At 47.8% G+C, this 71,521-nt stretch overlaps 2 protein-coding genes and 1 non-coding gene across 3 annotated transcripts; 1 reads left to right on the top strand and 2 right to left on the bottom strand.

Moving 5' to 3' along the window:
• Positions 1-39,341: 39,341 nt before the first annotated feature.
• Positions 39,342-53,070, bottom strand: YWHAH (tyrosine 3-monooxygenase/tryptophan 5-monooxygenase activation protein eta). The gene is made up of 2 exons (XM_054470442.2): positions 52,673-53,070; positions 39,342-40,801 (listed from the first exon to the last, which is right to left on the bottom strand). Exons 1-2 carry the CDS (start codon positions 52,757-52,759, stop codon positions 40,148-40,150), a joined length of 741 nt encoding a protein of 246 aa, XP_054326417.1. The 5' UTR covers positions 52,760-53,070; the 3' UTR covers positions 39,342-40,147.
• On the bottom strand, positions 44,007-44,109 carry LOC129023773 (small nucleolar RNA U13). The gene has a single exon (XR_008496919.1). It is a non-coding gene; the product is annotated as a small nucleolar RNA U13 (small nucleolar RNA).
• Positions 53,071-59,245: 6,175 nt separating the features above from the next.
• On the top strand, positions 59,246-67,917 carry LOC129023570 (putative uncharacterized protein YWHAH-AS1). Its single transcript, XM_054470443.2, is given in 3 exon segments — positions 59,246-59,386; positions 59,388-59,598; positions 63,057-67,917. Coding segments are annotated over 3 exon segments (684 nt in total). The 3' UTR covers positions 63,389-67,917.
• The last annotated feature ends 3,604 nt before the right edge of the window (positions 67,918-71,521 follow it).

The following is a 71,521-nucleotide window of genomic DNA, read 5'->3' as shown; positions in this document are numbered from 1 at the left end:
TCCCAGCACTTTGGGAGGCCAAGGCAGGCAGATCACGAGGTCAGAAGTTCAAGACCAGCCTGGCCAACATGGTGAAACCCCATCTCTACTAAAAATACAAAAATTAGCCAGGTGTGATGGAGTGCATCTGTAATCCCAGCTACTGGGGAGGCTGAGGCAGGAGAATCGCTTGAACCCAGGAGGTGGAGGTTGCAGCGAGTTGAGATCACATCACTGCACTCCAGCCTGGGCAACAGAGCAAGACTCTGAAATAAATAAATAAACAAACAACAAAAATTAGCTGGATGTGCTGGCAGGCACCTATAATCACAGCTACTTGGGAGGCTGAGATGGGAGAATCACTTGAACCTGGGAGGCAGAGGCTGAAGTGAGCCGAGATGGTGCCACTGCACTCCAGCCTGGGTGACAGAGCGGGACTCCATCTCAAAAAAAAAAAAAAAAAAAAAACACAAAGGAGCCAGCCATGTGGAAAACCAGAGGAAGAGGCATATCAGAGGCCCTAAGGTGGGAATAAACTTGGCTGGAATGATCTAAGAAGGGACAGAAAGGCAGTGTGGCTGGAGCAATGAGCAGGAGGAGATGCCTGAGATGAGCCCTTTCCCTCTCTGGAGGTCCAGACTTACAGTTCACAAGCGGAGAGAAGACACCTCCCTGGGTGGTGCCCAGACCCCTTGAATGTCATATGTCCAAAACAGAAGACATTACTCTCTCCACCCAAACGTCCTTCCTCCTCTGTTCTGGCCAGCACAACCCAACACGCAGTTGCCCAAGCTAAAGATCTTAAACATCTTGAATTTGTCCTCTCCTCTCTTACCGCCGACCCCTGCCTTGGTTCAGACCTCATCATCAGTCACTTGAGCCATAGGACTGACCCCCTAACTGCCCTCCCTGCCTCTAGACTCTTCAGCTGCAACACGTCCCTCAGGCCAGACAGAGCGTCTCAAAACAACCAGGTGAACATATAACTCCCCCAGTGTAAAAACCCTCACGGTTCCTTTTTGGCTCAGGATGAAGTCTAACCTCCTTGGCCTGGCATATAACATCTTCCTTGTTCTGAAACCATATTTTCAGCCTCATCTCCCACTAGTTGTCCACATGTCTTGGAGCACCAAACATACCCAGTTATTCTTCATACCTGCCAGGAACAGCACAAGCGGTTCCTTCTTCTTAGAATTCTTCCTCTTCTTAGAATTCCTCTCTTGGCCCTCTGTGCCCACAGAACTACAATTCAACATTTAAGATGCATGCTAGCCAGGGCAACAAAGCAAGACCCTGTCTCTACGAAAAATTTTTAAAATTAGCCTGGCACAGCGGCACATGCCTGTAGTCCCAGCTACTTGGGAGGCTGAGGCAGGAGGATCACTAGAGCCCAGGAGTTTGAGGCTGCAGTGAGCTATGATCATGCCACTGCATTCCAGCCTGGATGACAGAGTGAGATTCCATCTCTTAAAAAAAAAAAAAATACAGCTCATCTCTTCATTAAATTCTTTCCTGACACGACCAAGCAGAACTACCCACCCTACCATCCTAGTTCCCATAGCACATTATATTTATCACATAATGTTAAAAGATAAACTTAGGCACATTACAATGTTAAAGAGTTTATTTTAGCAGACAGTGATCATAAATCAGGTAGCACCAGACCACAAGCAATTTTGCACTGCACTGGGAGATGGGGGTGAGAAACTTTCATAAGGTGTTTGTGGAAGAAAGACAAAGAAAACATATTTGATTGGTTAGAGCAAAAAGTCCCTATTTAGAAGTTAGTTAGAAGTTTCTGATTGATGAAATCTCTAATTCTGTTTTACTGTTTACATTGGGACTTAATATGCTGGAGCCATGTCAGCCTAATGGCTTCCCAGTTAAAAATTTTATCTGGGTGCAGTGGCTCACACTTGTAATCCCAGCACTTCGGGAGGCCAATGTAGGCAGACTGACTGAGCCTAGGAGTTCAAGGCCAGCCTGGGCAACATGGCAAAAGCCCATCTCTTAAAAAAATATAAGAATTAGCCAGATGTGGTGGCACGTACCTATAGTCCCAGCTACTAGGGAAGCTAAGGTGGCAGGATCACTTGACACCAGGAGGTCGAGGCTGCAGTGAACCATGATCGCATCACTGCACTCCAGCCCAAGTGACAGAGTGAGACCCTGTCACAAAAAAAAAAAAAAAAATTTAACAGTAGTCATAATACTCATCAAATGTGTTTCTCAGGCTGGGTACAGTGGCTCATGCCTGTAATCCCAGTACTCTGGGAGGCCAAGACAGGTGGATTGCTTAAGCCCAGGAGTTCAAGACCAGCCTGGGCAACACAGGGAGACCCTGTCTCTTCAAGGAAAAAAAAGAAAAAGTATTTCTAGTATTTCTGATTATCTGGTTATATGTCTCTCACCACAAGGATGAGCTAAAGAAGAGCCAAGACCCTGTCCTGTTGAGCACAATGCCTACTACACAAGAGATGCTCAATAAGTGTTTGTTGAATGAATGAGTAAAATATTGATAAAGAGAGCAGAGAAAAAATCAATGAGCCCAAAAGGATCAAATTCCCAGCCTTGGTCTCATTAGCACAAATTGAAGGTCTACAAGACAGAATGGAAGCCAAGAACAAACCAAAAACTAACCTTGTCTTGTCACCTGTGAATCACAGATTGTCAGAGCTCACCAAAGACCAAGGAGATACTGAGACCTTGAGACAAGTTATTTGTCCAAGTCCCCAGTCAGGTGTCAACAGAGCAGAACTGGAAGCCAAGACTCCTGCCTCCTAGTCCTAGAAACTTTTATCCAGGCCAGCTTCTATCCAGAGTTTAAAGACAAGAGAAGCACGGTTATCTTGTATACAGGAGCTCCAAGAAGGTACCCCTTAGCTCAAGGTGCCAAAAGCATAGTCAAGCTCTGTTATGGGTTCAATTGTGTCTCATCCCTCAAAAAAATTCACGTTGAAGTCTTAACTCCCAGTAGCTCAAAATGGGACCTTATTTGGAGATAGGGCCTTTAAAGAGGTCATCAAACTAAAATAAGCTAATTAGGGTGGGCCCTAATCCAATGTGACTGTTGCCCTAATAAAAAGGGGAAACTTGGACTCAGAGACATACATAAAGTGAAAATGCCATGCGAATAAGGAGACTGCTATCTATAAGCCAAGGAGAGAGGCCTGGCATAGATCTTCCCTCAAGGCCCTCAGAAGGAACCAACCCCGCCAACACCTTGATTTCAGACTTCTACCCTCCAGAACTGTGAGACAATAACTTTCTATTGTTTAAGCCACCAGGTTTGTGGGACTTTGTTATGGTAACCCTAGCAAATGAATGCAAGAGTACTATAGCAACGGTTCCCAAAGTGTGGTCCCTGAACCAACAGCATCAAAACACATGGGATCTGTTAGACAAACAAGACCTACCAATCAGAAGGTCTGGAGATGGGGCTCAGCAAGCTGTGGTTCAGCAGGTCCTCCAGGTGATTCTGATGCACACTAAATTTAAAAACCACTGCTTTAGAGCTACTCTATCTATACTGGGTTGATTGGTGTCTTCCCAAAATTCATGTCCACCCAGAACCTCAGAATGTGACTTCATTTGGAAATAGGGTCTTTGCAGTTGTAATTAGTAAAGATGAGGTCATACTGGATTAGGATGGGCCCTAAATCCAATGGCTGGTGTGCTTATAAAGATAGCAAGATTTGGAGACATACACACACACACACACACACACGGAGAACGCCATGTGACAATGGAGGCAGAGACTGAAGGGATGCATCGACAAGCTAAAGAACACCAAGGGTGCCAGAAGCCCTCAGAAGCTGGAGGAGAGGGCAGGAAGCCTTCTTCCCTAGAGCCTTCAGAAGCAGTATGGCTCTGCTAACACCTTGCTTATTCGCTCATAGCCTCTGGAACTATGAAAAAATTAATTTCCATTGTTTGAAGCCACCCAATTTGTGGTAATTTGTTACAGCAGTCCTCAGAAAATAATACCCTATTGAATACAGGAGTCACAGGCACAAATAACTATTTAAATTTACATTCATTAAGATGAAATAAAACCGAAAATTGAGTTCCTCAAGACACCCTGGGTACATTTCAAGTGCTCAATAGCCACATATGGCTCATGACTGCTGTATTTGACAGCACAAATATAGAACATTTCCATCAGAACAGAAAGTTATATCAGACATCACTACTACAGAGCAGGGTCAGCTAGGCATGGCCCATGGGCTAAACTTAGCCCACCATGGTTTTTTGTGTTGTCTATAAACTAATAATGGTTTTTACTTTCTTTTTTTTTTTAAGAGACGGGGTCTCACTCTGTCACACAGGCTGGAGTGCCATGGAGCCATCATAGTTCACTGCAGCCTCCACCTCCTGGGTTCAAGCAATTTTCTTGTCTCAGCCTCCTAGCTGGGACTACACGCACACACCACCTACACCCGACTTGATTTTCACTTTTTTTTTTTTTTTTTTTGAGACAGGGTTTCACTCTGTCACTCAGGCTGGAGTGCAATGGCACACTCTCTGCTCACTGCAGCTTCTGCCTCCCGGGCTCAAGCAATCCTTTCACCTCAGCCTCCCCAGTAGCTAGGACTACAAGCAGTCGCCACCACGTCCAGCTAATTTTTATATATTTTTTTGGAGAGACAGAGTTTCACCATGTTGCCCAGGCTGGTCTTGAACTCCTGGGCTCACGCGATCCTCCCTCCTCGGTCAGCCTCCCAAAGTGCTGGGATTATAGCTGCATGCCACCACGCCCAGCCAATTTTTACATTTTTTAATGGTTGAAAAAATTATAAGAAGACTATTTTAAGACATATGAAAATCACATGAAATTCAAATTTCATTGCCTGTAAATGGTTACTGGAACATGTTCATGATCATCCACTTACATATTATCTATGACTGCTTTTGTGCTACAATAGCAGTCAAGTCATTGTGACAGAGACCATATGGCCCACAAAACAAGGTATTTACTAGCTGGCCTATTACAGAAAAAGTTTACCAACTCTTGCTCTAGAGGGTAATGAAGAGAGACAAGAAGAGGGTATAAAAACAAATTGGCACAAGAGGGACCTGCTTTAAGATGTCCACAGGCACATGCTGCCCAGTCTACAGCTCAGCAAACTTTCCAGATCAGAGTGAAAGCAAGGAGGTTATATACTACTTTTTACTTATATACACATACATATAGTAGACATATAAATAATGTCAATGTATATACACACGTTGCCTAACAAATCCCAGGTAATGGTGATGCGGTTGGTCCAAGCACTACACTTTAAGAACCACGGCTCTAGGGCACTTGCATTCATTTGCTAGGGCTACCAGAACAAAGTCCCACAACTGGTGGCTTAAACAATAGAAATTTATTGTATCGGCCAGGTACGGTGGCTCATGCCTATAATCCCAGCACTTTGGGAGGCCGAGGTGGGCGGATCACGAGGTCAGGAGTTCCATACCAGCCTGGCCAACATAGTGAAACCCCTTCTCTACTAAAAATACAAAAATTAGCCGGGTGTGGTGGCGGGCGCCTGAATCCCAGCTACTCAGGAGGCTGAGGCAGAGAATTGCTTGAACCTGGGAGGCAGAGGTTGCAGTAAGCCGAGATCACGCCACTGCACTCCATCCTGGGCAACAGAGCAAGACTCTGTCTCAAAAAAAAGAAAAAGAAATTTTTTGTCTCACAGTTCCGGAGGCTAGAAGTCTGAAACTCACACATGTACATTATATATGTACACACACATGCATACATAAAATATGCATAGAGAAGGGACTAGAGGGACTATACTTAGGCACTAATAATGGCCATCTAAGGGAGAAGGGGAGAATGGGACTGTAGGGATTATTTCTTCTGCTATCATTGCTTTCTGTGTTTTCCGATTAATCTGTAATTAGGTGATACTGCTTTTTTAACAAGGAAAAGAAAAATCTGCCTAATTCTGAAACCAAGCTCGGAACCTCCAGACTAGATCCTAAAGGCTGGGCCTCCCTGGCTGCCTTTATCTTTTCATCGCACTAAATACCTTCATGCTCTCTTTCCCCATCAAAATTAGCTCTCAGGAAATGATCCGTTCCCTCCCCCACATCCCACTTTACACTGAATTATATCATCAACTGATTCAGAGTTTGCTATGAATGTCCCTCCCAGAGCAAAATAGCATTGTGAAAAAGATCAAAGCCTAGAGCTGTGGGCATGAAGCCCTTCTAGTGAAATGGTAGCTATCAGTTAGCCAGGCAGGAACACGGAGGGCCTTCTGGTCACCCCTGAAGTCCCCAAGGCACAGGAACTGCCTACCTCAGTTACCTGCAGGAGCCTATCCAGTGTGCAGTCCTAGGCTCTGCACCCAGAAACAATCAACAAATACAGCTACACTTACAAGTTAGGATCCAAACTCTCAACCCTCCCCAACACTAGGTAAAAACCTCTGAAACCCAGTCCACTTTTAAGACCTAGAAAAGGTACTAGACTGTGTCTCTGGAGACCTGAGATCAAATCCCTGCATTGCCAACTAACTCCCTGTGAAACCTCAGTCCCGCTGTCTTCTGTTTTGCTTCTGGAATCGGGTCAGGCTTGAGCAGGGTGACCTCCAAGTTCCCCCTCAGCTCTGCTCTGGGCTGCTCTGGATCCCCAGGTGGTGTGTATGTATGACTGGGACAGGGTCCAAGGGGCCAAAAAGATTAACCATTGGGCTGGGTCAGTTCCAGGAAGGACTCAAAAATTAACCTCGTCACTCTGGTTTTCCCTTTTAATCTTTACCTGTAACTCTGATGTGGCATCATTCCTCTCCTGCCTCCGTGGACCAAGGGCCATCCTGACTCTTCCACTCAGAATACTCCATTACCCCCAACCCCTGCCATCTACCCAACCAAATTCAGCCAGTCCTCACTACCTCCATGAAACCTTCTCTGACTTCTCAAAGCCCCAAGACCACAGCATCCTTAGCACCTCTCTATACTATACTCTATCCCAGTATATGGCTGACTGCTTGGGGTCATAGTGACCAGCCTCTGTGGGTATTCTTGGTTGGCCTATCCCCTAGAGAGTACAAAGTATGCTGCGTTTAGCCCTTTATTGTATGAACTTCACAGGGCTGGGCACAGGTTCATTTTTTAGGATGCCAGACTATTTGAAATGCTTTTCACCCAACTGAAAAGTAAGTCCTGGCTGCCAGGAAAAGTTCTAAATGTTCTTAACTCTTCAAAGCACCTGTAGCTCCCTTAGCTCCTTGGATCCTTTACAGGAACCCCATGAAACAAGCAACCATGTAAATGAGAATCCAGAGTCCATGAAAGTGAAGCAATTTGCTTAAGTCCATGCAGCAAGTTGGTGGTAGAACCCAAAACTCAAGCCAGAGTTCTTGCCTCCTAGTCCTGGACTTTGAAATGTGCAGCACACAGTGAAATCATAGCATCACCCTCTTTTTAAGAAAAAAAAAAAAAAACAGCAGGCTGCGGCTGCCTCCATACCAACATGTGAACACACAAACACACACACACAAACACTTCATAAATATCTTCACACTGGCTCCAGCCTGCTTGGGGATTCACCTGTTTAGAATCTTAAGACTGTTTTCCTCCCCTCCACCTACTACCACAATTCTTAACCTTTCTTTTTTTTTTTTTTTTAGACAAGAGTCTCACTGTGTCTCCAAGGCTGGAGTGCAGTGGTGTGATCATGGCACACAGTAACCTCCTAATTCTGGGCTCAGGTGATTCTCCCATCTCAGGCTCCCGAATAGCTGGGACTACAAGCGTGCACCAACCACCTCTCCTGGCTAAGCTGGCTTTTTTTTTTTTTTTTTTTTTTTTTTGGTAGAGATGAGGTCTCACTGTGTTGCCCAGGCTGGCAGCAAACTCCTGGCCTCAGGCAGTCGTCCTGCCTTGGCCTCTCAAAGTGCTGAGATTACAGGCATGAGCCACCATGCTAGCCCTATCATGATTCTTTAAGGAAACAACAGCCAAGGGCAGCTCCCAGCCAGCCCAGTACATTTTCTCCAAGAGATTGCAAGAAGCCAAGAGACACTGAACTTGGTCCTACTTGTAGTGGTGAGGTCTCCTCAGCCCCTTCCCTCCTCCCACTGTGCAAAATCTAGAGAATAGAGAGATGAAAGTTCTGGAGTGTGTATTACTTTGCTAGGGCTGCCATAACTAAATATCACAGGCTGGATGGCTTAAATAACAGAAATGTATGTTCTCACAGTTCTGGAAGCTAGAAGCCCAAAATTAAAGGCAGCAGGTTTGCTGTCTCCTTCCGCCTCTCTCCTTGGCTTGCAGATGGCCGTCTCCTCACTTGTCCTCACGTGGTCTTTCTTTTTGTGCATGCATCCTTGATGCCTCTTCGTGTGTTCAAATTTCCTCTTTTTTTTTTTTTGTTTGTTTTTGAGATGGAGCTTCACTCTTGTTGCCCAAGCTGGAGTGCAATGGCGCCATCTCGGCTCACTGCAATCCTGCCTCCCAGGTTCAAGCAATTTTCCTGCCTCAGCCTCCCGAGTAGCTGGGATTACAGGCACGCGCCACCACACCCGGCTAATTTTTTGTATTTTTAGTAGAAACAGGGTTTCACCATGTTAACCAGGCGTATCTCGAACTCCTGACCTCAGATGATCCACCCGCCTCGGCCTCCCAAAGTGCTGAGACTACAGGTGAGAGCCACCACACCTGGCCCACATTTCCTCTTATAAGGATGTCAGTCAGATTGGATCAGGGCCCACCCATATGACCTCATTTAACCTTAATTATCTCTTTAAAAGACCTCTCCCCAAATATAGTCACATTCTGAGGTATTGTGGGTTAGGACTTCAACATATAAATTTTAGCAGGGGACACAATTCAGTTCATAACAGAGTGTGTGCAGGCATCCCAGCATACAACCGAGAGGTGGTCTTTCCAGTCCAAAAGCGATGTTCTGAACATCATGGCGACCTGCATTTGCATATTAAAGGACTAAGGTGGGAGGGCCAGGTTTTTCTCCGGCTACGTAAATGACACACCTGGTCAAACCAATCCCCTGGGCCCTATGCAAACCAGACACCGCCTCCTCTGGCATCCCAATATAAGCAACCACTTTTTCCGCCACACACAGGGTTCCTCTTTGTTCTGAGCCCCCACCTCAGTCTCTGTACAGGGGAGCTGTTTTCTTCTTTTTTTCTTCTTTCTTGCCTATTAAACTTTTTGCTCCTTAAAACTACTCCATGTGTGTCCGTGTCACTTACCTACATTGGCACAAGACCAAGGACCCTGGTGTTCCTCCAGTCATCAGAGCCATATCAGTAGCCACCACCTCTGCCATGCTGCCGGATCATTCAGGAATCTGTAAATTTACATACATATTCATATGCATGTGACTATTCCGTGCTGGTGTGCACAGACAGGTATATTTATGCTATTGTGTTTGGTCTGAATGTGTGTGTGTGTTGTGTAGGTATAATGTGAACATGCATGTGTATCTACAGGTACCCTCCTGCAAATATCTACATGTGTGGACGAGTGTGTGGGTGGGCACAAATATTTGTTCATTCACTGTTCACTCATCAGTTCAACAAAGATGTATTGGTGTTGCAGGCACTGCGCCAAGTTCTGAAGATGAGTAAGACACAGTATACAGATGTGTGTATACCAGGGTACATGAGTGGTAGATGCGTATTCCAGTACTATGTAGGTGCCTGTGAAAACTTTGCACAAACTAAGAGAGTTCCTCATTGCACCTTTAGCATCTGTTGATGCTAAAAGACGCCGCAGTGGTCTCTCCCCAAGCCCCAAGGATCAGATTCCAACAATCCCCATGGAAGCCTCAGGCAACAGTGGCATCCTCTGCCCACCACTCCACTTGGGTGGAAGGCTAAAGTTCTGGGTCCCTCATCATCATCCCAGCCACTCCACCCTCCCCACCCATTGAGAGGTGAGACAGCATTTCTTGATAACAGGGCACCAAGAGTCCAGGCCACTGGAAGCCACCTGACCTTCACATGGTTTTATGGTTTCACAGTTAATATTTGGCCTTGGGTTATTTCTGCTTTAAGAGGTAAGCCAGAAAAGGCAGGAGGAGAGATGGGGGCAGGAGAGATAAGGTGCTAGGTCACCTGCACGAGGCACCTGCCCTGGTAGCTGCCTCGGGCACCATTATATATGTGCAGAGTTCCAGGTCCTGCCAAAGGAGGGAGGTATCCAAAGAGGGAGAGAGAAAAGCCTTCAGGAGCATGGCTGGGAAAGAGAGCCCTTTGCAAAATGCTCCCCAGGAGCCTAGAATCCCCTCTGCAACCTCCTAAGGAATCCAGGAAGCCTCTCTACCAATAGCCAGGCTGTGCTTGGTCACCTTCCAGGACATGAGGAGCTCACTACCTTCAGGATGCTCTCTTTTTTTGTTTTTTCTTTCTTTCTTTTTCTTTTTTTTTTTTTTTGAGATGGAGTTTTGCTCTTGTCGCCCAGGCTGGAGTGCAATGGCGCAATCTTGGCTCACCGCAACCTCCGCTTCCCAGGTTCAGGCGGTTCTCCTGCCTCAGCCTCCTGAGTAGATGGGATTACACGCACCTGCCACCATGCCCAGCTAATTCTTTTTATTTTTAGTAGAGATGGGGTTTCACCATGTTGGCCAGGCTGGTCTTGAACTCCTGACCTCAGATGATCCACCCACCTCGGCCTCCCAAAGTGCTGGGATTACAAGCGTGAGCCACCGCGCCTGGCAAGATGCTCTCTTAAAAATGTCTCCTTTATACTGAGACAGAAGTCTACCTCCTTCCATTCATCAATCCTAATTTCTCTCAAAAAAAAAAAAAAGTATCTCCTAAGAATAACTGTCCTTTGATTAATGACTCCAGAAGGTCCCTGTTTCAAATGCTAATACATCACCTGGGAAAAATACATTATTATTTTTTGGTTATTTGAGTGGTTTTCTTTCCCATTTGAAGTCTTTAAATTCCCTAAGAATAGGAATGGATATATACATATATACACACACACACACACACACACACACACACACACACACATACACACACATACACATATATATGTCATACACTACCTAGTAATATATGTATGTATATGTATATATGTATACTACATATACATATATACATGTGTATGATATGTATTTATACTTTATATGTAAATTCTATATGTGTATCTTATATATTTATTATATATATGTGTGTGCATGTGTATATATATACACAGACATATATACTATACTGTATATACCACCATTAATATTTACTATACTGGGCACCATGCTGAGTTCACATGTGCGCTCTCTTATTCAATCTCCACAACACTATAGAGCATTATTATTCCTATTTTATAGAGGAGAACAGTGAGGGGTTAAGTACCTTGAATAAGACCTCCCAGCTAATTAGTAGGATTCAAACCCAGTCATTCTGATTTTAAGCCTGTCCCTTTAAGCACCACACTATAATCTTTTCTATGCCTTGCACATACTAAGCCTAAATTAATGTTAGGTGAATGCATTATTTATCGAATTAATTAAATATCCCAGGCCGGGCTTGGTGGCTCACGTCTGTAATCCCAGCACTTAGGGAGGCCAAGGCAGGCAGATCACCTGAGCTCAATAGTTTGAGACCACCCTGGCCAATATGGCAAAACTCCATCTCTACCAAAAATACAAAAATTAGCCGGGTGTAGTGGTACACAACTGTAGTCCCAGTTACTCGGGGGGCAGAGGTTGCAGTGAGCCAAGATTGCACCACTACACCCCAGCCTGGGCAATAGAGCAAGACTCTATCTCAAAAAAAACAAAAATACAGGCCGGGCACAGTGGCTCACACCTGTAATCCCAACACTTTGGGAGGCTGAGGCGGATGGATCACCTGAGGTTGGGAGTTTGAGACCAGCCTGACCAACATGGAGGAACCCCGTCTCTACTAAAAATAAAAAAATTAGTCATGCATGGTGGCGCATGCCTGTAATCCCAGCTACTTGGGAGGCTGAGGCAGGAGAATCGCTTGAACCAGGGAGGCAGAGGTTGTGGTGAGCGGAGATCGTGCTGTTGCACTCCAGCCTGGGCAACAAGAGTGAAACTCCATCTCAAATAAATAAATAATAAAAATAAATAACCCATCCATTCCCAGCAACACAAAACATGAGTGAGTTTATCACATCAGTCATTTGCATCTGGAAACATAGAACAGATGAACTTACGTGGAGAACAAGAGACAGTCTGGGGCCCAGGCCAGAGAAGACAGGGTCTCACTCACTCTGCCACCCAGGCTAGAGTGCAGTGGCATGATCTTAGCTCACTGCAGCCTCAACCTCCAGAGCTCATGTGATCCTCCCAGCTCAGCCTCCTGAGTAGCTGGGACTAAGGTGTGCACCACCACGCCTGGCTAATTTTTTTTTTTTTTTTTTTTTGGAGAGACGGAGTTTCACCATGTTGCCCAAACTGGTCCCAAACTCCTGGGCTCAAGTGATCCGCCCATTTCGGCCTCCTAAAGTGCTGGGATTATAGGCGTGAGCCACCATACCTGGCCTTAGACTGCATCTTTCGACTTCAAGGTGTTCCCAGTGTAGTTGGGGAGAAAGACAAAGGAAATGCAGTGGGCTTCTGAGTTTCCTCCTAAATCGCTCTTGAGCCGAGTCCATTAGAAGAACTTGAGTCCTTTACCTAGAATGCCTTTCTCCCCTATGTCATTCTCTCCTCCATCAAATGTCACCTTTTCCTTGCAGCTCAAGCTACCCATTTTTTTCTCTCAAGGCAGAGTGATTCCTACTTCAGCAGGGTTCCCACTGCCTTCATACATACCCTGCTGTCACACACATCACATCATATTGCATTTGTGTGTTTATCTGTCTATACACCATGAGGGGCTCAAATGCTGAGCTTTTTAGTCTCAGGGCCCAGCATAGGGCTTTGCAGAGTCAGCACTCATAAATGTATCTTGTCAGTGAGTCAGCGAGTGAGCAAGAGATGGAATAAAGAGAGAGCCATCTTGCAAAAAGGAAAAACCCCTGGGCCCAAACTAGACCAGGACTTTGTACCTCACAAATGACATGCGGGTTTTTATCACTTTTATGCTCCTGCTACGAGGGTTGGTATGGCAACCCCCTCCTTCTCCAGAGCCAGGGTCCTCCAGAGACCTCCCCACCACTCCGGTGAGAAGAGAAGCGTGAATCATCTGCCACCCCAACACCCTCAGAGAGGCCAGCCAGCCTCCTGCCCTTCTCCCTAGCTGTGCCAGAACAGCAGGGCCCCCCATGCTGGAAAGTTTGCCAACTGAGTCCACTAGGGAGAGTCCACCAGGACCAAGGGGGAGAGTCTAGAAAACGTTAGAGGCTAAGGAATCTAGGATAACCAGGAATGAGTAGGAGGTGGAGAGAAGAATTCAGTGAGGCCCAAGTGGGCAGAGGCTACAATGAACAAGTTCCAGATAAACAAGGAATTTGTCAGGGCAAAAGAGAAGAGCTCCCAAAGACACAACTGTTACCCCTTTGGGAACGTTAAGGCCAGCAGGAAAGACCCAAGACAAGGCAAGATCCAGGATGAGGCCAGGTAGAGAAGGAGTCTGCAGGACACATGAGGCCAAGAGGGCACTTAGACTGTATATTTAACATCTAAGGCTAGATGTTGCCCAGAGAAGGGGACTCCTACAGGGCAAGGTTTTCTCTTTTTTTTTTTTTTTTTCTGACACAAAGTCTCGCTCTGTCACCCAGGCTGGAGTGCAGTGGCTCGAATTTGGCTCACTGCAACCTCTATCTCCCGGGGCAAGGTTTTCTTATATGGATTGGTGGAGAATTCACTATGGTAACAAGCACATGAAAAGAAGCTCAACGCCCTTAGTCATTAGGGAAATATTTTTAAAAAATTTTTTTGAGACGGAGTCTCTCTCTGTCACCCAGGTTGGAGTGCAATGGCGTGATACTGGCTCACCGCAACCTTAGCCTCTCGGGTTCAACCGATTCTCCTGCCTCAGCCTCCCGAGTAGCTGGGATTACAGGCACCTGCCATCATGCCTGGCTAATTTTAGCATTTTTAGTAGAGACGAGGTTTCACTATGTTGGCCAGGCTAGTCTTCAACTCCTGACATCAGGTGATCTGCCTGCCTCGGCCTCCCAAAGTGCTGGGATTACAGGCATGAGCCACCACGCCCAGCTGGGAAATACAAATTGAAACCACAAATCAAAACCACAATGAGATACCACTGCCCACCCACCTACTAGGATGGCTATAATCAAAAAAACAAACAATGGCTGGGTGCAGGGGCTCACACCTGTAATCTCAGCACTTTGGGAGGCTGAGGTAGGAGGATCACTTGAGCTCAGCAGTTCAAGACCAGCCTGGGCAACATAGCAAGACTCCATCTCTACAAAATATCAAAAAATTAGCCTGGCATGATGGTGCATGCCATGTTGGGGTGGAATAGTCCCAGCTACTCCGGAGGCTAAGGTGGGAAGATTGCTTGAGTCCAGGAGATCAAGGCTGCAGTGAGCCATGATTGTGCCGCTGCACTCCAGCCTGAGCAGCAGAGCAAGACCCTGTCTCAAAATAATAATAATAATAATGTGTTTATGATAATGTGGCGAAACTTTATACATTGCTGGTGGGAATGTAAAACGGTGCAGCTGCTTTAGAGAACAGTCTGGAGGTTCCTCAAAATGTGAAACAGAGAATAATCCCATGACCCAGCAATTCCACTCCTACCCAAAAGAATTGAAAATAGGTATTTAAACAAAACCTGACATACAAATGTTCATATGCCCAAAAGAATTGAAAACAGGTATTTAAACAAAACCTGACATACAAATGTTCATATACCCAAAAGAATTGAAAACAGGTATTTAAACAAAACCTGACATACAAATGTTCATAGCAGCACTATTCACAATCACCAAAGGGTGGAAACAACTCAAAAGTCCATCAGCTAATGAATGGATAAACCAAATGTGGTATATTCCACACAGTGGACTATTATTCAACTTATAAAAAGAATGAAGTACTGATACATCCTACAGCATGAATGAGCCTCAAAAACATTATTCTGGGCCAGACACGGTGGCTCACGCCTGTAATCCCAGCACTTTGGGAGGCCGAGGTGGGCAGATCACCTGACGTCGGGAGTTCGAGACCAGCCTAGCCAACATGATGAAACCCCGTCTCTACTAAAGATAAAAAAAAATTAGCCAGGTTATGGTGGCACGTGCCTGTAGTCCCAGGCTACTCCGGAGGCTGAGACAGGAAAATCACTTGAACCTGGGAGGCAGAGGTTGCAGTGAGCCAAGATCATGCCAGCGCACTCCAGCCTGGGCGACAGAGTGAGACTCTGTCTCAAAAAAAAAAAAAAAAAAAAAAAAAAAAAAAAATTAGCTGGGCATAGTGAACAAATGGTAACAAGCACATGAAACACATGTACAGGTACGTGACTGTAATCCCAGCTACTCGGGAGGCTGAGGCACGAGAAACGCTCGAACCCAGGAGGCAGAGGTTGCAGTGAGCTGAGATCACGCCACTGCTCTCCAGCCTGGGCAACAGAGCAAGACTCTGTCTCAAAATAAATAAATAACATTTTAAAATAAAAAAAAAATTATGCTGAGTTAAAGAAGCCAGACACAATAGGTCACGTATTATATGATTCCATTTATATTAAACATCCAGAGTAGGCAAATTCATAGGGACAGAAAGCAGATGAGTGGTTGCCAGGGCCTAAGGCAAGAGAGGAATGGTAAGTGACTGTTTAAGGAGTATAAGGTTTCTTTTCGGGATGATAAACATATTTTGGAACTACATAGAGGTAATGGTTGCATAATATCATAAATGTACTAAATGCCATTGAATCACACACTTTAAAATGGTTAATTTTGGTGCATACCTGTAGTCCCAGGGACTTGGGAGGCTGACTTGAGTCCATGAGTTCTGGGCTATAGCGCACTCTGCCAATTGGGCATCCACACTGAGTTTGACATCAATATGGTGACCTTCCAGGAGCAAGGGACAACCAGCGGCCTAAGGAGGGGTGAACAGCTCAGGTCAGAAACTGAACAGGTCAAAACTCCTGTGCTGATCAGTAGAGGTATCACACCTGTAAATAAATAGTCACTGTACTCCAGCCTGGACAACATAGCAAGATCCCGTCTCTACTAAATAAATAAAATGGTTAATTTTATGTTGTGTGAATTTCATCTTAATTTATTTTTAAAAAAAGAACATTGGTTGCAGTGAGCCAAGATTGCGCCACTGTGCTGCAGCCTGGGTGACAGAGTTAGACCCTGTCTCAAAAAAAAAAAAAAAAAAAAGAATATTGGCTGTCAGAGCCATTTAAGTCACTCATGGTCATTGCCTTCTCCACCCAGGTGGACACCAGGTCTCTCTGCCTAACAAAGGCAGGGAATTACAGCTAGGGAGCTTTACCAACCCCGCCAGGCGCTGAGGCACAGAACCCCTCCATTGCCTGCCTCCTCTCCACCTCGGCAACTCTCTCTCTGCCTGGTGAGGCTACAGGTGCCCCTGAACCCTCAGAGGTGTCAGGACAGGAAACTGGGGCAGAGGACCAGCTCCTTAGCACTGCCCTTCCCTCAAGCTCACTAAGTGGTTCCTTCATGGGTTTGCACAGTCAATAATTCACCAGCCTGCCAAGGTGCTAGCGGGACAGAAAAGCCCCCACACTGCTCTCCTGCTAAAGGGGCCCAGGCTGATGAGGGAGATTCTGTCTGCTACTCCATAAACACTGACCACGTACTGATGGCCTACTATGGGCCAGCACAGCACATGAGATTTGACATGATTATCACATTGCATCCTCATGATAACCCTGTGAGACAAACAGTGTCAAGGCCACAGTAGGATTTGTGTGGGTCTGAGACACCTTTGCTTTTGTGGGCCCCTTCCTCTATAAAAATAATACTAAAAATTACATTTTACAGCTTCATTGATAAAAGAATATTTAATAATGTCTTAATATATCAAGACGTTTTCCTTTACCTAAATTTTCGTTTCTTTCTTCAGATGTGAAAAGTAACCAAAACTTTTTTTTTTTTTGTGAGACGGAGTCTTGCTCTGTCACCCAGGCTGGAGTGCAGTGGCACCATCTTGGCTCACTGCTACCTCCGCCTCCCAGGTTCAAGCGATTTTCCTGCCTCAGCCTCCTGAGTAGCTGGGACTACAGGCATGCACCACCACACTCGCCTAATTTTTGTAATTTTAGTAGAGACGGGGTTTCACCATGTTTGTCAGGCTGGTCTCAAACCCGACCTCGTGATCCACCTGCCTCAGCCTCCCAAAGTGCTGGGATTACAGGCATGAGCCACTGCATCTGGCCCTTTTTTTTTTTTTTTTTTTTTTTCCTAGAGGGGGTCTTACTCTTGTCACCCAGGCTGGAGAACAGTGGCACAATCTTGGCTCACTGCAACCTCCACTCCCTGGGTTCAAGCGATTCTACGGCTTCAGCCTCCCAAGTAGCTGGGACTACAGGCATCCGCCACCATGTCAGCTAATTTTTATATTTTTAGTAAAGACAGAGTTTTACTTTGTTGGCCAAGCTGGTCTCAAACTCCTGACCTCAGGTGACCTGCCTGCCTTGGCCTCCCAAAGTGCTGGGATTACAGGCGTGAGCCACCGCGCCTGGCCAAAAAATAACTAAAACATTTTTATGGACCCTTAAAAGTACCATGAGACCTAGAATATTGAGCCTCTTGTGCCTGATGGATGAGTCAGTCCTGGATATTACTGTTATTTCACAGATAAGAAAACTGAGGCTTAAATTACAGAGCTAAAAAGTGGTAGGTTATAGAAGGAGAATGATTGCAAAAAAAAAAAAAAAGTGGGAGGGATACATTTGTGGGCAACTGATTTTAGAAAAGGGTGCCAAGAAAATTCAATGGGGAAAGAATAGTGTTTCCTACAAATGGTACTGGTACAGCTGAATATCCACAATCAAAAGAATAAAGTAGACCCCTACTTCATACCATATACAAAAATTAATTAGGCTCAGCACAGTGGCTCATGCCTGTAATCCCAGCACTTTGGGAGGCCGAGGCAGGCGGATCACCTGAGGTCGGGAGTTCGAGACCAGCCTGACCAAGATGGAGAAACCCCGTCTCTACCAAAAATACAAAAAAATAGCCAGGCGTGGTGGCGGGCACCTGTAGTTCCAGCTACTTGGAAGGCTGAGGCAGGAGAATGGCATGAATCCTGGAAGCAGAGCTTGCAGTGAGCCGAGATCACGTCACTGCACTCCAGCCTGAGCGACAGAGCAAGACTCCGTCTCAAAAAAAAAAAAAAGAAAGAAAATAGTCTGGAATTAGATAGTGGTGCTGGTTGTGCAACCTTTTCAATATACCAAAAACCACTGAATTGTATACTTTAAGATGGTGAGTTTTATGGTATGTGAGTTGAATCTCTATTTTTAAAAAGTAAAATTATTGTGGTAATGGTTGTGTAATTATAAACACACTAAATATCGAATTGTACACTTTAAAGGGTGAATTGTATGGCATGTGAATTACATCTCAAGAAATCTATTACCAAAAAAAAATTACAGGATTAGTGATCAAATCCAGGTCTTTCCATTCCCAAAACAAATACTCCTAACTGCTCTCCCACTCTGCCTTATTTGCCAACTGACTAGTCCCAAAGGGGCTCTTTACCTCCCTGCTTTCAACACACAAGCTCCTTTTCCTCTCCTACCCTGCCCTCTGAGCACCAAAAAGGCAAATGGTTTCTTCTTTTTTCATATTTTATTTTATTTCCACAAAAACTGAAGCACTGTATGGTTTCTTCTTTCTAAGCACAGTGTTGTCCACCTCAAAAGCTCTTAAGTACCTACAATCCAAAGTCCATTCTCTTTCTCTGAATTATGGAAAGAGGGAAAATAAAATAATAAAGTCATCCAATCTCCTTAACCAGGAAACCAAGGCCTCTCAAGATCTGGCACCATCTTTGTTTTCCTAGGACCCTGCTCCACATGGCCAAACAAATCTCCTTATCCTTCTTTCAGTCATGTCCTTTCCTGCTGTCCCAGTGCCTGCAAACCCACTCTCCACCCCTCCACTGCATGGCTAAATCCTGACTGTCTGCTCTGATGCTACCTGGCACTTTCTCTCTGAGTTCACAGTTTCACGCACCCATGCACAAGCATTAACTGCACTTCCTCTGAGCTCTCATGGGTCTCTATTTATCCCTCTACACATTTCTCCCTATATTAAATCACTGATACATATATTCCTTCAGGACTGCACAGTCAACAACCCAACTGGTTGCTGGCACACTGTGACACTCACCAAAGTCACACCAAACCCACTGAAGCGAATTCAATCTCGCCCCCAATCATCCCACTGCTCTTTTTTCCCTAATGGCAGTTTTCCTGCCAACTAAAAACACTACAGGCAATTTGAACATGATGTTTAGAATTATAATGGATGAAAACCAGTTACAGCCACATTTATTTCATATAAATTAACCTCTGTGAGCTTTATTGCCTTGATTGCCTTGACTACCCAGCTGTTGGTTGGCATACCCTGCTCAGTCCAAGAGGTGGAAATGTTCCCCTAGCACAGTGATGTCAGCTGGAGTTAAAGGAAGAGAGTGAGACCAGAGCCTGAAGTACCAGCAACTTTTTGAGTGGTTCACACCACCATCTCATGGGGACCCCTCCTACCTGTTCCTCAACTCCAACTGAGACAGCCACGGGGTTGGGAAGTCCAAGGGGGTGTGCCACGGTTGTGCTCTGACAAGGTGTCAGGAAGGGAGCCAGAGACAGCCAGGCCAACCCCTACTTTGGGTTTCCCTTAGGTTGTCATCGGAAATGCCTCTCGATTTCCTAACCACTGCTGCCCCCTGGTGCCCTGATCTGCCACACCTTACAACACACCACCAGCCCTACCCTATGGAACATTAGAAATACATCCCAACAGCCAGGCGCAGTGGCTCACGCCTGTAATTCCAGCACTTTAAGAGGCCGAGGCAGGCAGATCACCTGAGGTCGGAGTTCGAGACCAGCCTGAGCAACTGGAGAAACGCTATGGCTCACACCTGTAATTCCAGCACTTTAAGAGGCCGAGGCAGGCAGATCACCTGAGTTCAGAGTTCGAGATCAGCCTGAGCAACTGGAGAAACACCATCTCTACCAAAAAAAAAAAAAAAAATACAAAATTAGCCAGGCGTAGTGGCACATGCCTGTAATCCCAGCTACTCGGGAGGCTGAGGCAGGAGAATCGCTTGAACCCAGGAGGCGGAGGTTGTGGTGAGCCAAGATCGCGCCATTGCACTCCAGCCTAGGCAACAAGAGCGAAACTCCATCTCAAAAAAAAAAGAAAGAAAGAAAAGAAATACATCTCAGCACTTTGGGAGGCCAAAACAGGTGGATCACTTAAGGTCAGGAGTTCAAGACCAGCCTGGCCAACATGGGGAAGCCCCTTCTCTACTAAAAATACAAAAATTATCTGGTTGTGGTGACACACACCTGTCCCAGCTACTCAGGAGGCTGAGGCAGGGGAATTGCTTCCACCCGGGAGGCAGAGGTTGCAGTGAGCTGAGATCGCGCCACTGCACTCCAGCCTGAACAACAGAGTAAGACCCTGTCTCAGAAAACAAAAACAAACCAAAAAAATCTGATTTACATTTTCTAGTAGCCACATTTTAAAATGTAACAATAAACAGGTGAAATTAATTTTAATAATACATTTATTTTATGACCAGGCACAATGGCCTACACCTGTAATCTCAGCACTTTCAGAGGCCAAGGCAGGAGGACCTCCTTGCTGGTTTCAAGAGTTTAAAACCAGCCTAGGCAACATAGTAAGGCCACGTCTCTACAAAATAATATTAATATTAATGTATTCTATGTAGCCCAGTATATACAAACTATTAGCAGTTCAATGGATAATCAGTATTAAAAAAAAAATTTTTTTTTTGAGATGGAGTCTCTCCTGTCACCATGCTGGAGTGCAGTGGCGCAATCTTCGCTCACTGCAACCTCCACGTCCCAGATTTAAGTGATTCTCCTGCCTCAGCCTCCCTGGTAGCTGGGACCACAGGCGTGCACCACCACACCCAGCTAATTTTTTAATATTTTTTAGTAGAGAGGGGTTTCAGCATGTTGGCCAGGATGGTCTTGATCTCCTGGCCTCGAGATCCACCCGCCTCGGCCTCCCAAAGTGCTGGGATCACAGTCATAAGCCACCATTCCTGGCCCAGTATAAAAATTATTAATGAGATATTCTATTCTTTCTTCCACGCTAACTCTTCAAAATCTAGTGTGTCCTTTAGTGTCCTTTATATTTCCAGTACACCTGAAATCAGACAAGCCACATGTCAAGTGCCCAACAGCCACATGTGGTTCATGGCTACTGTGCTGGAGAGCCTAGTGTCTGTGCTGGACAACTTAGTGCTTGTCCCTTGAACAGTACTGTCTCTGTGGGCCTAACCAGAGCTGCCTGTGCCCTGAACCAAATTTATCTCTAGGCCAGTCCTGTTCCCTGTGCTCCAAGCTCAGAGACCCAGCTTCCTGCTTGTCATCTGCACCTTCCTGTCTTACAGAAATCTCTGTAAGTTCATCAAAACTGAATTTGCATTTTCCTCCCCAAAATGTATCTCCCACAACCCACTCCAACTCAGTAAATGGCACCATAATCCACCCAGTTGCTAGAAGTCAAATCCAAGGAGTCTCACTTTTCGTTCATCCAAATGGTCATAAAGTCCTGTCAATTCCATCCATAGATATATCTGTTCACCTGCATCCATCTCCACTGCTATTGCCCTAGTCCAGGCCACCATCATTTTGCCTGGACTACAAAATGATTCCTTTTCATTTATTTATTTATTATTTATTTATTTATTTATTTTTGAGACAGAACCTCCACCTCCCGGGTTCAAGCGATTCTCCTGCCTCAGCCTCCCGAGTAGCTGGGACTACAGGTGCACACCACCACGCCTGGCTACTTTTTGTATTTTTAGTAGACACGGGGCTTCACCATGTTGGCCAGGATGGTCTCCATCTCTTGACCTCATGATCCGCCTGCCTCCCAAAGTGCTGGGATTACAGGCGTGGGTCACTGCGCCCGGCCTCAGTGATTTCTAACTAGTTTAACTCCTACCTTCCCACCTTCTCACTCCATACCCACACAGAGCAGCCTGAGGGACAGGACCACTTCCCTACCCACATCCCTTCACCAGCTTCCCGATGCCTTCTACTAAAATCCAAACTCCCGGCCTAGCTTTATCACACCCTCCACAACTTGCTCCCTGCACCTTACTGCCCATCACTCTCCCACTGGCCATATGCCTCAAATCTGCTAAACTCGTTTCCACTTCCTGCTCCCTCTCTCTGGAATGCTCTTCCTCCAGACCCTTCCATGCCTGGCTCCTTCTCATCATTCGGGTCTCTGGAGTGGCCTTCCCTCTCCACCTTATCTGCAATAGTCCCTTCATCCTTAGTCATTTGCTAGCCAATCATCTTTTTATGTTCTCCAGAGCATTCATCATTTCCTGATATTATTTGTCTAATTGTTTATTTGCCTTCTGTCTTCTTCCAGTACAACATAAGCTCCATGACAGAAAGCATTTCTCCTGTATTGTTCATCGCTGTTTTTGGAGCAAATAGAACAGCGTCCAGCACAGAGTAACACATGCATGAGTGACAGAGTGGATGAATGCTATTCCCTCTGTCTGGAACACTCTTTCCATCCCATGGCTCCTCCTCTTTCAGGCCTTAGGCTAAGTGTCACCTGCTCAGAGAGTCCTCCCAGAATGGCCTGCTTTGTTCTCTATCTTAGCACCCTCCTTGCTACCCTCACAGCACATACCACAATTTTAACTTTTTTTTTTTTTTTGAGACACAGTTTCACTCTTGTTGCCCAGGCTGGAGCGCAGTGGCGCAACACTGTTCACCACAACCTCTACCTCCCGGGTTCAAGCGATTCTCCTGCCTCAGCCTCCCAAGTAGCTGGGATTAGAGGCATGCGCCACCACACCCAGCTAATTTTGTATTTTTAGTAGAGACAGGGTTTCTCCATGTTGGTCAGGCTGGTCTCCAACTCCCAACCTCAGGTGATCTGCCGGCCTCGGCCTGCCAAAGTGCTGGGATTACAGATGTGAGCCACCGCGCCTGGTCTCAGAATTCTGACTTTAACCAATTCGTTTACTTTCATTTTTGTCTTCTCCCACTGCCCTTATCACCACTTCTAGACTCTGCACTCCATAAACAGGGTCAATGTCTGTACAGTTCACTCCTGTCACTCATTGCCTAGCACAAAGCCTGGCATGTGGTGGATGTCCAATAAACACTGGTTGTGAATGAATAACCAACTCTTCCTGGGACTTCCCAGGCCTGCCCAGGAGAACAATCCCCTGGGAGTATCCCACCAGGTCCCTACAAAAAACTTGCCTCGCCCAGGTCACCTCTGATTTCCAGGAGCTGTAGCTCCCGCCTCACTGGAACACTGAGGCTGCCTGGGCATGATGTGACTGGGGACCTCAGCTTCGAAGAAAGTAGCAGGAGTGGGGCAGAAAGAGAGAGGATTGTTGTCCCCAGAGTATACATCTGAGTCTTGCCAATTCCCCTCCCTCCCTCCCCCAGGGTCATCAGACCCCTCCTCCCACCAAGGGTCCCAGGAGTCCACCCAGGTTGGGCTGAGGGAGGGTTTCTGACCCAGTTCCCACCTTCCCCAGTACCTATCCCAACCCCACTGGGCTGAACACACAGCCAGGGACTTTGGTATTCCCACTTACCAAGCCAGAAAGCAACAGAGTCTGTAGGCGGGAGCTCCCCATCCCCACACTGTGGCTAGACAGAGTTCTACAACATCCTTGGGCACACCTGAAATTTGACAAGCCACATGTCAAGTGCCCAACAGCAACACGTGGTTAGGGGCTATTGTACCAGACAGCTTAGCTCTTGCTCCCCAAACATCATGGCCCCAGGATTTCTGTTAGAAACCCTTCCACTCAAGTCTCAAGCCTTACAGATCATAGAACCCAAGCTCTTCACTACTGCGAAAGCCCAGAGAGGAGCAGGGACAGGCCCAGGGTCACACAGCCAAGTCCGGAACCCCAGGCTCCTATGGGTGGAGGTAATAGACACAGTGTCCCCTGGAGCCCAAGAGTTCAGGCCACCCCTGCCTTTTCTTATTTCTTTCTTCCATTCTTCCTGCCCTGCACCATGAAAACCATGAGAGGTCAGGTTATAACTTCCTCACACCTGGGCTTTCACCTCCATGGTTATATTTCCAAACCCACAGTACCGGGCAGGGCAGGGAAGTAGGTGGCAGGTTTTGGTTGGGGGGATTTTGTTTGTTTGAGAGGGGTCTCCTCGCTGTCACCCAGCCTGGAGTGCAGTAGTGCAATCGAGTGCACCACTGGAGTGCAGTCGAGGATCACTGCAACCTCGACTTCCTGGGCTCAAGCCCCATCTTCCCACCTCGGCCTCCCATGTCCAGCTAATTTTTTTTCTTTAGAGATGGGGTTACTTACTACTTTGCCCAGGCTGGTCTTGAACCCCTGGCCTCAAGTGATCCTTCCACCTTGGCCTCACAAAGTGCTGAGGTTATGGGTGTGAGCCACCATGTCCAGGCTGTCTCCCCTTTCTGAAAGCTGTCCTTTCTGAAAGACACCGAGGCCTGGGTGAAGTGACCTGCACAAGCACACACAGTGAGGTGGAAGCACTGCCACGACCAGCACAGGAATGCTCTCTCCAGCTCAGGGCCGGGTCCCACTGCCCTGGCACCTCCTGGAAGGGCCCGGGTCTGGGCCCCCATGCTGCCAGCTCTGACATAGAAGGCAGTCAGTGGATCAGGCCCAGCCCACAGTTGCTCCGGGTCCGGGAAGGATCAGGCCCAGCCCACAGCCAATCCGCGTCGGGCGGGGAAAGGCTGAACGTGGAGTAACTCTCAGTACAGCCGCTGAAAGCCAGGGCTCTGGCCCCTCCACTGCCACTCTTCTGCTCCACGGACAGCTGTGCTGGCCGAGCGCCACCTCAGGAGCAGGTCAACATCGTTGTCCCCTCTGCCCCCCAAGGGCCTGGGAGATCCCGAGGGGAAAAAACCAAGGCCCTTTGGCAAGTAACTCTGACCAAAAACAGAAAAAAACGGCCGGGCACAGTGGCTCACACCTGTAATCCCAGCACTTTGGGAGGCCGAGGCGGGCAGACTCTTGAGGCCAGGAGTTCAAGACCAGCCTGGCCAACATAGTGAAACCTCGCCTCTACTAAAAACACAAAAATTAGCCGGGCGTGGTGGTGAGTGCCTGTAATCCCAGCTACTCAGGAGGCTGAGGCAAGAGAATCATTTGGACCCGGAAGGGAGAGGTTGCAGTGAGCAGAGATCGCACCACTGCACTTCAACCTGGGCAACAGAGCAAGACTCAAAAAAAAAAAAAAAAAAAAAAAGGCCGGGCGCGGTGGCTCACGCCTGTAATCCCAGCACTTTGGGAGGCTGAGGTGGGCGGATCACGAGCTCAGGAGATCGAGACCATGCTGGCTAAGACGGTGAAACCGCGTTTCTACTAATTAGCCGGGCGTGGTGGCGGGCGCCTGTAGTCCCAGCTACTGGGGAGGCTGAGAATGGCGTGAGCCCGGGAGGTGGAGCTTGCAGTGAGCCGAGATTGCGCCACTGCACTCCAGCCTGGGCGACAGGGCAAGACTCCGTCTAAAAAAAAAAAAAAAAAAAAAAAAACAGAAAAAGCAAGGCCTAGGCTCCACATATTTCCTCCCCTCACCATCCTCCATGGACTCTGCTCGCCCTCACAGTGTGCAGGGCTCGGGGACACAGGTGACAAGGGCCGACCTGCCAGCCGACCACCTGGCAGGAACCGCAATGATTGGGCGGATACGGTGTCTCTGCCTGTGACCCCGGAGCTTTGGGAGGCCGAGGCAGGAGGATGGCTTGAGCCTAGGATGTCGAAGCTGAGTGAGCCGAGATGACGTCACTGCACTCCAGCCTGGGTGACATAGTGAGGTGACCCCTCTCAAAAAAAGAAAAAGAAAAGGAAAGAGAGAGAGAGAGAAGGAAGGAAAAGAAAGAGAGAAAGAAAAGACAAGAAAAAAGAGAGAGAAAGAAAGGCAAGAGAAAGAAAGGAAACGCAGGGACTGACTGAGGGACTGATGGAGGAGGCGTGTGAGCCGGGCTGGGGACCCGACTGACTGATCGGCTGACAAGATGACCAGCTGCACTGGGGTTGCTGCGGGTGGCAGCGACAGCCAGCCTCTCAGCCTCGGTTTCCGCCTGCCTCCTGCCTCAAGCCAACTCACTGCGTGGCCTCCCCCGACACTAACTGGGCGCCTGAACCAAAACCCACGGAGCCTGGCGGCCGCAGCACCCTCAGAGAGTCGTCCGGGCCCCTGCGCGGCTCCACGGCGCCACCTCGAGGCTGCGCCTGGAAGGGAGGGGCTGGGAAGTGGGCGGAGTCAAGGGCGGGGCTATAGGTGGAGCGTCGTCAGGAGCTCCAGCAACCCCTTTCGCGGGACGCAGCTCCTCTTCCCCGCCTGCTTGGCTCTCCCCCGGAGCCTCTTCCTCCTCCCCCGTCCGAGTGGGCGGGTCCCCGCGGGAGCCTGAGTCGCACTGCAGACCTATCCTGTGGCCTGAAAGAAACTCCCAGTTTCCCATTAGACCCCCTGGCAGCCTGGGCATCCCGACGGTTCCAGGGACCCGCTGGGGCGGGTGACGGCCGAACCTTTGGGCGCCAGGCTGGCAGCAGACGTGTTAGAGGTGAAAACCCCACCACCCTCTTAATCCCCAGAAATTAGGCTAGAGGATTCTGGGGGGCCTGAGTGAGCAGCTGAGGACAAGAGCCGATGATACTTCCTTTATTTGTTACTAGGCTTGCTCCCTCCCCCGCATCCCGCTGCTCTTCACACTTGCAAGCTCATCTGCCTGCCGGGTGGCCGGTCTGGAGCGTGGCGAGCACCTTCGAGCTCCATAGATGGCAGCACAGGCCTGAGAAAGTCGTACCAGAATGGTGCCTCCCTTCCAAACTCAGAAAGGCCGGGAGAGAGAGAGCCACTTAGGGGAGAAAACTAAGGTCCGGAGTGGCAGAAACATCCTCACATCCCGAAGGGTCTTGAACCCTAACTTCTTGTCCCAGGACAAGGAGACAAGGCAGAGTAAAGAGAGGCTCACAGGGAGAAGCCATAGCAAGTGACAGTTCAGAATACAGGTGCACCACACCACCCGACTGTGGGTGTCTCCTCATCTCTCTGAGGCCGTTCCCTGACCTGTAAAATCAGGGACAAGAAGGATACCTGCGTCACGGGATGTTCTGAGATTAACTGAGATGCTGCATGCAAATCACTTAACCACAGGGCATATGGTAAGTGCTCTAATCACCCAGACTGGAGTACAGTGGCATGGTCATAGCTTACTGCAGCCTCGGAAACTCCTGGGCACAAGTGATTCTCCCACCTTAGCCTCCTGAGTAGCTGGGACTATAGGTATAGCTATCGAGCCCAGCTAATTTATCTTTTTTTATGTTTTGGAGAGGTGGTGTCTTTCTACATTGCCCAGGCTGGTCTGGAACTCCTGTCCTCAAGCAGTCCTCCTGCCTCGGCCTGCCAAAGTGCTAGGATTACAGGAGTGAGCCACCATGCCCAGCTGAGTGTGATGTCTTTTTGACTGTGTCAACTTGGCTAGACTAAAGGCCCCAATTATTCCAACACGAAACCGGATGTTTTGGTGAAGTTATTTTGTAGATGCAAATAAAGTCCATTGTCAGTTGACTTTACATAAACGGAGGATATCGTAGATAATTTAGGTGGGCTTGATAGACTCACCTAAGGTCTTAAAATCAGACTTGAGGTCTGATTGAAAGGTCTTAAAATCAGACTTGAGGTTTTCCTGAAGAAGAAATTCTGCTTGTGGGTAGCGGCTTCAGCCCTTGACAAGAGTTCCAGCCTGCACTTACTGCATTTGCCTAGCCAGCCCCACAATCACGCAAATCACCTCCTTGCAACAAATCTCTTAATCTGTATCCCCTTACGGGTGCAGTTTCTCTGATTGAACCCTGACTAATACATTAAGGAAGCAGTGTGGCCAGGTGCAGGGGCTCACACCTGTAAACCCAGCCCTTTGGGAGGCCGAGGCAGGCGGATCACTTGAGGTCAGGAGTTCAAGACCAGCCTGGCCAACATGGTGAAATTGTCTCTACTAAAAATACAAAAATTAGCCTGGTGTGGTGGTACACGCCTGTAATCCCAGCTCCTCAGGAGGCTGAGGCACAAGAATAGCTTGAACCCGGGAGGCGGAGGTTGCAGTGAGCTGAGATTGCACTCCAGCCTGGAGTGCAACAGAGTGAGACTCTAGCTCAAAAAAAAAAAAAAAAGGAAGGAAGGTGTGTGTGTGTGCACGCATGCACACGCGTGTGTGTTTGCGTGTGCATGTATTGGGTGTCACAGGGCCCAATCTTCATGTTTATTCACTCCTTTTTTTTTTTTTGAGACAGTCTCACTCTGTTGCCCAGGGTGAATTGCAGTGACACAATCTTGGCACACTGCAGCCTCAACCTCCCAGGCTCAAGCAGTCTTCCCACGTCAGCCTCCTGAGTAGCTGGAACTACCAGGCCTGGCTAATTTTTGTATTTATTGTTTTGCCATGTTACCCAGGCTACTTTCGAACTCCTGAACTCAAGCAATCCACCTGCCTCGGCCTCCAAAAGTGCTGGGATTACAGGTGTGAGTCACCATGCCCAGCCTATTCACTGCTTTTTAAGCTCTGGGTAGTTTGTGACTTTTGAGGTCCAGTACTTGGAGACACTAGCAAAACCATGGTTATTTATTGGTAGGGCTGGGCTATGAGGTAGCTAGAGGCAGAGGGCTCCTTCCACCAGTCCTGCCCCCTGAGGCCTCAGCTTTGTGGATGTGCCCGCTCATTCCCCTCTTCTCCCTGCCTTGGGTGTAGGCCTGGAAATGAGAGCTACAAAGTATGCTGTCCCTGGGAACCAGCTGGTGAGGAGGAGGCTTCTCCCCCAGCAACCATCTGTCCCACATGTCCCTGTACCCCACCTCTCCCGCCTCTACCCCACAGGTTCATGTGTCATGCACAAACACCTTTTGCCCGCCTGCCCTAATTCTTTTTTTTTTTTTTTTTTTTTTTTTTTGAGAAGGAGTCTCGCTGTGTCGCCCGGGCTGGAGTGCAGTGGTGCGATCTCGGCTCACTGCAACCTCCGCCTCCCGGGTTCACGCCATTCTCCTGCCTCACTCTCCCGAGTAGCTGGGACTACAGGTGCCTGCCACCACACCTGGATAATTTTTTGTATTTTTAGTAGAGATGGGGTTTCACTGTGTTAGCCAGGATGGTCTCGATCTCCTGACCTCATGATCCACCCGCCTCAGCCTCCCAAAGTGCTGGGATTACAGGCGTGAGCCACCGTACCCAGCCAGGCAGAACCTTAAAGGCGGGTGGAGAGCACCTGTAATAGAAAGTGGCTCTCATGATGAAGCTCTGCTGAGCTGAGAGATCTCGTCATTTCCTAGACCCTTGGTTTGCTCCTCTGCACCCTCAATGGTGGTGAGCAACAAGGAGGCGGCCAACTTGAAAGCACCTGGGGCTTTATGGGCTCTTGGATTATCTTCCTTTCCTCCCCAGGAAACTCGGGAGGCTGGAGAAACTTCACGTGGTGGGAAGAGAGTAGGCTCATGAGTCAGCAAGCCTGAGTTTGAGGCCTGGTGCCCCCACTTGCAAGCCATGGGACCTTCAGGAAGATCTGGAACCTCTCAGAGCTGATTTCCTCGTCTGTAAGATGGGCCATGGCCGGGCGCAGTGGCTCACACCTGTAATCCCAACACTTTGGGAGGCCGAGGCGAGTGGATCACGAGGTCAGGAGATCAAGACCATCCTGGCTAACACAGTGAAACCCCGTCTCTACTAAAAATACAAAAAATTAGCCGAGCGTGCTGGCGGGTGCCTGTGGTCCCAGCTACTCGGGAGGCTGGGGCAGGAGAATGGCATGAACCCGGAAGGCAGAGGTTGCAGTGAGCCGAGATTGCGCCACCGCACTCCAGCCTGAGTGACAGAGCAAGACTCCGTCTCAAAAAAAAAAAAAATTAGCTGGGCATGGTGGCACACGCCTGTAATACCACCTACTCGGGAGGCTGAGGCAGGAGAATCACTTGAACCCGGGAAGCAGAGGTTGCAGTGAGCCGAGATTGCACCATTACACTCCAACCTGGGCAACAAGCGTGAAACTCCATCTCAAAAAAAAAAAGACAGGCCAGTGGGTGCGGAGCCGCCTCACAGAGCTCCTGTGGGGACAGTAACACAGCTGGCACACAATGCTCTCTTCACCTTTATTAGGAGGTTGGTAAAAGTGAAAGCCCCCATGTTAACATAAGAGTATCGTTACTACTGCTGAAAAACACGACCCCCGATCCCTCTAAAAAAAAATCCCAAAAACCTGCTTGTCCCAAAGTGCAGCATTGAAAAAGGCACTCCTTTTTAAGACCACCCCTGAGAGTGTGTGCTCCTTAAATGTTGTTCCCTAGGCCTGGCATGGTGGCTCATGCCTGTAATCCTAGCGTTTTGGGAGGCCTAAGTGGGAGGATTGCTTGAGCCCAGGAGTTTGAGACCAGCATGGGTAACATAGCAAGACCCCACCTCTACAAAAAATAACAAAAATTAGCTGGTTGTGGTGGTGTGTACTTGTAGTCCTAGCCTCTAGGGAGGCTGAGGTCAGAGGATCATTCCAGGCTGCAATGAGTTATGATCTTGCCACTGCACTCCAAACTGGGTAACAGTGTGAGATCCTGTCTCTTAAAAAAATAAATAAAATTTAAAAATTTAAAAAACTATGTCATGGGCCAGATCACATGAGGTAAGGAGTTCAAGACCAGCCTGGCCAACATGGTGGAACCCCGTCTCTACTAAAAATACAAAAAAATTAGCCAGGCGTTGTGCCACTCACCCGTAATCCCAGCTACTCAGGAGACTGAGGCAGGAGAATCGCTTGAACCCTGGAGGCGGAGGTTGCTGTGAGCCCAGATTGCGCCACTGCACTCCAGCCTGGATAACAGAGTGAGACTCCATCTCAAACAACAACAAAATATACATATATAATATAATATACATATAGATATATGTTGCGCCCTAGGCACCTCTCTTGCTAACCTTAAGCCCAGCCCTGCACCCCTGTGTCATCTGAAAGAAGACCCCCCACCCCATACTCATAACAGAAACCTGGGTAGCCTGAGTCCTTCCTTGCCCTCACCCTCAGACTCAGTCCTTTGACAAATCCTGTCAACTCTGCCTCCCAAATATGTATCCACCATGTCCCTCAATCACAGCCAACACATAGGTCCCTGCCACTCAAGCTCTCTCTGGAGCAAACTGCTCTCCCACCTGTCCCACGCAACAACCAGGTGAGTTCTTTTTATTTTTATTTTTTATTTTATTTTTTATTTATTTATTTTTTATTTTTATTTTTTTGAGACAGAGTCTCACTGTGTCAACCAGGCTAGAGTGCAGTGGCACGATCTCGGCTCACCGCAAGCTCCGCCTCCTGGGTTCACGCCATTCTCCTACCTCAGCCTCCCTAGTAGCTGGGACTACAGGCGCCCGCCACCGCGCCTGGCTAATTTTTTTTTTTTTTTTTTTTTTGTATTTTTAGTAGACACGGGATTTCCCCGTGGTCTCGATCTCCTGATCTCGTGATCCGCCCGCCTCGGCCTCTCAAAGTGCTGGGATTACAGGCACGAGCCACCGCTCCCGGCTTTTTTATTGTTTTGAGATGGAGTCTCGCCCTGTCGCCCAGACTGGAGCGCAGTGGCGCGCACTGGAGTGCAGAGGGAGCACGCAAAGTATCAGGAGTGGAAAGGAGGCTGGCAGCCCAGCGGAAAGCAGGCCGGAGAGGAATTCAAGATGAAGGTAACATGGGCAGGGCGGCAGGGACCTCGGAGGCCTCCATCTTCTGAGCACTGGGAAGCCCTGTGGACGTGTTTTGAGCCGTGGGAGAAACAATCCTGTTTGCATTTTAAAAAAATCAGCCAGGCGTGGTGCCTCACGCCTGTAATCCTAGCACTTTGGGAGACTGAGGCGGGCGGATCACCTGAGGTCAGAAGTTCAAGACCAGCCTGGCCAACACAGTGAAACCCCATCGCTACAAAAATACAAAAGTTAGCCAGGCTTAGTGGTGGGCGCCTGTAGTCTTAGCTACCCGGGAGGCTGAGGCAGGAGAATCACTGGAACTTGGGAGGCAGAGGCTGCACTGAGCCGAGATCATGCCACTGCCCCTCCAGCCTGGGCAACAGAGAGAAACTCCATCTAAAAAAAAAAAAATACATGTCCCTCAAGTGTCTTCCCTTTTGAGCACCATGCCCAGTCCATACCAAAGTGTGCATTTGGGTGACTGTGGGGTCACCCTCACCCCACCACACACACATGACCCTGAGCACCATTAGGACAGTGATCTGGGCTGTTTTGCTCCCTGTGGTATCCCCAGTAGCCATACACAGGAGGAGGTGAATCAAAATATGTTGGATGAGCCATAGCTGAGGAAAGAAGGCCGGGCACCTGCCCTGATTATGGGCAGGGGGCCACATCCCCTGTTTTGCTTGGGGAGGCTGTGTTCACTTGTCTTTCCCACATAATAATAATGGTGCCCTGTTCACTCTCAAATGCCCCAATTTGGTGACATATGAGTAATGTAGTTATTGGAAAGGAGAAGAGGTTTGCCCCGAGCTTCTGCTCTTTCCCAGCCCCACACTGGTTTCCCACTTGCCCCCAAGCACAACGTTCAAAGCTTTTTCTTCTAACTCCTGAGATTTTTTTGTTGCTGTTAATATTTCCCTACATTGCCCTCAATCTCCAGAAAAACATAAAATTCTGTCTGCCCATTTCACTGCAGAAGTGGCCTCCCGGAGGGTTACCATGGTGATCAGATGATGTCACTGTCCTGGAAACAGTTGCCTAGGAAATGTGTGATGTCACTTCCGGGAGATGATTCCCATGGTAACCATCTCAGTGGAAATGGGGGGTGGCCAGGAAATAGGGGCTGAGGGCGGATACAGAAGGGACAAATGTGAAGAGCGGAAGGAAAGGGGGAGGGGGAGGAATGCAGGAAAAAACCAGGAAGAGGAAGGGAACCATCCCAGAGCAGTTGAAAATAATATACAGAATCTCAGAAATGGAAAGGTCCCCAGAGACCACTAAATGCAACAATCTCATTTTTACAGAGGCTGCTGAGAGGCCAGGACTTGCTCAAGGTCACACCGCCAGTTGACAGGTTAGAGCCAAGCCCAAGGCTGCACGACTGTCAGGTTTGGGTGGGGGAATAAAGGATTCCTTTCAGCCATTTCTTTTTGTTTTGTTTTGTTTTTTTCCCCGAGACAGAGTCTTGCTCCGTCGCCCAGCCTGGAGTGGCGCAATCTCGGGTCACTGCAACCTCCACCTCTCGAGTTCAAGCAATTCTCCTGCCTCGGCCTCCGGAATAGCTGGGATTACACGTTTGCACCACCACACCCAGCTAATTTTTGTATTTTTAGTAGAGATGGGGTTTTACCATGTTGGCCAGGCTGGTCTTGAACTCCTGACCTTGTGATCCTCCCGCCTCAGCCTCCCAAAGTGCTGGGATTACAGGTGTGAACCACCACGCCCAGCTTCAGTCATTTCTTTTTAAAAATTCTGACCTGTAATCAATGAGTTATTCATGAATTCATTACTGTGAGTTTGTGTGCTAGACCTGGAGAGGAACGTGAGTGACATTTTCCCAGTTACTTTATATCTTTTTAATGTATCTTCCCCACTTTTTTGTATTTCCCCACTCTAACACTAGAGTTAGCCCCCTGGTCCATGTCCATGTCTGTGTAATTCACTAAGGTCTCTCCAGCCACCTGCCCAGTGTCTGCCCCATAGTGGCAGCTCTTCAATGTGTTTGTCAAATGAATGAAGACAGATAAATGCCATTGTGTGGTACAGACCCACAGTACTGGATCCCAAAGAAGGGATCGCAGTAGCTGACAGGGAGGACGTAAGATTTCATAGGATAGAATTCGAATAGGGCAAGAGAAGAAAGCCAGACAGGAGAGTAATGGCTTGAGCAAAAGTAAGAGCAGGCTGAACAAACTGGGTGCAGCTGGAGAGATTCCATTTGGTGCTTTGATCCACCTCTTGAGTTATACTGTAACGGCAGTGCCTACTGTAACTGCAGTACCTCACTTTTTGAAGTGAAGGAGCTCCAAGCTTTAGGAGTAAGAAGCACATTAAGGTCCAGATTGCCTGGAGATGTGGGTGGGGCAGCAAAAAAGACCAATCTGGCTTAAAAGGCGAATGTAAAGAAGGTGATTGAGCAAAGGCTACCTGGCAAGGAAGAAAGAGGTCTTACCAAGGAAGACCTGGAGTGGCAGGCTTTCAGCCCGTGTCTGAAGACAACATCGCATCATGAAAAGGATCTTGAAGCCCTGCACAAAGACATGCTCTGCCACTCCTCAGCTATGTGACCATAGAAAGTCACTTTTCCTCTCTGAGCTGCTGAATTGGAGCTATGACCTAATTCACAGGATTATTAGCTTGAACTTTAAAATGTAGGCTGGGCATTGGCCGGGTGCGGTGGCTCATGCCTGTAATCCCAGTACTTTGGGAGGCCGAGGAGGGCGGATCACCTGAGGTCAGGAGTTCGAGACCAGCCTGACCAACGTGGAGAAACCCTGTCTCTACTAAAAATACAAAATTAGCTGGGCATGGTGGTGCATGCCTGTAATCCCAGCTACTTGGGAGGCTGAGGCAGGAGAGTCGCTTGAACCTGGGAGGCAGAGCTTGCAGTGAGCCAAGATTGCACCACTGCCCTCCAGCCTGGGCAACAGCGAGAGACTCCATCTCCAAAAAAAAAAAAAAAAAAAAATGTAGGCCGGGCGCAATGGCTTATGCCTGTAATCCCAGTACTTTGGGAGGCTGAGGCAGGAGGATCACTTGAGGTGAGGAGTTGGAGACCAGCCTGGCCAACATGAAACCCTGTCTCTACTAAAAATACAAAAATTAGCCAGGTGTGGTGCCATGCACCTGTAGTCTCAGCTACTCAGGAGGCCAGAATCGCTTGAACCTGGGAGGTGGACGTTGCAGTGAGCTGAGAGTGTGCCACTGCACTCTAGCCTGGGCAACAGAGTGAAACTCTGTCTCAAAAAAAAAAAAAAAAAATTGTATATAAGGCTTCACTTAGCAGGGTTACTGACTCACAAAAGACAGCAAATGTTATTTCCCCTACCCTTCCTACTACAGAATGGCATGGGAGTAGAACTTTAGTAAATGAACTTGACAATAGATTCCTTCAGGTTTGTTTGCTTGCTTGAGACAGGGTCTCCCTGTGTCACCCAGGCTGGAGTGCAGTGGTGCAATCAGGGCTCACTGCAGCCTCAACCTCCCAGGACCAAGCAATCCTCCCACCTCAGCCTCTCAAATGGGTGGGACTACAGGCATGCAACAACATAGCTGGCTAAATTTTTGTACTTTTAGTAGAGATGGGGTTTTACTGTGTTGCTCAGGCTGCTCTCAAACTCCCGGACTCAAGGACCCTCCCACCTCAGCCTCCTAAAGTACTGGGATTACGGGTGTGAACCACCGTGCCAGGCCTGTTATAACGTTTCTAGGACTCCTTTTCTCTAGTTGGGGATCAAAATATCCACGGCGTAGTGGAAAAAACCTTAAAGTAAGACAGCCCATTTCAATCTCTACGTTGCCTCTTACTAGCTAGGTACGTTATATCACCTAATACCTGGTTTCCTCATGTGTTAAAAATATTAACATTCCTCACTACCAAGGCTGCTGCAGAGACTCAGAGACCATGCATTTAAAGTACCCAGGACACAGTAAGTATTTGAGATGGTAATTTTTATTAGCCAGTCTAATGACTGGGTTTTATAATGAAAGAAGACCTGTTAAGTCACACCCAGCTCTGAATCATAGTGTTTGTGCTTGCCTGATAGTTACACCTCCTAAGATGAGGACCCTCTCAGTCTCTGGATGGCAGACAGACTCTAAGGGTGTATGGGAGGAAGGTATGGAGGGCCTGATGGCCCACGCACAGCGTATTTAATCTTACAGAGCCAAGAGGAATCCTAGCTCCCTGATCCCGAAGGATTTAAGGACGGCCAAGAATTTACCCAACAATAGCTTCATTATCAAGAATCCTACCCCTTCCCCCAACTCAAAGAAATGGACTTTTGAGCAGAGTTTGAGGAACTACTGGAAATCTGAAGCAATAGCAACAATAATTTTTTCTTGGGGGGGATGGAGTTTCTGCTCTTGTTGCCCAGGTTGGAATGCAATGGCGCGATCTTGGCTCACCGCAACCTCTGCCTCGCAGGTTCAAGCGATTCTCCTGCCTCAGCCTCCTGAGTAGCTGGAATTACAGGCATGCGCCTCCATGCCCGGCTAATTTTGTATTTTTACTAGAGATGGGGTTTCTCCATGTTGGTCAGGCTGGTCTTGAACTCCTGACCTCAGGTGATCAGCCCACCTCGGCCTCCCAAACTGCTAGGATTACAGGCGTGAGCCACTGCGCCCAGCCAACATCAATAAATTTAAACATCCCTTTTCAAGTACAATTTCTTCCATTCTAAGTGAAAACATTAAAAACACTGAAAGTCTCCTAAGGGTGAAATGTGTTGTATCCATTTTCTTTCTAGTCTCAACCCAAAGAGCATGGCAGTTAAGAGAACCAGAGACAAGGATTCAGGGGATCTGAATGCTACTCCAGATGCACCAATTTTGCCATGACCTAGAAAGCTATTTCATTTCTCTGGACTTTAATTTTTCGTGCTGTAACATTTAGATGACCTCTTCTTAACTATTTGAGAAAGTTACCTTGACAAGTTTTAAAACGTTTTAAGTAGAATTGAGGAAAAAAATATGCAGCAGTGAAGACTTCCAGGCTTACATCACATGTAATTTACAGCACCCTCTTAGGTCCTTTCAAAGAACCTCATCTATTATCTATGTGGCTAACCTCCTTTCCTTTTTTTTGAAACCAAGTCTCACTCTGTTGCCCAGGCTGGAGTGCAGTGGGACAATCTCAGCTCCCTGCAACCTCCGCCTCCTGGGTTCAAGTGATTCTCCTGCCTCAGCCTCCATCGTAGCTGGGATTACAGGCACCAGCCACCATGCCCAGCTAATTTTTGTATTTTTAGTAGAGGCAGAGTTTCACCATGTTGGTCAGACTGGTGTCGAACTCCTAACCTCAAGTGGTCCACCCACCTCAGCCTCCCAAAGTACTGGGATTACAGGCATGAGCCACTGCACCCGACCCCTGTGGCTATATTAATCCTGCATGTGCATACTTCCCCATACCTCATTCCCAAAGAAGGTGCCTTACACACCATGAACTTAAATTAAAACATAACCCAAATCCTACGCTTAAACAATGAGGGACCCGAACCTCAAAGGTGGCATGGCTTGCCAAGGTTCCCCAGGCCCTCCAGAGGGGCATTAAAATTCTGAATAAATCTTGGGTGGAAACTGTCCTCTAGCTTACCAGCTGTATAAATTCTAGAGATCCACAACCTTTGCACTTTAGCTTCCTCATCTGTAAAGTGAGACAAAACCTTTCAGAAGACAGCTGTGAAATGTAAATGTGAATGCTTTAGCAACGGCAAAGGACATTTCAAATGTAAAAGCGACCGGGGCACAGTGGCTCATGCCTGTAATACCAGCACTTTGATTTAGGTGGGAAGATCACTTGAGGTCAGGAGTTCAAGACTAGCCTGGCCAACATGGTGAAACCCCATCTCCACAAAAGTACCAAAATTAGCCGGGCATGACAGCGGGCGCCTGTAATCCCAGCTACTCAGGAGGCTGAGGCAGGAGAATCGCTTGAACCTGGGAGGCAAAGGTTGCAGTGAGCTGAGATCGTGCCATTGCACTCTAGCCTGGGTGACAAGAGTGAGATTCCCATCTCAAACAAAAACAAAAATGTAAGAGCCTTTTGTGCATGTGTGTGTGAGAGAGAGAGAGACAAGGTCTTGCTATCAGAGAGAGAGAGAGAGAGAGAGAGAAAGAGAGACAGAGAGACAGAGAGACAGACAGACAGACAAGGTCTTGCTATGAAAGATCTTCCTATCTCCCAGGCTGGGGTACGGTGGCGCACGGCTCACCACAGCCTCGACCTCCCAGGCTCCATCCTCCCAAGCAGCTGGGACTACAGGCGCACACCACCATGGCCCAGCAACCTTCTGTCTACATGTTTATCAAAACCAAGCGTCTTAGCCATATAAAGCTTGTTGACTTTCAAATACCTGACCTACTAACTGAAGTGAAACTCAATAACCACTTTATCTTAAAATTGGTCAACTTGAAACAGGCTTCCTGAGCCGTATTCATCGGCACATGGGGGATTGGGGGGCGGGGCTCATACTCTACTTCAGGATAAGAAACAGGTTAAACTTACATGCTTACAAGTTATGTGCTCCACAATATAAATTCAAGGACAGAGATTGTGTCATGGCCATTTCCATCAGTCTAATACCAAACTTTAGTCAAGAAGGTGTTTAAGGCTGGGCACAGTGGCTCACGCTTGTAATCCCAGCCTTTTGGGAGGCCAAGGTGGGCGGATCACATGAAGTCAGGAGTTTGAGAGCAGCCTGGCCAACATTCAAAACCTCATCTCTACTAAAAATACAAAAATTAGCCTGGTGTGGTGGTGGGTGCCTGTAATCTCACCTACTCAGGAGGCTGAGGCATGAGAATGGCTGGAACCTGGGAGGCAGAGGCTGCAGTGAGCCGAGATCATGCCACTGCACTCCAGCCTGGATGACACAGCGAGACTCCGTCTCAAGAAGACAAACAGAAAAAGGTGTTTAAAGGTTCTGTGTAACTGAACCAACTCACCTAACAAACGTTCATTCCTAGGTGCCACTCTGGAGGTGATACAAATTGTGAGGAGCTGGAAACCACCTCACTCAAGAACAGTCAGCCAGTGATGCCGAGGCTCAGGAGAGACACCTTGGGGTCAAGCAAGTGTTTAAGGGGTAGGTTAGGCTTTTTAACTCAATGAGGTTTGCTTTTCTATTTTAAAGAATACTAAACGCTTAACAATAATCACTAAAGATTTCAGGGGTACAAGTTGTGCCCCTAATATTTTATTACATTAAGAAAACTTGAGGATGTGTATAAGCTCAGTATTTACCTTCAGTGTTAAATACTCTCAAGTTACACAGAGCCCACGTTTCAGAGGTGCTATACTGTGGAAGACTGCATTTTGTTCTGCGAGGCTCATTAAAAAGCACCAGTTGTCAGGAAAATTGATCAGAGAGGCTATTTTAGCTGGGTTCACAGAAAACTATTTAAAATCTATGAATCCTATGTGTGTGCTGCAAAATATGTAATGAAATCAGAGGGCAGGAAAACTTGGATAATGTACTACAAATGCTTCCATGTTTGAGAGATTCAAACCACAATATGTGACTGGTTAAACAGTTCCTTGAGAGGGGAAAAATCAAGACCAAACACAGAGATTATATCCCCAAAGCAGCATTTATTTACCCATTAAATTCCAAAACATTTATTTTAGAAGTCTGGCATTTCATAATCACCCATCTTGATTGACATGGGCTGACACACACGGCGCTGTCAGGATACACAAGGACAATAGCCAAAGAGTTACAAAAAATAAATCCATGATTCTTAAACAATCGCACCAAAAAAAAAGTTACAAGTATCAAAACTTTTAGATGCATTGCATTGAAAAGAAGGTTTGTGCACGTCATAATTTAAAGAGGCAAAAACAAGGAGCTACTGAAACCTCACGTTAAACAGTTTATTATAAAGCTGATGGAAAGGAGCAAGTTGTCTCTCTGTATCAGCTTCCCTTAACAGTTTTCCATTAGTTGAAGAAAGAGGTGGGAGGGGTGAATTCATTTTTGCATGCACAAGATGTACTGCTTAACGAAACACTATCAGCTTGTTTTAAATGGATCTTTTAAATATCAACTGTAGCCTGTGTTGGCTAATTCTTTCTAATCTCCCCCATTACTTTCACCTAGATTTCCCATAGATCAACAGGCATAGTAAAATGCCTCATCAGAACACACTTCTCCACACAATTCAAAAAGGGAGCTCCTGTGGACTCAAAGCAACCATCAGTCCAGCAATGCCCATGATTTATCTGAAACTGCTTCCTAAGAGACAGGAGCGCAGATCTGAGTAGCTGTGCTGCCAATACAGATAGGTTTAGCACTAGATATTTAGTGATTGTGGCAAGGAAGAATCGGTGATGATGGGGGTGGTGGGTGAAGGAAGGGCCAGGGGACCTGAAGGATCTTCAGTTGCCTTCTCCTGCTTCTTCATCCTGCTGGTCGCTCGTCCAGAGGGTGAGGTTGTCTCGCAGCAACTGCATGATGAGCGTGGAGTCCTTATAGGAATCCTCGTTTAGTGTGTCCAGCTCAGCTATGGCATCATCGAAGGCTTGTTTGGCTAAGAGGCAGGCTTGCTCGGGTGCATTCTGGATCTCATAGTAGAATACGGAGAAGTTGAGGGCCAGGCCCAGCCGGATGGGATGCGTGGGTTGCATCTGCTCTTTGCTGATTTCAAAGGCTTCCTTGTAGGCAGCTTCAGAAGCTTCGACCACACTGTTTTTCTTCTCCCCAGAAGCGACCTCTGCTAAGTAGCGGTAGTAATCACCTTTCATTTTCAGGTAAAACACCTTGCTCTCATACTGGAAATCATTGCAGTTCTTGATCAGGAACTTGTCAAGCAGAGACAGGACATCATTGCAAACTGTCTCCAGCTCCTTCTCAATCTTCTCCCGGTAAGCTTTAACTTTCTCCAATTTCTTTTCATTTCCATCAGCCATGGTTTTCTGCTCAATGCTGCTGATGACCCTCCAGGAAGATCGCCTGGCACCAACCACATTCTTGTAGGCCACAGAGAGGAGATTTCGATCTTCATTGGAGAGAGGTTCATTCAGCTCTGTCACCTGCAAAACCCCAAAAAGATAAACATTGAAAGCAAAATCTGAAAATCTTGGTAAGAAGCCTTCCCTTCAACATAATCAACAATCCTTCTCAAGAACGGGATTATGAACAAGTCAGTCACTCTGGAGAATAAAAACCACCCATGGACAAAACCACTATAGACATGAATCCTATGTGAAGAGAGACTGTAGTCTAATAGAAGAGATAAATACTTGGCACCCAAAACAGAAAATCATAGGGGCTTGAGAAATTCATAATTCGGGTCTGATAAGATGTTGCTTTCACCTTGGTAGAGGAATGGGACTAAGGATAATTCTGAAAAGGTTGTACAGCAGCAGTACACAATGATGAAGAAGAAAACCTCGAGCTTCAGCTATTCTGCAAAAGATACTCTGAACAGGCCGGGCGCGGTGGCTTATGCCTGTAATCCCAGCACTTCAGGAGGCCAAAGCGGGCGGATCACAAGGTCAAGAGATCGATACCATCCTGGCCAACATGGTGAAACCCCATCTCTACTAAAAATACAAAAATTAGCTGGGTGTGGTGGAACGCACTTGTAATCCCAGCTACTTGGGAGGCTGAGGCAAGAGAAACTCTCGAACCCGGAGGTTGCAGTGAGCCAAGATCGCGCCACTGCACTCCAGCCTAGCGACAGAGCAAGGCTCCGTTTCAAAAAAAAAAAGGTACTCTGAACAGTAAGATCGTACAGTCCCTTTGTCAAATGTTCAAAGACAACAGACTGGAAGTGTTCCAGACTCTGCTTCCAGCTTTATACTCTGGAAAGAACCAACCACTCCTCAAATACACATTAACAGATGGTGGGGCTTCACAGATCAGATGGAACATCACACAGATCCAGTGGCCAGAGCTTCGCCCTGTGTGGCTACACAGGGAACCCTAACTGAAACTCCCAGCCCTCTCCCAAACCAAAATGAAGAATAATTCATTAGTGACATGAAAGTGCCCCCAGCTCCTGGTGAAAGGAAGCACAGCTACTCAGCAGCAAGTTGTACTCTGACCTACCTCACAGGAAACTCTGGTCATCAAGGATGGAAGCATCAATTATTTTAAGTGGAAGAGTTAAATTTCACAAGCTTTAACTTCCCTTAGTTCTCCATGATGCCAACTACAAGTGAACTAGCTAGGCAGTTAGTACGAAGAGCATTATTAGACTTTGCAGTGGTTGAACTGTGTCCCCCGCCAAAAGATATGCTGAAGTTCTGACCCCAGGTACCTGTGAATGTGACCTTATTTGGAAATAGGGTCTTTGCAGATGTAATTAGTTAAGATGAAGTCATACCGGACATTAGGGTGTGCCCTAAGTGCAATTACAGGTGTCCTTATAAGGATAGTGAGATTTAGACACACACACACACACGAAGAATGCCATGTGACAGTGGAGGCAAAGACTGGAGTGATGCATCTACAAGCCAAGGAACACCAAGGGTTGCCAGAAGCCACCAGAAGCTGGGAGAGTGCCTAGGAAGGATTCTTCCCTAGAGCCTTCAGAGGGAGCGTGGCCTGCCTACACCTCACTTTCAAACTTCTAGCGTCCAGAACTACGAGAGAATACATTTATTATTTTAAGCTATCCAGTTTGTCGTACTAGGTTCAGCAACCCCTAGGAAACTAACAGAGTTTCCTAACAGAGTTCCTAACAGAGTTGGTCTGGGCCCAAGCAAAGAAAATGACTTCCTAAATTGACCCAGGACATTTCACAAGCCCTTAAAAGACGGTGTGTCAAATGGAATTTCTAGTTCTAGATCCCTGAGGAATCGCCACACTGACTTCCACAAGGGTTGAACTAGTTTACAGTCCCACCAACAGTGTAAAAGTGTTCCTATTTCTCCACATCCTCTCCAGCACCTGTTGTTTCCTGACTTTTTAATGATTGCCATTCTAACTGGTGTGAGATGGTATCTCATTGTGGTTTTGATTTGCATTTCTCTGATGGCCAGTGATGGTGAGCATTTTTTCATGTTTTTTGGCTGCACAAATGTTTTCTTTTGAGAAGTGTCTTGTCTGTTCATGTCCTTCGCCCACTTTTTGATGGGGTTGTTTGTTTTTTTCTTGTAAATTTGTTTGAGTTCATTGTAGATTCTGGATATTAGCCCTTTGTCAGATGACTGTTGTGGGGTGGGGGAAGGGGGGAGGGATAGCATTGGGAGATATACCTAATGCTAGATGACGAGTTAGTGGGTGCAGTGCACCAGCATGGCACATGTATACATATGTAACTAACCTGCACATTGCGCACATGTACCCTAAAACCTAAAGTATAATAATAATAAATAAATAAATAAATAAATAAAGATGGTGTGTCATCTAAAGTAGAGGGATTCCTTAATATGACCTACTGGTAAAGGTCTTTAATTGTATTAAATCAGTCTCTGCTTATCCAAAAGGTCTTTAATTTTAACAATGAAAAAAAAAAGAAAGCAAAGCACTTAGGAAACCATAAAACACTAAACAAAAAAGGTATTACTTAAACCAATCTGTAAGGACAGAACCTCCAATAGAGGGAAAAGGCCAAGTTCAATGAGGAAAGTTATCAACAGCATATTCAAATAGACACACTTAAAATGGATTGAGAAGACTGAGCAGTGGAGTATCAGAAATCCTGAACAATGATGGTTTATTTGGGGAATTAGTGGTTCAAGGACATAAGCAGCAAGTATAATCATTATTACAGGTAAAAATCAGAAAACTTGTGCCAAGTTCTCATAAAGTAAAACAAGCAATTGTCTGAGTCTTCCCTACCCCCAAGCCCCAGACAAAATAAAAATACCAGCTCACTCTTAATTTCTTCAGTTCCCTGTCCCCAGGACCCCTACTCTTCTGCTACAAACCCTTAACACAGGATTAAGTCTCTCCTTTGCCTACCCATCAACCAAACCCCACTTCTTTCTTCAGTGTGGTCTTTGGCTAACAGCCATCCTGACCATTCCCCAGGGGTGCTGCCTCCACTCTGGTCAAGCCAGGGTTCTCATTATTCATCCTCACATATTCATTAGTAGTCTCCATACCTCTCACTGTGATCTGCCCCAGTCTACCATGAATCTATAATCCATGCTCCCCTTAAATCCAGCTGAACACCTATAACCCCACTAGTTTCCTCCTCCAGTAAGTGCCTTTAAACACTTACATACATTTTCTTACGGAAAATAGAGACTTTGTAAATATTTAATAACTTAGTCTTTTTGCCCACATCAGAGGGTCATGTGTCTACGTTATAACAAGGATTGAGGGTGGCACATCTCACACCTGCATGTCAAAACCCAGTCATCACACTTATGAACTACAAAAAGATGAGTACTACTTAGTCTTTTAACGGAACAACACTTCTAAATCAAAATTCTATCCCAAATATTCTGATAAATTTCAGAATGCTTGAATCCTCTAGAATGACTTGCATTTCTAGAGCAATATTCAATAAAACAAAGAATAAGGCAACAACAGAATTTGGAGAGCTCCTTTGATCTTGTAGTAATTAAATCCAACTAAGGCCATTTGGCATTAAAATACAAATAACATCCATAAGGAGTCACAATATACTTCCTCCTGTGACTAACAAAGCTGCTTCTGTGGAACTGGCAAAGATAACACCAAGGTAACTTCCCAGAGCATATCATTTAAAGTGAGTGCGTATCTGAAATACATGTATGTATAATACAGAATGCTTGCATAACACAAAAGGCGGTATAATTATCAAACCTAAGACATCTGAAGTTTAGTCTGAGCTAGCTATGTGACCTTAAACAAATCACAACCTTTTTGGACATCCAAGGTAAAATAAGCAGGATTAGCCCAAATGATCTCCAAGGCCTCCTTCAGCTCCAACATTCCATGATTTCGTTTTTCCTGTGCACCAATAAAAGGTGTGGCAGGGCTTCCTACTAACGTGAAGTTTGGGTGTATCTGTAAGCATATTCTTTCTCCATCGGAATAAACTGCCAAAAAAGGCTACTGGGCAGTATTTATGATGACACCTTCACAAGAAAAATCATTTACTGGGAGTATTAGTGTTTATGTAACAATCATCTGGTTGCCTGCCAGTCTGAATGAATCACTATCAGCATTAGCTGAGGGTGACGAACATATCTCAGCAAGCAAATATTGTTCCTAATACCCCAGCCAGAGCCTAACTAGGAAATAACTGGATACATTTAAATACAGTATTTTTTAATACTCCTGGGTTATATAATTCAGTTAACAAAAGGAAACATGAAATGAAGATGGCTTACTACTTGACCAGATAACTAAAGAAAACTGAGTTTTTCCCAGACTGGAAAATTACAGACCCATGTAAAATCAGACGGTCCATTGAAACAAAAAAGATGGATAGCCAATCTTGATAGATGATACTTAGCACCAGTTCTCAACACTTCAAATACCAAAATACAGGAGCCAGGAGAACTAATGAAAAGTTCAGTCATAAACTGTACTAAGAGAGGCAAACACTGGGTGGCAACACAGAGTAATGGATGCTCTCCAGGCCCTAACCATGCTATCTAAGATTATCTGCAAAATCTAGTGAAATCAGATTTGCTGCATCTCCACAAATTAGGAACATGAAGCAAAAACAAGACATAGAATTTTAGAGACAGGCCTAGACAATAGTTTTCAGCCTCCTTCCGCTCTAACACCAAGATTACAACAGTCATTTCTGCCACACGGCACCTTCCCTCAGTGTAGCCACACTGGGCACTGTCTTCACCTGGCCACAAACCAGGGGTTCCGCCACCTCTGCTCACAGCCTCTCTGCTTTCTAGGTGTCCTGCCTGCCTTCCCACCCTCTGTAATCCTACTTACACCCTTCCTGAAGGACAACCTTAAACTGATGGGCTCTTCCCATGCACAAAAGCCCTCCTCTCCATTTCTTTTAAGGATTGGACTTCCCTGTCAGCCAGTTTTACTAACATCCTGACCAAACAGCCTTTGGCTACACCTACTCCCCACCCCAGGGCACTCACTTCACATATTTTCTCTGCTCCAGGACTACCCAACATTACTAAATGTCAAAAATGACCTGGCCAGCTGATCATTCACTTATCTTCCTATGACACTATTCATTTACCGAAAAACCCCTAAGGGCCTCCCCCCCCACTACTCACGAGGCAAAAAACTATGTGTGTGAGTAAAAATAGGTCCACTGCCAAAAACAGTACAGGGACTATTTAGGAAAATTTAAAGTTCTTAATCTGGGAAACATCCAACATCAAAAGTAACACTGAGCAAACAAAAATGCCACCCCCAAACTGCCAGGCCATAGCTGCCTAAGTTAGGGGTAATGCTACCTCACTCGAATATGCTGCCATCCTTCACAGCTCCACACATGCTATGGGCTCATCCTTTATAGTTACCCACACCTACATGCTATCAACCAGCTTGCTTTTGATATGAGTAAATGATTCTCATGATTAAGTTAATATAAGCACATCATAAAACCTTTAAGCTTCTTTGGCAGAAGTGTGTGTGTACGTGTGTGTGTGTGTGTGTTAAAAGTGAGTTTGAGGGTTTGAGGGGCCGGGTGTGATGGCTCACACCTGTAATCCCAGCACTTTGGGAGGCCAAGGCAGGCGGATCACTTGAGGCCAGGGAGTACGACAACAACCCAGTCAATATAGAGAAACCCCGTCTCTACTAAAAATACAAAAATTAGCTGGGCATGGTGGCGTGTGCCTGTAATCCCAGCTACTTGGGTGGGACATGACAATCACTTGAACCCGGGAAGTGGAAGTTGCAGTGAGCCAAGATTATGCCACTGCACTCCAGCTTGGGCGACAGAGCAAGACTCTGTCTCAAAAAAACAAAAAGTGAGCTAGAGGGATGAAATCTTGCTGAGCTCCTTCCCAAGTTAATGCTTAGGAAGTGAGGATCTTGCCTGGCCTGGCCCCAAGCTGGAAAGACATCCACCAACAGACCAAGTCCTACGGGCCACTGTGCAAGAACATCGCCAGCCAGGGTCAGGCTGAGCCCCTTATCCTCACCAGGATGAGGCTGCAATTGTATAAGACCACAAATAGGCTAAACCTCAAGCTCAGAGCAGGCAAGTTCAGGTAAGTAACATCTACTCTAAGCTAAATTTTAGTCAAATAAAACAGCTACCCTTGTATAGTCAAGAGACTGCTTTTGCCTTGCTTTTGCATAACTGAACATTTTCATGGGGATTGGCAAGGATTAAATACAACACCATCTGAATGGCATTACTGCATGCTACTGTCCCTAGAGGCATCCGAATTGAAGGCTTCAGAAGCTGTACCAGGTTCGGATCATTGGAAGTGCCAACACTCACCACCGCAGAAGGGAATACCAACTGCAGCCAGGAGTAGGGGTGGGAGGAGCACCAAAACGCTGGGACAGAAGACAAGCTGCCTCCACTTGGACACTAGGAGGAATTTTACCAGCAACCTAGAGACAGAAATTTTGGGGCCTGCATAAAAATATACTAAAGGGTGCAGGGAGAAAAATACATTAAAGGCAATATGGAGAAACAACTGGTGCCAAGAATATGAAATAATTTCTTAAAATACCCCAAATAAAATGTAACATAGTCCTGCACTTCTTAACTCAGGAGAAACTCAAATTCAATACTTTAAGCAAAAAAAAAAAAAGCCTCCAAGCCTTCAGAACAAGCAAAATCCAGATATGTGAGTTTCCCTCTTATGTTTCTCTGTTGTAGCTAAAATCCATAAATGGCAGATTGTTCTTAATCATATTTGGAAAAAAAAAAACGACTTGCACCCAACAGATAAAATTATTTGTTTAGTAAGCCCACTTATGAAGAGTTCTTGGATTTCAGTCACCAATGCTGACAATGGTTAATATACCAGAATGTATACTAGACATATTATCCCTTTGCCTCATGGGGCATTGTTACACAGTGGTTAAAATGAGAGCTCTAAATTTGAGTTTGAATCTTGGATTCACAACTTACTAGCTGTTTGACCATGAGAAAATCAACCTCTGAAAGTCTCATTTGTAAAAGTGAGTAACAGTACCTATCCTGAATTGTTAAACAAGAATGTACACATGGAAGGTGGCGGGCGCCTGTAGTCCCAGCTACTCGGGAGGCTGATACAGGAGAATGGCGTGAACCCAGGAAGCGGAGCTTGCAGTGAACCAAGATCGTGCCACTGCACTCCAGCCTGGGCGACAGAGCAAGACTCCTCAAAAATAAAAAAAAAAAACACATGGACTAACAGCTACCGTTTACCAAGTGCCTAAAAAGTTAAATAAGTTCTAACCAAGCGCGGTGGCTCACGCCTGTAATCCCAGCACTTTGGGAGGCCGAGGCAGGTGGATAACCTGAGGTCGGGTGTTCAAGACCAGCCTGACCAACATGGAGAAACCCCATCTCTACTAAAAGTACAAAATTAGCCGGGCATGGCATGGTGGTGCACGCCTGTAATCCCAGCTACTTGGGAGGCTGAGGCAGGAGAATTGCTTGAACCCGGGAGGCAGAGGTTGCGGTGAGCTGAGATCACGCCATTGTACTCCAGCCTGGGCAACAAGAGTGAAACTGTCTCAAAAAAAAAAAAAAAAAAAGTAAAATAAGTTATATAAACTTGCTAAATGTAATACACACACACATAAAACGTTAGGGGTACCCTCTCCGAAACCGTATTTCTGGAAAAGTGTGACGCTACAGTCTGTCACTAATATAAAATCCTAGACAAAGACCAACTAAAGAAAATCCACACCAAAGAAAACACATTTTTGGTTTCTTTAAGGGAGTCAGTTCTGGACTGTGGAAGTTCTTCTGGGGATAATTCAGGGACCCAAACCCACATGGGGACCACAGTTTCTATTTCAGTGCAAGAAAGCCACATAAGCTGTTTACCCACCTGAAAGGACCTTTTAAATTCAAACTATTACAAGAATAATCCAGGGCCTTCTTCCTTCCTCAAAGATGATTACATTTTAAATGCCCAGTTAGTGGGAAACATAGCTCCCTAGTTTTTACATATTTCAAACTATAGTATCAATGTGGCTTTAAGATTTCATACTGGTTGGGTGTGGTAGCTCACTCCTGTAATCCCAGCACTTTAATAGGCTGAGGCAGGAGGATTGCTTGAGGCCAGGAGTTTGAGACCAACTTGGGTACCATATAGAGATCCTGTCTATACAATTTAATAATTAGCTGGGCATGGTGGCATGCATCTGTAGTCCCAGATGCTCAGGACGATCACTTGAGCCCAGGAGCTCAAGGCTACAGTGAATTATGATCGTGCCACGACTGAGCTCCAGCCTGGGTGACAGAACGAGACCATCTCTTTAAAAAAAAAAAAAAAAAAAAAAAAACACTAATCACACCTCAAAATCCTCCTACTCTGTGACACTGATCTGTCTCACCTGGGGCAGTCAGCTGTGCACTTTTACACAGCACCTGCTCATTTCCCCACTTCCCAGAATCTCACAGCTGTTGCAATAACAGCCTTTTGCCAGCGGTTGGGTCAAGTGCCCCTCCTCTCCGACTCCTGTTTCCGTAAACTGTAGTTTTGTTTCCTGCACTTAAGATTTCTAGGGAGCCGCTATGGCTCAGGCCGGTTGCCCTGGCACTCGGGGAGGCGAGGCTACACGTTCGTAGGCCAACCTGGTCAACACTGATTAAAAAAAAAGATTTCCATATATATACATATATATATATTCTGTAGGTACTTTAAACGTGTTTCTGCCCGTTTTCTGTCAACACTGTAATCAACTGGTGTATCAGTGTTAAAACACCATGCTAGCCCAGTAATTTTTACATTTGATAACTTCACAGTTACCATCTATGTTTTAATATAAAATAGATGACTTAGGGCCATAATACATGATGAAATTATGTCTATCTATGAATATTCACCAGAAATCTATCTGGTTATTTTCCCTCTTTCCTTAAATCACTTAGTCTCCTAGACTAACATTTAATCCCACTTTATAGGTTTATTTAAGTTATCAAACGGTACTTACAGAAACTACGAACTGTGTAGCCTAGAATTGCCTAGCTTATAAAGGACTTAGGTTCCAGAATCTTTCACAATATTTCTTCCGACTATTATACTCTATGCAAGCTGGTAGGTATGAGATAGAGAGAGCTTGAAGATACTCCTTTATGCTTCACTTCAGAAACATTTCTTGCTTCTTCAAATTATGGAGAGAAGCAGGGAAGAGAAGTTCTCAACAGGTTTGAGGCAAGACCATTGTTTCCAATATGCACGATTTTTCTTCAAGCTTACCAACACTGTCCTCCAGGTGACGCTGGTAGAATAAGGAACATCAATCATTACAGGAAGCCAGTATTATCAAGTGAGCATTTTAATTATGAAGGAAACAGAAAACAAGTTAGAAGACTGAAGGCAAAACTGATTTGTTAATAACAGCAACATCACTAGTTTTATACTTCAGAGGACCTAAAGCCAAGATGTAAGTTTCAAGGTTACAGAGTGGTGGCATCAGAATATATCCTCAACACGTGTCCTGCTCCATCCTCCCTACAGCAGCCTACTTACCTGCCCTTCCACAGCCCTGAAGAAAGCCCAGGTAAACCCAGAGGGTTACTGAAACTTACACCCTTTCCAAAAGCCTTAGTTAAGGCTAATGAGATTAATAATATAGAGACTGAGTCATCCCAGTAACATTAAGAATTTAATCTACAAACACCAATTCAGCAGGGAAAGTGACCCCTGCCAGTCCCTTCCAATATATTCTTTTTTTTTCTTTTAAAGAATATATCTATAAGCACAGTATATTCCATTTAGATGATGGGGGAGAAACGGTTTATCACCATTCTGAGATGGCAGAATTAAGGCTTGGATTGACTCTTCTATGCTGGGTGGCTTTTCCAACTCATTATTTCAAATATAGATTCCTTCGGTTTACAAAAGACTACCTTAACCCTCCAGAGAAGATCTACAGACACAAGTAGCTTGCTGCAGGAAAGCATTTTACAAGCCTACTAGAAAGCCAGTCTTTTTCTCTGCTCAAACTAGATTTCGTTCTGGTAACATCTCTCCATTCTTGCCTTTTTCCCCCATTTCAAGTTGCCTCAGGTTTCTGATTGTTCCAGAACACACCTTCTAGCCATTTTTCCTTAACCTCCATTTCCCCTTCCTTTAAACCTTGTCCTTCCTTTCTTTTCACCACACTTATTTCCCAAAGGGCTCCTAATACTGCAGTCTTTACGTCTCACTTAGAGGGTGAGCAACCACTTCATGAAAATGTGTGGAGAGGCCTCAGCCTGCATAATCCCAGCACCACTCAGTTACTGGGGAGGAGGGGCTTAAGTGTGACCTGCTGTGGACAGAAGCAGCTTTATCCCAAAGAAAATTAAGGTTCAGGGTCCTTCCAAGGAAATGCATTCGTCAGTCCCATTTTTGTAAAATATGCAAAATTATATTTTAGATTTTCTTTTAAAGGACCCCCTGAATTACATAAAGTTCAGCCTCCAGACCTAGACCGTCCCCCGGTTTGTAAGAAAACCTGCCTCACCACAACAGCATGCTAATAGCGCTCAAGTCAAGATCACCAACAAATCAACATACGAGCTGTTGCTGGTTTCCAAACACACCCAGTTATGTGTGTAACAAGGACATCAGAGGAAAGGAAACTCTTCAAGTACCTTTCTTACCTGAACAATCCTAAATATTGGCCCCAACTACATATTTCATCTGATATTAACATCAAAAGCCTTCAAATGAGCTTTCCAAATGACTTAAGATTTTAGGGAGCCTTTGTATTGGCAGTTTTTGCGGAACTCCCTCCAAAAGGCCAGCAAAGGATACATTTACTATAATCATGGGCAGTAATTCTCAGACTTAAGCCAGCTAAAAATCGCCTGTGAGAGCTGGTTACAATGCAGATGTCTGAGTCTCACCGCCCGAATTTCTGAACCTATAGGTCTAAGGCGGAGTTCAACGGGATCCTCCCAGGTCTCAGGAGGTTGTACACTGAACATAGCAGGTTGGTGGTCGCAGTTGCAGTTCTACCACTGTGTGACCTTGACGCAGGGAGAGGAAATATTCATTTACAGAAAACGTAAAATAACGTGGAGAGTGAGTGAGATGGTAACCGGAACTCAGAAATGCAGGTTGTGTGTGACCCACAGTATTTTGCTAGGGTGTGGCTGGGCACGACTCTTCCACCGGAGAAGCTGCAGAATCGATTTATGAGGGTCTCAGGAATGCAAAGGCACACAGATTCGTCTCACCTAGAAGTCACGTTTCATTTTAATCTCCAAGCAGACAGCGCAGCAGCAAACCTGGGGCTGTGGAGTGGGGCCCCACACCCTCCGCCCACTCTCCCGCCCCCGTCCACGCCTAGACTGCAGGAAAGGGGTCTTCGCACACAAAGCCAGACCCCCAGGCGTGGGAAGATGGAACCAGAACAATTCGAACGGGCAGAGCAAAACAGATCGGAATTACAGACTTCAGGTTGTGGCAGAGAAAACCAGCTGAGACAGGGCGCCACTCACTAGGTGATTCTTTATTCCAAGTTGGGGAACGGAGGAAGACGAGAGGGGGGGCCCCCGGGTCCGGTGAAACGCTCTAGAAGGAGGAATGCGGCTCCTTCGCGTCCCCTAGGGCACCCTCTGCCTCCGCCCGGGCTCCGAACTAAGATGTGGCGACCCCGACCGGCCCGCCCCACTCCCGGGGCTGCCTTCGCGATCCCGAACTGCACCCTCCCGGATCCCCCACCCCGGGCCCAGCCTCAGGAAGTGGCGGGGCGCCCAGCGGGAGCGGGAAGCGCGGGCTAAGGGCGGGCGGGCGGCCACGCCCAGCCGGGTCGTCGGGTCGCCCATGGCCGGGAGGGGAACGCCGCCCGCGGCCATCCCCGTCCCTCCCCAACGCCAGGCCCCCCAGGCCAGCCGCCCGGGCTCCCGGCGCGCTCACCGCCTTCATGGCGGAGGCCATGTCGTCGTAGCGCTCCGCCTGCTCGGCCAGCCGCGCCCGCTGCAGCAACTGCTCCCGGTCCCCCATGTCGCTCGCGGCTCGGCCTCGCCTCGCGCCTCACACCGCTGGCTCGCTAGCCCGCCCGCCGGTCAGTCCGCTCCCCGGTCGCTGCGGAGGCCGCCGCCGCGCACGCGCACTGGCTCGCCGGCCGGCCAGAGGCTGCAGGATGCAGGCAGCGCCGCCGCTCGCGCCCTCTCGCTGGCTCGCCCCGCGCGCTGTGGCTCGCGCCGCGGACACCGCCGAGGGAGGAGAGGCGGCCGCGCTGGGGGATGGGAGGACGGGACGACGCCTGCGCAGTGAGACTGGCCAGGCCGGGCGTCGGGGAGCGGCGGGAGTGGGAGGGGGGAAGGGCGGGCCGGCCCTAACGGTCTATTTCAAGGTGACGTCACCTACTATAAATAGCCACCGCCGCCGCCGCCCGGCCTGAAAGCCGCGCAGGCGCTCTGCGAGTGCTGCATTTTACCGCCGCAGAGATGGAGGTGGAGAAGGGAAAGCCGGGCAGGAGACTGCGGACCCGGAGGAGGGGGCGCGGTGATGGCGGCTGCACAGGCAGTGCATTGTCATAGCCCCACCCTGAAACGCGCCACTCCATCCACGTTAGAGATCTGGCTTGAGAAGGGCCCCAAAAGCAAGCAAACCTACCGGCGGAGAAGCCGGGAGGCCGCGTGCCCCGAGGGGCGGGTCAGCCCAGTCCCGCCCCAGCCGTCCCGCCTCCCCGAGCCCTGCCTGTCCATGGGTTCTGCTGGGCCACACCTTGTGCGTTGGTCTGTACTGGTCTGGGCAGGATCGAGTCCGACCCTCGGGGACAGCCCCGCCACACAGACACACACAATCGAACCCAACCTGAGACGTAGCCTTGGTCAGGCTGTGCCTTCCACCAGAGAAGGGGACTGGGTGGCCAGGCTGGGACAAGTAATATTCAGGACACATTAGGAGCCAGCCCAGTGCTAGTCCCGTACAAGCATTCTCTTTTTTAATCCTCACTACCCAGCCCACAGTGGGCACAGCTGGTCTCCCCATATTTAAAATGTGGAACCTGAGGTTGGTGACTTGCTCAGGGTTACACAGCCTGTAAGTGGTGGGGCCAGGATCTGAGTCCAAAACCCAGGCTGAACTTTGTCTTGTGGCAAAGAGCTGGGGTGGCCCAACTGGCTGGTCACTGAGCCCCTCCCAATCCTGGCTGGTATTGGATGCTGAGGGTCCCTTGTGCCAGGCCCTGGGCTGGGCTGCCCGACAAGCTAGGAAAATGTTGATTAAAACAAGGCCCCAACTTGACTTCAACATGCCAAGGGCAGTGCAGGAGAGGGGGCCTTGGGCTCGCTGAGAATTTTATTGAGCATCTACTGCATGCTCAGCCCACAGGGATAAGCTAGATCTTGAAGGAGAGTCAGGAAAAAGATTAAGGCCTGGGGTACAACATGGGCAAAGGCTTGGCAGTGACCTGGGAGATGGTGAGAAGAGAGGCCTAAGAATGGGAAGTGAGGTTGGGTAAAACAAGATTACGAAGTGTTTTAAATGCCAGGCCGAAGATTTGAGGCTTCATCCTTAGGTAATTGGGAAGCCATATTTCAGGCCTGAAATCTTGCTCTAGAGAGTAAGACGTGTTTGAAGGGAGAAGGGAGGGAACTGGAGACTAGGCCTTTTCTGGACCTGTTTTCCATCTGGAGAATTGGACTTAACTGTTTAAAGGACTTTAGAATAGATATCCACATGCTGAAATGTCAGAGCTGGCAGGACCCTTAGAATCGCCCCTGTCTACCCCTTATCCCGAATAAGGGGAAACTGAGGTCTGAGGGAAAGGAAGGGCTGGCCCTAGTTTGCACAGCAAGTGAGCAGAGCTGGGGCCTCCATACCAGGTTTCCTGCCTCCCAGGCCTTCCTCTTCCTGCTGTGATGCTGAAACGATCACACTTTGGGGGGCCCATGAAACAGGATTTGAATGTGGGTCTGGGAGGAGGCCCCTACCCCAGGCTTCACCATGCTTTGAAGAGTCACCTTTGCTGTTGGAATTGAGGTTAACAAACTAGGCTGATCTTTCCCCTAGTGAATATATTTAAAGAGCATGCTAGATAGTAATGAATCATCCACTCCACCCCCCATAAGGATGGGGTCCCAGTGAGAGATGGGAGGAGGGCCAGCCCTGGATGGGGGGACCTCCTCAGTTCCTTCTAGCTCTTAGAGGGCTTAGAGCCCTTCCAGCTTTTCTAATGAGGTTGGACTAAGATTGATTTCAAAACAGTGAAAATTAGGTACAGCTGGAGCATTCTAAATAATTGATTTCTGACATGTGTAAAGGACACTTTGGTTCTCCCATGAAGCTTTTCTTCTCAGCAAACTTCTCCATCTCCTCTTCCTCACCTCCTACCCACTCATCAGCTCAGTGTGCTCTGGCCCTGTCCCCACTCCTCCACCGTGGCCACCAGAGCCCTCCTTGTTGTCAAAGCCAAGGACACTTCATTGTGCCCACCTCTCTGGCCGTCTTGGCTGGACGGTGCACGACTGCTCACCCTTCCTTGACCGACTCTCCCAGCTTCCCTTCTGCTGCTCCGGCCGTTGCTTTTCTATTTGCTGTATGGGCTTGTCTTCTAGCCTACCCCGAAATACTAGGGTTCCTCAGGGCTTTGTCCCGAGCCCTCTTCACACACTGCCCTATCCTTGGTGACCCCATCCTCATGCACTCTAAGGAACCATCTACCATGTTCCTAGCACCAGGCAAGGCGCTTTGCAGAAATGGGCAATTTTTTTTCCCCTCAAGATACCCCTGTAAGGCTGGTCCGATTTCCTTTCCTGTTTTTTTGTTTGTTGGCTTCTGTTTTGTTTTGAGATAGAGTCTCACCCAGTCACCCAGGCTGGAGTGCAATAGTGCTCTCTTAGCTCACTGCAACCTCCGCCTTCCAGGTTCAAGCGATCCTCCTGCCTCAGCCTCCCAAGTAGCTGGTGCTACAAGGCGCACACCACCACACCCAGCTAATTTTTTCAGAGAAAATTATTTAAACTCTTGTGCCTCATCTGTTAAATGGATTTTTTAGTCTTTTTTTTGTTTGTTTTTTTCTCTGAGAGATGGAGTCTCGCTCTGTTGCCCAGACTGGAGTGCAGTGGCACAATCTTGGCTCACTGCAATCTCCACCTCCCGGGTTCAAGTGATTCTCCTGCCTCAGCCTCCCGAGTAGCTAGGACTGCAGGCATGCACCACCACGCTCAGCTAATTTTTTTTTGTGTATTTTTAATAGAAACGAGATTTCACCAGGTTGGCCAGGCTGGTCTTGAACTCCTGACCTCAAATGTTCCTCCTGCCTCAGCCTCCCAGTGTGCTGGGATTACAGGCATGAGCCACTGCGCCCAGCCAATTTTAAAAATTTGTTTGTTTAATAGAGCTAGGGTTTCGCCATGTTGTCCAGGCTGGTCTTGAACTCCTGTACTCAAGCTATCCACCCGCCTTGGCCTCCCAAGTGCTGGCACTATCGGCGTGAGCCACTGAGCCCGGCCTCCTTCCCGTTTTACAGATAAGGAAACTGACACAGAACTGTTCCATGGCTTAAATAAAGTCACACAGCTGGGAATGGGCAAAGCAAGGATTCAAACTCAGGTCCATCAGACACCCAGGTCTGAGGGCCTCACACTGCCCCGTGGTGTCAGCTGAGAAGAGCTCAAGGTGTGACTCCCCTGTTGGGGTCACTCAGATTATACAAAGCATACATGAGCCTCCCACCGTGTGGTCCACACACTCTTACCAGCACCCATCTTCTTTGCTCTTGGGAGAGAGTTGCTAACGCCCAAGAGCCTCATCAATAAAAACCAGGGTCACCACCTGGGACAGGTCACCTACTCCCAAGGCTCTACGTTCTATCGATAAACAGGGCCTTTGAACAACTTCAAAGACAGCACCTGAGTGAGGTGAGGGTGGTCAGTGGTTAATGTCAAACACACTTTGTTGCCTCAGGGCTCAGAGCAGGTCCCTGGTAGAGGAGCCAAGTCTGGGTCTTCACCTGGTGCAGGGTCTCACTAGGGGAACAGAACAACCCCCCCCCTCCCCCGCCCTGGGTTCCTGAACACGTGTGTGTGGTGTGATTTGAGAAAGAACATGGTTCTTGTCTTGGGTTCAAATCCTACTCTGCCAGTGCACCAGCTGAGTACCCTCTGGCAAGTCACTTGTAAAAAGGGACCAATAGCCTGTCACAGTGGCTCATGCCTGTAATCCCAGAGCTTTGGGAGGCCGAGGTGGAAAGATCACATGAGGCCAAGAGTTCAAAACCAGCCTGGGCAACATGGCAAAATCCCAGTTCTACAAAAACAAAATATATTATACACACACACACATATTTTATATATATATATATTTTTATATATATATATATAATTTTTTTTTTTTTTTGTATGAAGTCTCTCTCTGTCACCGAGGCTGGAGTGCAGTGGCATGATCTCAGTTCACTGCCACCTCTGCCTCCCAGGTTCATCAAGCAATTCTCCTGCCTTGGCCTCCCGAGTAGTTGGGACTACGAAAAATATTTTTAAAAAAGAAAAACTGGCCAGCCGTGGTGGCTCATGCCTGTAATCCCAACCCTTTGGGAGGCCAAGGCGGGCGGATCACCTGAGGTCAGGAGTTCGAGACCACCTTGGCCAACTTGGCAAAACCCTGTCTCTATTAAAAATACAAAAATTAGCGGGGTGTGTTGGTGTGCGCCTGTAATCCCAGCTACTCAGGAGGCTGAGACAGCAGAATTGCTTAAACGCGGGAGGCAGAGGTTGCAGTGAGCTGAGATCGCACCATTGCACTCCATCCAGCCTGGGCGTCAGAGTGAGGCTCCCTCTCAAAAAAAAAAAAGGCCAGGCATGTTGGCTCATGCCTGTAATCCCGGCACTTAGGGAGGCCAAGGTGGGTGGATCACCTGAGGTCAGGAGTTTGAGACCAGCCTGACCAACATGGTGAAACCCCGTCTCTACTAAAAATACAAAAATTAGCTGGGCATGGTGGCGGGCACCTGTAATCCCAGCTACTCAGGAGGCTGAGGCAGGAGAATCGCTTGAATCCTGGAGGCGGAGGTTGCAGTGAGCAGAGATCACACCATTGCACTGCAACCTGGACAACAAGGCTCAAAAAAAAAAAAAAATGTGTCACTTGCATCCCACCCTGAGCTAGTGGTCACGACTCCTCCTCACGTGGGGCCGCATTTCTAAAGCATTGCCAGAACCCTCCACCAGAGCCCAGTGAATAGATGACCCAGAAAAGGCACATCCTGGTTTTTTTTGTTTTTTTGTTTTTTGTTTTTCCACTCATGGATACTCTGAGACACTCACTCTGAGCTGCTGAGAAGTCTGGACACCAAGGGACATATTACAAAGGAGACATGATGTTGTTCTGGAGAGATGGCGTTGCAATGTTGGCATGGTTACCATCTTGAGCTGGAGCAGCTGCCTGTCCACAAATTATTAATAATGTTACCCAGATAGGATTTTAACTTTTTCTCCCACTGTAGGCCACCTGCAGCCAAGGTGACCTTGCCGACCCAGCCAATGATAATAAAACCACCAGCAATAACATCGACAGCGGCTCGTTTTTTTTGTTTGTTTGTTTTGGGTTTTTTTGTTTTGTTTTGTTTTTAAGACGGAGTTTTGCTCTTGTTGCCCGGGCTGGAGTGCAATGGCGCGATCTCGGCTCCCCGCAACCTCCGCCTCCCTGGTTCAAGCAATTCTCCTGCCTCAGCCTCCAGGGTAGCTGAGATTACAGGCATGCACCACCATGCTCGGCTAATTTTGTATTTTTAGTAGAGACGGGGTTTCTCCATGTTGAGGCTGGTCTCAAACTCCTGACCTCAGGTGATCCGCCCGCCTCAGCCTCCCAAAGTGCTGGGATTACAGGCGTGAGCCACCACGCCCGACTCGACTCTTGTTTTTTAATCACTTACCCTCTGCCTGATTTGAGGATGAACACTTTACTCTCATATTATCTCCCCACATCCTCACTTGGAAGGAGGCTGTTAGCCCCACTATATGTATGAGGAAACTGAGGCCTAGAAGAGTCAGATTCTTGCAATCATCCGAAGCCTTCCCCACTCACCTCAACTTTGCACTGTCTACTTTGACCCCAGTATCCTTTTGCTGACACCAAATCTCACCCCGTGTCTTAACTAAGAGCATCTTGAGCGCAGAGATTTCAGGATCATCTAGAGCCTTCTACCCCTCTTTCAAAGCGCGCCTTGGAAGCAAACCAGCACCCAAGGCAGCTTTTGGCATTAAGAAGTGCAAAAATGTCCTCTTAGCTGCAATCTGTGAGCTGGTTCTATGAGCTGGTGGAGCTCAGAGCCCCAGTCCCGGCACCCGCCCCACTCCAGCTTGTTCAGAGGAGCTCAGCTGTGGGGGAGAGCTCAAAGCCAACACCTATTGAGTTGCAGTTAAAATGAGGGCGAAAAAGGCTTTTGTTTCAGTTCTGCAGATGGTCTGGGAGCTTGTGTTTCTTAGCAAGAATTTTCTAGATCTTTTGGCTTGAACCATCTGAATAACTGCCTCAAGCTTTTGCATGGTTCCCACTGGGTGGGCTGGGGTGGGAGGGGCTGTCATGCATGGTCCGGGAAAGCTGGAGAAGGCTGTTCCTTCACCCCAAGCCTTGGATTTCTTATCTGTGAAATGGGAGGCTGCAATGATGAATGGCAAAGTACCTTTTTTTTTTCAGCTTTGAAAGTCTAGGATATTTAGCCACTGGAAGACCAGCAGACAATGTCATGACAACTCAAGAGGATACAACAGGGTTGCTTCAAAAGACAAGTCTTTGGACCATGTCAAGACCTGGAGCGAAGAAGGTAATGAACTCCTGCTTCATAGCAGGCCGTGGGCCAGCAGTTTGCTACTATGCTCTCTCTTGGTTAAGGCAAGGTCAGTATTATTGTTTTGATTTTACAGATGAGGAAACTGAGTCCCAGTGAGGTTAAGTGTCTTGCCCAGCCACAGCACAGAGAGCAGGGGCTCTGCTCCACCTTCACCAGTCTTCCCACCACTGCCCCTGACCTTCAGAGAGTCTGAGAACATTCTTGTAGCTGTTGAGCTATGAGCATAACTGTCATCAGCTGCTGCTGAAACTGCACCCTGAGAAGCAAGGGAGAGGGTCGCTGAATTTTCACCATGGTTCTCTGCCAGGCAACTATGCTAAAAAACATCTTTTCCTCCCCAGTATGTTAGTAGGAGGCAAGCAGATTGTTATAGCCTTCTGTCTTCTTGTAGATAATGGTGGCAGGCTGGCCCTGACTCAGGAGATAAAGGGATCTGAGAGGACCACAGCCACATGAGAAGGCCAACTCCTGTAGGAGACTGGCTGGCCTCTGCAGAGACAGCACTGAGCTGCCCCTGGGGTCGTGGGTAGGACCCATTCCCTTGTTAAAGATATAAACTCCTCTACCTGGCCCTTTATAACCTGCCCGTGGCCCATCTTCTCAAGGTCATCACCTACTCCCTGGACACATTAGGCCCACCAGGTTTCCAGATTCTGCCCATGAGTTTCCAGAATGTCCTTTCCCATCCCTCCACCCCATTCTCTGCTTCTTACATTCCTTTAATACCCAGCTGAAATCTTACCTCCTCTAAAGAGCCTTCCCAGTTTCTCCAACAAGTACTCTCGCCTTCCACCTACTCCCACTGTGAGTCTGGTATCCACTGTCTGCCTAGAGTGACGTTGGTAGGAATGTCTGTGGCTTGCTACTGGGCATCAAGCACTATGTTATGTCATTTAATGCAGTATAATATCTCATTTAATATGGGAGCTATTCTTCTTACACCCATTAAACAGATGGAAAAATTAAAGCTCAGGAAGGCATCCTCTTACCCAAAGTCATGCTACTATTAGATGAAGAATTAGGATTTGAACCCAGGTCTTTCTGACTATAAGGTTCACACTCTTTGTTATTTACCTCTTCTGCTTCCCACTTCCTTAGGAAGCAGCCATTTCCTTTATAATAGACTGTAAGCACTGGAGGATGGGGCCTGTGTTTCGTTCACCATCTGAGCCCCTGGGATGCCTGGCTGAGTGTCCTGGATCCAGGCGCTGCTCCATGAATGCTGAATTGAATTCGGTTACACCTTCTGCGTATTACAAAACTCCCATCACCAGAGCCCCCTTTGTGAGTGGCCAAGATCTTTTGTCCTCTCCCCTTCCACCCCAGGGAGGGGAACACCTGAAATCAGCTGACAGCTAACGTTAAATGACAGCTGAGTGAAAGGCAAGAAAAGGGAGGGAGCAAGGGGGAAGGCAGATGGGATTGCAGGAGCCGGGAGGGAGCTTAGAGAAGGAGGAGGGCTGTCCTGTTGAATCTGGCCAGCTTGCAGTTACTTAGAGTACAAGATCTGGAGTTACCAGACCCAGCCTCAAATCCTAGCTCTTCCGCAGTAGCTAGGGAAACCTGGGCAAGTTGTTGGACCTGAGTTTCAGTTTTCTTTTCCATAAAATAGGCATGTCGGGGTGGGGGGGGCGGTGCAGTGGGGGGAGAATAAAAAGGGCATGTCACTGTCCTCACTAGACCTCTTCCTTCAGGAGGAATGAGGTTGTGTCTGAGGGAGGGAGGCAGTGCTGCCTACGGGGCTGTTACCTACTTGAAATGGGGACAGTTGGAGGACCAGCACAACCTGAAATGACTTCCCCATGAAGTCATTGAGCCCTGAAGGCCTGGGGCAGCAGGGAACTCACAGAATCACAGGCCCATAATAAAGATCTTGGAGACAATTCAGTTTGGCTTTCTTACTCCAAGAGGCAGCACAGCATGGTGGACTGATGGCCAGCTCTGCCAGCAACGGGCTGTTCCCAAATCCTGGCCCCTACTTGCTAATTGTGTAGCCTTGTGCATGCCACTTTGTCCGTCTCAGACCGCTGGTTCCTTATCTTCTTTTTTTTTTTTTTTTTTTTGAGACAGTGTCTCGCATGTTGCCCAGGCTGGAGTACAGTGGCCTGATTTTGGCTCACTGCAAACTCCGCCTCCCAGATTCAAGCAATTCTCTTGCCCCAGCCTCCTGAGTAGCTGACATTACAGGCACGTACCACCACGCCTGGCTAATTTTTGTATTTTTTGTATGGATGTGGTCTCACCATGTTGGCTAGGCTGGTCTCGAACTCCTGACCTCAAGTGATCCGCCTGCCTCAGCCTCCCAAATTGCTGGGATTACAGGCGTGAGTCATCGCGCCTGTCCTGGTTCTTCATCTTTAATATGAAATTCAAAGTAGTTCCTTTGCCACAGCACTACTGGGAGGATCAGAGACCCAGACAATAACAGCTGGTCATTCGCTGGCCCTGTGGGAACTGAGGCTCAGAGAGGGAAAGTAATTCACCCATGGTCACACAGCAGGTTAGCGAAATCAAGCCTATGTCCAGGCCTCCCAAAGCCCAACCCTGGGCTAATCATCAGATAGCTGTGGCCTTATCACAAAGAAGGCTGAGACTACCCTTGGACATGCAGCCAAGGAACTCATACTGGGAATCACTGGTGGGATTCTGTGTCTCACTGAGCTGAAATAATTGCTTCGGTTGCCTGTGGATGGAGTATGGCAAAATGCCCAAGTCAGAGCCTAGAGTCACATGTCCAACCTGGGGTCTAATCCACAGTATAACCCTGGCCATGTCGGGTCACCTCTCTGAGCCTCAGTAGTTTCTCTGCTTACAAAATGGGGGCAAGAATTCCTGGCAGTGCAAAGGAATCATATAAGACACAGACTATTTCTTTTCTTTTCTTTTCTCTCTCTCTCTTTCTCTTTCCTTCCTTCCATCCTTCCTTCCCTTTCTCTTTCCTTCCTTCTTTCCTTCCTTTCCTTTCCTTCCTTTTTTTTTTAGACAAGGTCTTCCTGTGTCACCCAGGCTGAGTGCAGTGGTGCAATCCTGGCTCACTGCAGCCTTGACCTCCTGGACTCAAGTGATCCTCCCGCTTCAGCCTCCCAAGTAGTTGGGACTGACTACAGGTGTGCACCACTATGCCTGGCTAATTTTCTATTTTTTGTAGAGACAGGGTCTCAGTGTGTTGCCCTGGCTGGTATTGAACTCCTGGATGCAAGCGATCCTCTCGTCTCAGCCTCCCAAAGTGCTAGGATTACAGGTGTGAGTCACCATGCATGGCCCAGAGCTGTTTTCACAGCAGCTACCCATGAGCTCCCACTGGGCACCTCACTATGCATCCAGCCTGTGCTGTCACTAGCAATGGCTTCATTTAGTCCTCACATCAACCCTGCATGGTGGGAACCTTATTTGTAGATAAATGGCTAGGAACAGCTAGAACCAGTATCCGACCTCGAAAGGTATTCTCTATGTCTATTCTCTCGCCCCTCCTCTTTCCCTACCTAACTTGGGCTCTTTCTTCAGGTTTCAGTATCGCCCTGACTTCTTTTGGAAGGATCCCTTGGCCTCAGGCTGGAGTGGGCACCTGCCCTAGCCCACAGAGCTGGGTTTCTCCCTTTCTTCAACCACACAGGAAGCACCACTATGCAAAGACCTCATCACGTTCACAGCCGTCTCCCCAGAGCCTCGCACTGTGCTTGGCATATAGCAGGTGCTCAGTAAATATCTGCCAAATGACTGAATGCATCTCACCAGCCTCAGGACGCCACCAGGCCCTGAGGGAGCCAGGAGGATCAGGGGAAAGCTTTTGGATTCCTGCCACGCCTTACATTAGCAACATCTTCTCCGAGTCCTGACAGCCAGCCTCCTGGGACACCATTCGAGCCAGCTGAATTCCGGTCACCGCTTCACCTTGGAAAGGCATCCGCAGCCCTCACCAAGCGCCCCGTAATTGACGTCACAGCGGGGCCAGGAGCTGCCCTGTTAATATTTAATGTGGCCTTCATTGCAGCAAAGTGCAGCCTCCAAGAGCTGGAGGGGCCGTGCAGAGTCCCCATGGGGTTGTGAGGAGGGCACAAATGGGAAAGGGCTTTATAAACCACAGAGCGCCCAACAGATGAGCATTCTGCCGACCCATTTCAGTCCCTGGCTTAACCCAGAAAGAGCCAGGGCTGCACATGCCTGCAGTGGGACAAGAAGACTGCTGACCAAGCCCGAACACTAAATCAATGGGGGATTAGGGGCTCCCGGGTACATTCCATGGAGACAGCGGGAGGGCAGAGTACTGGCGCCAGCAAGACCTGGACTCCACTCCAGGTTTGCCCCCTGCACAGCTGTGTGGCTGGGTCAGCAAGTGCACTGCTGAGCCTCAGTCCCCCTTATCTGTGAAATGGGAATGATGCTTTCCTTGTAGCACTGCTGTGAGGATTCAATGAAACGAGTAATGCCGAAGACCTAGCTTCACCCATCGCAGGCTGTCAACACAGGCTGAGACCCTTCTCCAAAACCAGGTCTGGGACCTGAGGTTGGAGAGAAGAGACACAGGGCCCCTTCAGGCATTCATCGGGCAGAGTGATGGTGGGAGGGAAGAAGGAGCAAGGAGGCACAGGAAGGATGACCTGGGAGCCAAGCATCTCAGGTTTGGACTTTTCACCCTGGTGGGCCCACGCCAGGAGAGGTATCAGAGAGAGGATGGGCGGAGGGCCCCAGGATGGCAGAAGCAGAATGGCCCTCATGGACAATCTCTCTGATCATCTGACCCCTTTGTTTGGCAGATGAGCATCTGGGAGGGAATAAACCATGCCAGGGGTTCACACAGCACAGCTGGGGTCTGACTGGCCTGCAGCCCTCTGGGGCTTCATCAGCTGGGGTTTATCCAAGGCTACATGCCTAGTCAGGGAGGCAGATGTGTTGGAAGACATGATGCAATGGCCCCATTCCTGGTGGTGACCTCCACTTCTTTGGCCTGGACAATAGGAGGAACCTCATCCCCCGCCCCTTCGTGGTCTCCCTCCAGTCTATTTTCCTACGAATCCTGGGAGCTTCCCAAAATGTAAATCTGACCTTGTCCTCGCCTTGCTTAAAACCTTTCCATGATCCCACACTTAAAGTCTCCAGAGAAAATACAGGAGGCTCAGTTAAAACTGAATTTCAAGCTGGGTATGGTGGTACACACCCGTAGTGCTACTCAGCAGGCTGAGGCAGGAAGATCGCTTGAGGCCAGGAGTTTGAGGCCAGCCTAGGCAACATAGTGTGACCCTGTCTTAAAAAAAAAACAAAAGAAAACTGAATTTCAGTAAATAATGAATAATATTTTAGTATAAGAACGTCCCAGAAATTGCATACACATACTACAGAAATTATTTGTTGTTCATATGAAATCTAAATTTAACAGGACAACCTGTATTTTAATTTGCTAAATCTGGTGTTCCTACATACATTGCCCTCAGGAAAAAGGACAAAGCCTTTTTTTTTCTTTCTTTCTCTTTGAGACAGAGTCTCAAAAGCCTGTCGCCCAGGCTGGAGTGCAGTGGCGCCATCTCGGCTCACTGCAAGCTCCGTCTCCCAGGTTTAAGCATTTCTTCTGCCTCAGCCTCCTGAGTAGCTGAGATTACAGGAGTGCACCACCATGCCCAACTAATGTTTGTACTTATAGTAGAGAGAATTTCACCATGTTGTCCAGGCTGGTCTCGAACTCCTGGCCTCAAGTGATCTGCTTGCCTTGGCCTCCCAAAGTGCTGGGATTACAGGTGTGAGCCACCGCGCCTGGCCTGGAAAAAGGACAAAGTCTTTAGTTAGCCCATGAGCCAGTTTGGCCCTGAGCTCATCCCTCCACTCTTTTCCACATGGACCCTCTGCTTCAGACACAGCTCGCTGCCTTTACTTGAGAAACTCAAGCCCTCCCTTCTGTCCTTTGCAGATGTCCTTTCATTGGAACCCTCTTGGCATCATCTCCTCCTCCCAGTGCCCCACAGTGCTTGACCTGACTCATCCTCAGTCCTCTGAAGCATCATCACTTCCTTTCGAGGCCTGTGTTGTGTCTCCTCTGGATCCTCACAGTGCCTCTATGTCTGTCCCGTTCACGTGGCGTATGGTAGGGGTTCAGTAAACATTTGTTGCAGTGAATTACTAAATTCCACAGCCCCTTACACTTTTCCTATCAACAGTTTCCCCTCCTTCAGCCAAATCCTATGTGCCCCTCAAAGCCCTGTTGGAACCCCATCTCCTCCAGGCCTTCCCTGAGCCCCACAGTCCTCCCAGCTCTTTTCTTCTGAGATGCGTCTGGTATGTCTCAATCACATCTGGGGCAGCAAGCAATCTTTTTATCCCATAAGCTTGGCAAGATCAGCAACCCTCAGACTCTCCAGGTATGACCTGTGGTGCTGAGCACTGTGCCTTCCTGCCAGACAGTGCTCAACAAACGCTGGTGAGCTTGGGGGAAGCCAAGCTGAGCTCCTGTGTTGGCCTCTCCTCCCTGCCACTGGCCAATAACCAAAATCCTAACCCAGCCTTGAAGCAAAGCATCTTACATCCTGTATTCCTAGAAGGAGCCAGGGAGACATCCTTAGTTCCCACTTTACAGGACAGGAAACTAAGGGAGTAGAAGAACCCATTTGTATTAGTCAGGGTTCTCTAGAGGGACATAATTAATGGCATATATATATGTGTGTATATATATATATGTGTATATATGTATATGTGTATATATATGTGTGTGTGTGTATATATATATATATATATAAAGGGGAGCTTATTACATATTAACTCACACGATCACAAGGTCCCACGATAGGCCATCTGCAGGCTGAGGAGCAAGGAGAGCCAGTCCGAGTTTCAAAACTGAAACTCGTTCGGTTTCAAAACTGAAGAACTTGGAGTCTGATGTTTGAGGGCAGGAAGCATCCAGCACAGGAGAAAGATGTAAGCTGGGAGGCTAGACCAGTCTCTCTTTTACATTTTTTCTGCCTGTTTACATTCTAGCAGCACTGGCAGCTGATTAGATGGTGCCCACCCAGGTTAAAAGTGGGTCTGCCTTTCCCAGTCCACTGAGTCAAATGTTAATATCCCTTAGCAACACTCTCACAGACACACCCAGGATCAATACTTTGTATCCTTCAGTCCAATCAAGTTGACACTCAGTATCAACCATCACACCATTGTTCAAGGCTCAGATCTCTGGACGCCATCCTACTCCAGGGTCTTTGCACCTGCTCTTCCTCTGCCTGGAACACTCTTCCCAGAGATCTTGACATGGATGATGTTGCAGATTAAAGATGGCCACATAGGCCAGGCATGGTGGCTGACACCTGTAATCCCAGCACTTTGGGAGGCCAAGGCAGGAAGACAGCCCCAGGCATAAGTTCAAGACCAGTCTGGGCAGAATAGTGAGATCCCATTGCTACAAAAAATAAGAAAAAAATAGCGAGGCAGGGTGGCACACTCCTGTAGTCCCAGCTACTTAGGAGGCTCAGGTGGGAGGATTGCTTGAGATGAAGAGTTTGAGGATGCAGTGAACTATGATTGTGTTGCTACAGTCCTGCCTGGGCAATGGAGCAAGACCCTATCTCTACAAAAACAGTTTTTTAATTAACTAGGTGTTGTGGTGCATGCCTACTCAGGAGGCCAAGGCAGGAGGATTGTTTGAGCCTGGGAGCTTGAGGATGCAGTGAGCTATGATCATGCCACTGTACTCCAGCGTGGGCAATGGAGTGAGACCCTGTCTCAAAAAATTAAAAAAAAAAAAGATTTCATACTAATCACAACTTTGGTACACCTCAAAATCATTTTTGTTACTATCTGCAATGTGGATGGTGTCTCTTTTTATATAAAATATAATATTTATAAATTTATAAAATACAAAGATGGAGTTTCACCATGTTGGCCAGGCTGGTCTTGAACTCCTGGCCTCAAATGATCTGCCCACCCTGGCCTCCCAAAGTTCTGGGATTACAGGTGTGTGAGCCACCACACCCGGCCGATCATGTCTCATAAATAAGGCCACAAATACTTTGCTGCTCCCCCCACATCAAGAAGTGGCATCCCTTTCCCTGCCCTTTGAATCTGGGCTGGGCTTGTGACTTGCTCTGACAACAGAATGTGGCAGAAGTGACCCTTTATGAGTTCAGGAGCTTAGGCCTCAAGAGACCTTGCAAGCTTGTGCCTTCCCCCTCTTGGAATGCTGCTCCTAGACTACCACATAAGGCAGCTGGTCTACCAGCGAGAGGATGGGAGGCCACGTGATAGGGATCTGAGACACCCCAGCCAACAGCCAGCACCAACCACCAGATGTGTGAGAGAGGCCTTCTTGGACCTTCCAGCTCAGCTGTGACTCCAGCTGAATGCAGCTGCATGTGTGACCAGGAGAAATAGGCAGAGGAACCACTCAGGCCAACCAGACTCATGAAAAATAATAAATGGTTGTTGTAAGCCACTAAGTTTGGGGGTTTGTTAGGCGGCTATAGATAACCAAGACAACTGCCTCCTCCTCATTCAGGTGCCTGCTCCCTTCGCCTTCAGTCCCTTCCCTCCCCCCTCAAACCCCCACCAATTGCTGTTTATGCCATTATCCTGTTTCATCCTGTTCAAGGCATTTATCACCGTCTGAAACCATGATGTATTCACTTATGGACCTGCAGTGCATTTCCGCCACGAGGCTGCAGTTTCCATGAGGGCAGGGGCCAGAATGGTTTGTTCCCTACCATCTCCCTCGAGCCTGTGTGTGTGGTGTCTGGCACAGAGAAGCTGTGTAATTGTTGATGGAGAGATTGTGTGCCTGCCCCTTGCTGCTGTGGCGCTTGGGGGAGCAGTGTGGCAGGTAGGAACTCCTGCCCGGTTGTGTCTTCCAAAACCAGTGCCCTTGGGAGGGCAGGAGGGCAGGCCAGGTGGCTGGGCTGTGCTTCAGGGGCAAGAGCTTCAGGGAGCCCAAGTTGAGTAGGAAGAAAAGGAAACTGCCAAAATGTTCATTTCCAGCAGGGGCTTAGATTCAGGCCAAGGAAGTTACTGGGGCTTCTCTCCTCCAGGTCAGCTGCAAATTACCAGCAGCCCAGCCACGCCCTTCTGTAAGATCACCAAGCTGAAAAACTGGGCAATGGGAGAGAGTGTTGGGGACACTGAGTCACTTCCCAGGGGCCAACTATTTCCAAGTCCCTCAGAGTCCTCAGAGTCTGCTTTTTCCAGTGCCAAGGAATTGGTCCAGTAGCCACAGCTTCAGTTGAGGAAAAAATGCATACCCAAGAGAAAAAGAATCAGCTCCAGGGTGCCTTTTTCTTTATTCTCTCTCTCTTTTTTTTTTTTGAGACGGAGTCTCGCTCTGTCACCCAAGCTTGAGTGCAGTGGCACGATCTCAGCTCACTGCAACCTCTGCCTCCCGGGTTCAAGTGATTCTCCTGCCTCAGCCTCCTGAGTAGCTGGGATTACAGGCATATGCCACCACTCCTGGCTAATTTTTTATTTTTAGTAGAGACAGGATTTCACCATGTTGGTCAGGCTGGTCTCGAACTCCTGACCTTGTGATCCACCCGCCTCGGCCTCCCAAAGTGCTGGGATTACAGGCGTGATCCCAGGTGCCTCTTTAAGCTATCATTCTGCATTCTGTGGGAACAGAGAGAGCATCACCATAGTTCAAGCCAGGCTACTTTCAAGTTAGGTGAACTTGTGTTGGTATTATGTCTCCATGACTGTGTGACCTTGGGGATGCGGCTTGACCTTCCTGAGCACCAGTTTCTGCATCTATTAGGAATGGACAGCGAAGACCGAACTCCTAAGGTTGTGATGAGAATTCAATGAGAACATGCATGCCCAGCAGAGCTTCAAGAGAAACAGTGAAACCGATTGTAGGTAAGCTTATGAGTACTTCTTCACCTGTTGGCACATGGGGGGTTGAGGGGAAGAGCAAGGTTTGCAGTTAAAAGCAGACCCTTCCTGGAGACCAGGGCCACATTGAGGGGTTGCCTGGCCAAGACTAGGGCTATGGTATGAACCCTTGGTCCACAATGGACTGCCTGATTCTAACTGGCTTCTGTAACAGATGAGACCACTCAGAGAAGCCCTCAGAGGGCCTCCAACCCTCCTGGAACCCCCCTGGTATAGATAGGTCAGTGGTTTGGAGGTAGAGCTCTGACAAGGATTCAGAAGGCCTGGGTTAAAGGCCCGGCTCTGGCACTAATGTGCTGTGCGACATGGAACAAATAATTTGCCTTCTCTGGGCTCTAGTGTCCTCATCTATAAAATGGGTCATTAATCTCTGACTTACCGAATTCATAGGGTTGTTGAGATGATGAGATAATTTAGATGAAAGAGTGCTTTGAAAGGCATTTGCTGTTTGGCGAATAAAAAGGGGATAGATATTAAAACTGAAAGGACCCCTGGATAAAACTGAAAGGACTCCTGGATTCTCTAGCAAAGCCCCTCTAAAGCCTTTAAAGCAGGCAATATAAATACGAGTTCAAACCCTGGCTTTTATTAGTAACTTGCACGACTTTGGGCAAATGAGTTAACCCCTGGCACTGCTAGTGGTGTGATTTTTCTTCTGAGGGAGACAGGACCCATGGAGCAAGAAAAGGCTGGAAGAAGCTGCAAGACACAGGGTAGACAAGATGAGGAGGAGAAACCCGCCAGCCTCCAAAACCCCTGGGCAGGAGGTCCCCACCTGACTGTGAGCTTAGGTGGGGGCTACCTGTTCCCCTTTCCATCCCCCACAGGCAGTCCTCTGGATCTCAGCCCACCCCAGGTAGATGGTGACTCAAGTTGTTCTGCAGGGACTGGTCCCCCTGCCTCTGTTGCCATGGCAGTGCAGCACAGCCCGGCCAATCAGGAAGGAGATGAGTATCTGAGTCTCTGTTGCTAAAGCTGGAGCAGGACACCTAGCCAATGGGAAGGGCAGCAGAGTGGCGCCACCATGGAAACCTAAGCAGTGAGGTTCAAACCATGTTTTTTGTCTCTATGTCTCATTTTCAGGGGGGTGGGCTGGGTTTTCTGCATTCCTTTTTTTTTTTTTTTTTTTTTTTGCAGAGAGCATCTTGCAACCCCAGGAGGATATTCAGGAGTCACGACGGGGTGCATGACAAGAGGCATCTTTAAAGAGTCAGAAAGGACTCCAACTCAGCAGGACACAGCTTCAGATGAATTATTCCCCCAGATGCTCAGCATCACCTGTGTCTATGATCTTAGCTCATTCCCACAGCTCTACCTAGCCCCATCTGTCCTAGGAAATAACTGCAGGCTGCAGAAAAATCCCCACCCCTAAAGTAAGAAAAGGAATGTGGGGTCACCTCCTTATGCCCAATAGCTTTGTGGCTTTGGACAAACTCCTTAACCTCTCTTCCTGTAGGCAAGGTAGTAGAGTAGCATAGAGACATGGGTCAGACACGGGGGCTGCCCCAGTGTAAAATTAGAAGATTGGAAAAATGGGCTCTGTGATTCCTTTCAGATCTCACATTCTAGACTTGATGATTTTTCACCTTGAGGCTCTGGATAAAGTGGATCTACAAGAAATAACTTCCCAAGGAGGAGTGGACAAATGAGACTCAGCATGAGTGGACAAATAAGACTCAGGCCGCTTTTTGCCATGAAATTGCCAGACAAGGAGGGATGTCTGTTTCAGAGTCCCGGGCCAGGGGAGTGAAGTCACACAGTTACCTGCATGCAGAGCCCAGAGTAGAAGACCTAGCTCCCTTTACCTTGCAACATGCAATCTTCTTAAACCAGTCTTCTTATCCTTGGGTGGGCAATCAGGGAGCTGTGCACGCCCACACCTCCAACACTCTTTATTTTGCAAACACGGGCATAAAAACAACTGCAAGGGAAAATGTGTCCCACCCCTTCCCCACTCCCTTCTGGCTTTCTCTCTGTTGCCTGGCAACAGTTTTATCCAGAAACCTGGGTGTCATCCTAGATAACTCCCTCACCCTTATCCTTCCCACAAAACCCATGGCCCAATCATGTCCATTTTATCTCCTAAATGGCCCTCGAGTCCATCCACTCCTCCCCTC

Source organism: Pongo pygmaeus, chromosome 23 (assembly GCF_028885625.2).
Source record: "Pongo pygmaeus isolate AG05252 chromosome 23, NHGRI_mPonPyg2-v2.0_pri, whole genome shotgun sequence".
Classification (NCBI taxonomy): Eukaryota; Metazoa; Chordata; class Mammalia; order Primates; family Hominidae; genus Pongo; species Pongo pygmaeus.
Note: the sequence above shows the minus strand (reverse complement) of the source record. Positions and strands in the feature narration are given on the sequence as shown.

Excerpts from the sequence above, each read along its gene's own strand:
- YWHAH (XM_054470442.2), bottom strand. The coding sequence starts at position 52,759 with ATGGGGGACCGGGAGCAGTTGCTGCAGCGGGCGCGGCTGGCCGAGCAG. Across the intron at positions 40,802-52,672 it reads TGGCCTCCGCCATGAAGGCG|GTGACAGAGCTGAATGAACC; the intron begins GTGAGCGCGCCG and ends GGGGTTTTGCAG.